The 72089-nt window shown below is 45.5% G+C and overlaps 1 long non-coding RNA gene across 2 annotated transcripts; it reads right to left on the reverse strand.

The window, feature by feature from the left end:
- Positions 1-5322: 5322 nt before the first annotated feature.
- Positions 5323-30619, reverse strand: LOC115344117. 2 transcript variants are annotated; one of them, XR_003924436.1, is made up of 5 exons: positions 30566-30619; positions 29201-29405; positions 26462-26542; positions 6703-6843; positions 5323-6574 (listed from the first exon to the last, which is right to left on the reverse strand). It is a non-coding gene; the product is annotated as an uncharacterized LOC115344117 (long non-coding RNA). The 2 variants fall into 2 exon arrangements; XR_003924435.1 differs by having other exon boundaries at positions 5323-6843.
- Positions 30620-72089: the final 41470 nt, after the last annotated feature.

The raw sequence follows: 72089 nt of genomic DNA on the forward strand, positions 1-72089 counted from the left end.
CAGCACCTGGTGGAAGGGAAAGAGCCACAGAGGTGGCCCAGGAGCAAAATGCACTCACCTCTCCTCTGCTTAGTGTCTTTTTTGGACCGAGTCCAAACCTGAGCACTTTGCAGCTCAGACCCACCTACACAGTCTTATCTAAGCTTGTGTAAAGTTAGAAACAAAGATCCACAGTGCTGAAAATCAGATGGCTTATGCAGGCGGCTAAATATAGCGGTGAGTGTCTAACTTCAGGGCACCTTGTTGAGGACCTCATGCCTCGCACGCCAGCGGCAGCATTCTCTCTGCTCATATTGTCCCTCAAAGGACAACCCGGCCTGGCTTGCATGGCATACCTCAGATGTTTTGGGAGCACGAGAGGCCACGGTAAGGAATATGGGAAGGTGCAAGAACAGCTGGACATGTATATTGCGTGAAAGAATTGTGCTGACGTCCCAGGCTGACGCCCTGCTCCCAGCTGACCCAGCCAGCTCTGGAAAGTGTGCGGTCACCCTTTCTGAGTGCCCTCAGGCAAGTTGGGCTCCTCCGCAGCTGAGCTCCTGAGAGCGGGGTGACAGGCACCCAGTCCTCCCTGGGGATGGACGGGTGGCTGGACTGGATGCCCAGGCAGCCCCGGCCCCTCGCTCCTGGCTCTGCTGCTCACCTGGGGGAGGCATTTCCCACCTCCGCTCCCTGCACTCAGGAGGGGGGAAATTTATAATCCTGACCTTCTTCCTGCTGTCGGATCAGCTGATGAAAAAGTACTACCTAGGAATTGATTAGGGACCGGTTCAAATCACAACTATAAATCTAAATGCCCCCAATCAGGAGTTGCAATATAAAGTTGGATTTTAACATCGATCCTACCTAAAACAGGCCAAATCTGGATTCTCAGTCTCCTCCAGAACAGTTTAGTTAAACTTTTCCAAGTCTAGCTCCTAAATACATTAGTAGCAGTGAGTGAATTAGTGATCTCCAGCACTTCCGGAGTTAATCAAGAATAAATTGGCATTTTCAAATAGATTCAGCAGGCCTGGCCATAAATCGTTTGTATGTCTGTATGATAAAAAGCAAATACAAATTTTCAAAAAAATTTAACCTTGCGTGGTGTATAAAGAGAATACATAATATTCTTGAGCATAAATACATCTCAAATCAAACCCATTGTGTATACACAGAATACGTAATGGGTTTGCTTGCGGTATTTACCTCAAGCTGAGGCCAAACTGGCAATCTTTTTATGACCCATATAGGTCTTTGCAACACCAGCTTTCCCCATGCTTGTGTGTATATAATTTTGCAGGCCCAATATAGACAGTCCTCAAGTACATGTAGGTGTGCAAAGGATATCTAACACCTCTCTAATACTATAAGCTCTGGAGTCAGCTGCGGAAGCTGGCTTGTGTAGCCCGAATGGACAGAGCCTGCAGGCAGAAAGCAGCGTATTAAATGAAGAGGCATATAAGCCAACTGGAAGAAGTGGAAAGAGAACACGGGGCTGGAGCTCAGATCCCCTTTATCTGATGGCTTAGGACAGGAACGAGAGACAGCAGCAAGAACCACACCGACCCGACGACTCTCAAGCGCTCCAGCTCATGCCACAAGAGGAGGAAAAAAAATGCTGTGGCCGCAGGAGGCGCAGATAAAGCCAAGTCACTGCCCTGCCTTTGCACGTGCTGCGACACCGTGCCCCTGGCACGGCACAGCACTGAACCATGCTCTTCAAGCCGGCACCTCCACCGGCTGGGCATATTGCACCGATACGCTGATCAGATGGGCTGATCCAGTCCAAGGCACAAAGACAAAGCAGCTGTCCTGGAACTGACAGCAGCAATCACCCGTGTCACGGCTTGCCTTCGCGGTGAGGTGGTTCATTCCGAGACGGAGACTGGGTCAGAGGCTGCAGGGAGCAGCAGGGAGCCGGCCCGAAGAGGCAGAGATCGTGGTCGCGTGCGTGCGCACGCACACGCACACGCGTGCTTTTCTCGTGCTGTTTCCTGGCCTGGTGTATGTCGCATCTGCAGGTCAAGAGTTCAAGTCAGATAATCGGACTGTTATTATTGTGTTTGAATTAGTGTAGGGTTCACTGGCTGTGTCCACGTGGCAGGGCTCTGGGACCAGGACAAACAAGTGCCTAACTGTACGTCTGGATGAGAAGGGGTGGCACACCATCCCCCTGTATATCTCGCTTGAAATAAAACACGGGCAGCTGAGAGGGAAGTGGCAGAAATCAGATCCGGCACCCACTCCTGCCGGAACCTCCACGTGGGGACAGGGTCGTGGAGGGTGTGTGAGTTTCATAAGGGCATCACTCACCAGGAACGTCCATAGCAAACCCTTCCTGAAACACGAGGGAAGTTGGTTCCTCAATGCTGGCCTCTCGCTTGAGGTCTGCTGCTTCTTTAATGTTAGCAAAATCCATCTCACCTCTATACTAACGCCTTGTAAACGTAACTGCAATTCACAGGAAACCAGCGTGTGCCAGAACAGCCGTGCTGCATGCAGGAGACCTGCTGCAAGAATGATATTTATTCCCCGGTTCCAGTCACAGGCCAGAAAGCAGGTTTATGAAAGGTTAATACCCCCTTATATGGCTGCTGTCAGTTCTCACTTCTTCCAGCGGCTACGTTTTAGTCTTTCTTCCTCCACCCCCTCCTTTCCTTCCATCTAAGAAATGCAGCTCCAGAAACATGAGAGGGAAGCAGTGAGGAAACGATACCAGTGTCCCCAGCTGATCCAGGCAGTGAAAGCACGGTAACACCAGCAGCACTAGAAGTGCCTGGGACTGCTCTCACCGAGCCACGGTTCCTGGCTCATGGTTTGGTCAGGTTTTCTTCTCCAGCTAGTCCCAGCAGTGGCAGCCCTCATCTGAAGTCCAAGCAGACACTCCAGCTCCAGTTTTCTCCTCTGATCCAGCAGCTTTGTGCTCCTTCAGTGACACAAATTGTTCTCCCCAAGCTTTGAGGGATGTCCACATGAAGCCCCTCCAGCCACCTTACCTGCTCAGGAGGTATGGAGCCACCCCAGAGATTTCACACCCTGTTCCTCAGGACCACACTTGTGTATGTGTGGGGGTAAATGGCGAGGGAATAAACATTTATACAAACTTCCTCCCTTAACCCTTACTTTCCTCACCTGTCTCTCTTGGGTGACATTAATAGAATTTGACATTGTGGCATAACCCGTTAGTCATCCTGCCAGACTAGTAATTTGGTCAAATGACAAACTTTCAATCATTTGAACAAATGGCTGTTTCACTAGGGCATTTGATCAAATGATTAAAACTAAAAGGCATTTGGCCACATGACTGAAGATGTGATCATGGCTCTGGACAGGTGCCGGAACAGATTTTTATAAAACAATCAGACTAGTGTATAATTCTTCATGTGCCGGAGCTTCAGTATGAACAGGTCCTGCCTGCTGCTGATGTTGTGAAGGAACGTGGGTTTCCCTGCCTTCTCCCTCCGAGTGGCCTCTCTCGTGTCCAGGGTGCCTGGGTCTGACCCCAAAAGCACGGGAGCGCTTCCCGACCCCTTTGGGCACCCCCTTTTGGGGTCCTGCCGCTCTGCATGGGGAGCAAGCATGGAAAGAGCTGAAACGTGGTTCTTCCTCCCATGTGCGATGGAAAGGCTCTGGGGAAACTGGTATTCAGAGGTATGTCTGCGGTTTGATCTCTCCCCCAGAGATCCCCCTGGGCACCTTACCCATTCCCAGTCTGTCCCGTTTATATACGGCAGCAGGATAAACACTTCCCAGGCAGAGGTGACCAGAGTCTCTCTTCCGCGGAGCTGACAAGCTATGACTGGAGAGAGAGACAATGTTTACAGTGAAGAGCTTCCTGCAGTTACAGAGAGGTCAACAGGATGCTTACCAAAAATAAGGTTCAGTTCATTGAATTAATGAAGTTCAAGCAGGGAGCATAGAATATACAAGTGAAGAGAGGAATAAAGCTTCTAAGCAACAACAACGGTGATGCATTTAGACAGTATTCCCAAATCACAATACTTGATGTTTTTGCCAAAAGGTAAAAAAAAAAAAAAAAAAAAAAAAAGAAAACAACAAAGCAGAAAAAAAAGACCATTTCCTGACCAGACTCGTTGCCCAACCACTGGCTCTTTTCAGGTCTCCTGCACACTCACAAGAAATGTGACCTTTGTATGCTGTTGCTGGGGGTAGGCCTGGCTCCTCAGAGGGATGGGAAAATACGTGATTGCTGTATGAAAGCAAAAAGGAAGCGGCTCAGCCAGCAGCAACCCTGGAGGTGTTTCCAGTGCCTACTGTACTTGGAAGACCCAGCAAAGCCATGTCTTCCCTCCCACGACTGCTGGAGGCTGTTTCCAGCCTTCCCTTTTAACATAAGAACACAAAAAAACACCCTACTGGGTCAGAAGAGCAGTCCGTCATGCCCAGTGCTCTGTCTTAAGAGGGGCAATTTGAGGAGAGCACGTGAGCCCAGCCACTCTCTGTCACCCCATTCCCTTCATCCATCCCCCAACACCCACACTGGTAGGTGTGTTAAGGATGCTGAAGGGCACATCCCTGTCTGTTCTTCTGCGTTAATATCTGTTTATGGACCTGTCACCCATGACTATGTCTAATCCTTCCTATAGCTGTTCATAAGAGAAGGAGAGGAGAGACCTCATCCACAAGACCCCTTATTTCATATTATGTCCAGGAAGCTGTATTTCAAAACTGCCATTCAAAACATGCAGGCAGTGGGGACAAGGTCAGTGAGTGCTGCAGGCTGAGGACTGCCTTCCCCTGGTGTCTGCACCGCAGAATCTAAAGGGCTCCCCGTCTTGATCAGGAGATCTCAGGAACGTGGAGACAGAAAGACAACTACATTTCTCTCCACCTCTGCATGTACTTGTGTCTGCCTCTTCTAGGAAAGCCTTTTCTTTTTTTTTTCCAAGTCCTTCCTCTGCAGAATTACATGACAAGAGGCTTTTAACTAAATGCTTGGAAGTTTCTGTTTGGCCAGGGGACTGTGAGATTTTCATTTGGGTAAACGAGTGAAACTTTCAGCCACTTGACTGACAGAGTGCTTGGGGAGCAGGAGAGCCTTATCTGCTGGAATGATTTGATGAATTTACCATTAGAACGACTAAGACGTAGATCCGCACAAATGGGAACTCCTTTCTGCCTAATAAATAATGCTCGCTCACTTGCCCCACCAGGGCATAGGGAAGACTCATTAATTACTGACTCTGCATAGCCTGGAAGTCAGAAGATGCTACGCAAATACTAACTGTTCTTATCTTGTAAAGCAAAAGGCTGCATTTGGGTTTGAAGTTTTTATTTTGGCAAAGGCACAACCAGTAGGTTGTTCTGCGGTAAGGCTATTCACACAGCTACTCGAGGCAAGTATAAATCATATGGACTGTGCGCGGTACAGGAGAAATCTACTCTATGCAAAATTAATGTTGGGCTGGCCCAGCAGAAGCAGCGCATGTAGCAAAGGTGAAGTGCACAGTCTTAGGGGGAAGCTGTGTGTCTGCCCACCTGGTAAATTTATGTCTTTCACCTCTAGAACTTCAATTCATGCACAGTGTGAGGTTGTAAGTGAAATGAATTTATTGGTGTCAGTTCATTCCCTAATGGGTAACAGTTCATGTCACAAAATCAGCACAGATAATTTGTCATGATTGGAAGTCTCTTCTAAAGAGAGGCTCCGGTGTGCAGGGGTATGGAGGAATTAGTTGCTGGCCCCTGGGAGAGACGGCAGAGCTCGGTAGAGAAGCCCATGCTCCAGCAGAGGAAACAGAGGTAATAACTAACCCTCCCTCCCACCTCCTCACCCCCTTGTGAACTGCGTCAGAGAAAGTTCCTGTGCTGCAAGTTCAACGCTAATGAAAAACAGGCCTCCCTCAGATTATACCTCATCTTTGGATGGGAACGAGATGCAACGCTTACGTTAGATCAACACTAAAGTCAGTGGGAAAACAACGCTAGCAGAGCAAAACAAAGGCAATGGACCATATTTGCAGCTGTGCCAAGAAAGAAACATCACCTAATGACCCCTAAGGGTTTACTGAAGGGGAGACCCTGCTGACATCTCCAGCGGGACTTGACACCGTTCCAGGATGCTCCATCTCCCAGCTTAGCCTCGGGAAGCTGGCCTTTCCTTCCCTTCTTCGGCCCTCCTTTCTGTCCCTCAGGGCAAAGCAGCCAGGAGATAACCAACACATACTTCAGACCCTTGAAAAATGTGCGCGTCTGACACGGGAATGCCTCAGAGCTACCTTCAAATATTTCCCCTAATCTAAAATCCTCAAAATCCACTAACTGATCTGGAACAAACAGCCTGGAAAGTACCTGCGAGCAGCATTTTGGAGCACTGCCTGCGAAAAAGCTCCTTGTTCTGGCCAGGACACGATGGTGACACGAGTGTGACCTTGCCCCAAGCAACGTCAGGCTGAGGGTGGGTCTGCCACGCTGAGCGGGGTAGGACAAGGACAGCCACATCACTTCAGCTCCTCGCAGAGGTGGAGCTGGGAAAGCCCGCATCTCGCCGCAGGCTCGCTCGTGCCGACTGTTCGATTGCCACCTGCCGTTAAGTGAGTGCCCTTCTGAGGGCAAGTCATTTTAGTGATAGCTGTAAGAAAAAAAAAAAAAAAAAAAAAAGAAAGGTTCGTTAGGTATCTTACCGGCTGATTTTCTGAAAGGTTGGAGGCTACTGGGAAAGAAAGAGCAAAATACATGTTCCACTCACTGCCACCTTACATCTTTGATTCCAGTCCACTCTTCTGCTTGACCTGAGGAGGAGAAGCGTCACAGAAGGCCAAATAAAACTCTAAGATGTTCAATCTCCTCTTATTGCTTAAGGGATGATGAGAAACTGCTCTTGGTGTACCCTGGGTAATTCTGAATTAAAACCCAAAGGAAACAAGGAAGGAAAAAACCCAGCCAAGGGAACAAGCCTCAATCAAATTTGATTCCAAAAGAGGAGGAAAATGTATAAAGAGAGGAATCTGTGTCTCTCCTGCAGGGCTGAAGTAGGAAGTCCCCGAGAGGTCACAGAGTAGGCTGGCCACCCACTTGCTCTCTCCAGTGCCCTCCCAGGGCTCGATGGCCGGCCAGAAAGCCCAGCAGCCAGGAAGCCCTGGGAAGTCCTGCTGCCATGGAGGCAGAAGATGGGGGCTTGGCAGCCTCCATCCCCTGTCTGCTGTCTCCCCACCAGCCTGCCAGGTGGGCTGCCAGGCACAGACGTAGGGAAGCTTTCAAAACTTGCTTGGCAGGGAGGATGTCATCCTGCATCTGCCTGGTTTCTGGGAGGATCTCATCAAAATTGACATGTTTCCAGTGTGTTTCAATGCCGGTGTATTAGATTTTGCTGTGCCAGACAAGCATGCCAGAAAATTTCTGACCAGCTGTACCGTGAACACTGAGCGCCAGCAACTATCAGCTTTAACCCAGTCCATCTTCCCAATGAGCAGACAGAGAAACCTGGGAGCAAACTCACCCACCTGGATAGCAACATTCCCACGGCATTCAGCACCGACTTCTTCGGACGTGGGCAGCACAACGCTGGTGCACATGGGAAGCCGGTCACGGTGCCAGAAGGCTGGACTCCAGACCAAGGTGTGCAGAGGAGGGATGTGGTCTGTCAGCCTTTACTTTATGCCTGCTCTTCTAGATAGGCCCTGGGCTTGACTGTTGACCTAGGCTGATTTCCAAGCCCTCCCCTATCAATCAGACATGCACACATACTGTTCCAGTCATGAATCAAGCTGGCTTGTTCTTGCCCTCAGTCAATCAAGCCTGTGTACCACACAAACTTTTATCAAGCTTGGAAATAACAGGTAAAAACAGCCCCAAGCACAGCTTATGAAGAGTAACTCCCCATTGCAGCAGTTCTTCAGAGGACAGAAATCTTTCGGTGTGCACAGGTGTGTCAGAGACACTGGTCAACAATTAAAGATGGCAAGGAAAAAGATCCAAACTCAAACATTTTCTATTAAAAATGTGTGAGGAGACACGTAATACTATTGGCATAGAAAATTCAGGAGGCATTAAAAGCTCAAACTCTGGGAAATTCCACCCAGTTACAGAAAAGCAGGATCTCTTGCGCTCTGCTTTTAAGCCTGCTTGAGAAAACCGAACTGTCAGAGTTAACTGGGGCATCTTCAGGCCAATAGCCGGGAATGGGCTGCCCAGCCAATCTGCGTAACTACAAGTTTCTGCTAAGGTCTCATAAAGATATTGGGAAAAGAGCCATGCAGCCAGAGCAGAGGCGTTCACTGGCCCTGGAACGTGTCAGGGTGATGAGCCATCATGTAACCTGACAAAGACTGATCTACAAGATACAGCAGAAAATCCTTATTAGGCACCAGCCTCCTTATCAAGCAACTCAACAAGCTCTTCTGAATCACTATATGAAAACTTACCAATAAATGTATCTTTCTGAACGTCGCTTTTCTCTCCCAGCTGTGCTGAGCTGACCATTCATGATTAAAAAAAAAAGCAGGCTGCACCGGATGCATGCTTCAGACCCAACCAAACCCATGTTTATCAGCTCCCTCCAGATGTTCCTGCAGCTGTATCACCTCACCATCACTGCGATTTGATGTGGCACCAAAGCAAATTAAGAGCTACGTTTTTGTAGGTCTTGCCGATGCTCTGTGCTGTGTACACTCCAGCTCGCTTCTCAGCCTATTTTTTACACGCTAGTGTCCTCAATTACTTTTCCAAATGAAAGGGAGTCATGCTACTTTAATTAAACATTTAATTGAAGGGAGAAAAAAAAAAAAGGAGGGAACTGATGTTTGCCAACAAGGAAAGGATAACGGTGAGAGATTGCTGCTTCTAAATGAAACCTCACAATGCTGCTTTCTGCAGCGAGAGGCACCCTGGGCTGGGGCTCATGTATCAAAGTACAGCTCAGCTCCTATTCAATTAATGTGTCTGTTTCGATGGGAAGGTTTTGTAAAGCATTGTTGGAAATGGTTTCTAATTTTCCCTTCAGTTTTTGGCTGGCTTAATTAAACTTACACCCACCGAACCCTTGTGTCTCTCCAAAGGCAGGCTGGTTATTGACCTAAGGGATTTTTTTTAATCATTTCTATGTTTCCCTGGCCACCTTCAGTGAATTAGTGAATCCAGCTTTTTTTTTTTTTTTAAAAACCTTTAAAGGTTGATCCAACACTGAGGTGTTTCTCCTCCCTCCCCCTCAAAGAGCTGGCAGAAACATGTATCATCTTTCCTTTCCGCGGGAGCCTGAGAACTTAATCAGCTGCAACTCTCCACGCTGGGGCTTCCCCAAATAAAGAAGTCATGCAAGCCAGCTCCTCCACAGCAGAACTGGGACGTCCGGGCCCTCCTCGCCCCTTGCCCAGGGGTAGGGTTACCTGTGAGAACAAAATCACTCACACGTATAAAGGTTCATGGGAGAAGGTCCTCATGAACTTAGGGCACAAGTTTGTTTTGTGAGTGAGTGGACTGACAAGGTCTGGTTCACTATCAGCTTGGGTCTCAAGAGCGAGCAAAGCCCTGTGGATTCGCTAGTGTCTGTGGCGGACGGAGTCACACAGTGGTCTCTTCCTCACCGGGGAATTAGCAAAGTCTCTCTTCAGTTGCCTGGTCTAAAAAGACTTGGGGGTCTTATTATATTTGGGACCTCTCTCTCTCTCTCTCTCAAATTCAGTGGAAATCTGCTGATGGGCTCGTAAGTTATGGGAAGGTTGAATGAAGAAACCTGTGATTGTAGAAACCTCCTCCCCCTTGGAAAGCAGGCGAAAAATGAGGTTGAAGCCTGGGTTATGTGTCCGGCTGAGTGAAAGTTCATGCCACCCCCATGTTATTTACCTGTGGGCCCGAGTGTATAAAACACAGCACCCCTACTTCACCTGATGTTGTCACTGCAGGCAGTACCTTGAAATTTAGGCTCTGCCTGCTTGTTAAAGGATGAGAACACTCACAAATGTCAAAATACAAAAGAAGGCTTACACAAAGAGAACATCCTGCGGCATACCGAGCATTGCCGTCGCACAGTCATTCTCGTTGTCACTAATAAAGCGAGGGGCGAGGGTGGGTAAACTGGGCCACTCTAACAGGAGTGACTCATGGTGGAAAGAATAACAAGCCTGAGATCAGAAAACTGAGAGTAAGTCTTACGAGCAGGTTCGCCTACCTCGTTCTCTTTTCCAAATGCTCTGAAAAAGCAGCAGGATATAAAGTGTTTCTTGGGGTACAGCTGACTAAAAATTCAAGAAGAAAACATTCTTGTCTGCCCACAAAAGACTATGTAGGCTTGCTCCTATCTAGGGCACAAAAACGGTCCCATTCAGACCTGAAACCTTGTTGTCACACGCTCTGTAGTGGAAAAGCGGTGGAAGTGCATCAACCGGCTGGATTTCCCACCCCCAGCAGGCAGGATAGCTACTCACAGCAGGGAGATAAACATGGTTTCTGCTCAGCATCGTGACTGTGCTATGGATTAGATGCAGATTAACCCAGCGACCTACCATTCACTCTCATCCATACCTAAGAATATAAGCAAAGGGAAGCTGATGATTAGGGAGAAGAACAGGTCAAGATCAGCTCAAAGTTCAATGTCATTGAAAAAAACTTGAATATCAAAACCAGAGCGGGTCTGTTTTTTCTGTCCATAAGCCCATGCTGAGCCCTCAAGGTCATTCTGCATGGGTCATTCTGCCAACGGTTCAGATGAGAGCGATAAAGGAGGGGTCCAGCCTAGACCAAGGTTCCCAGCATGGGGTCTCCTATGCTCTGCTCTTGGTTCTGTCACCAGCCGGCTCTGGGACAAGCCACACCGATTCTTTTTGCCATGCTCCATTTCAGACACTTCTGAAGTGAAGATACTAAAACATCCTCACCACACGAGGGTCTTCTTGGCATTGCAGGTGTTTGCTCCGAGTGCTTGGGGATTTACAAATGCGAGGTGCAGCAGAACTGCAAAGTGCATTAGGAACAAGCATCAAGCAAACTCTCCAGCACAACCACTCCCGAGCTTTATGTAGGAAGAGAAGGAGAGGGTTTGGAGACAGACTTGGTTTTACCCAGATAGGAACAAATTTCATTTCTAGGATTGTTTCTAATAATATAAAGACAATTCTCTCTGGCTTATAGCACCTTACTAATCACTATAACTGTGATACAGAATCATTCATGCTTTTATTTTGTACTCCTTTTTTAACTTAAGAAAAACAAGTCTATTCAAGCAGCTCTTAGAATGGAAACCCATGATATTTGTTGTGTTTTCAGGTAGCTAAAATCGTACTGGCTTAAGAGTTTACTTTTCTACCCATACCCGAGGAACACCTAAAACCAAAGCAGGTGGGGAAAACATGATGAAGCAAACTTTCTCTGCATGATGTAAGGCAAAGGGGCTGTCTAGCCCACTCCCTTCCATATGAATGTATTTTATCTGGGCACTGCTGGTATTATTTATTATTATTATTATTATTAATGTTCAGATAAGCCCCCATGCGGGCAGGAGTGTGGGAGCCTGGGTGCACCAGAGCTCTGTGTCACTGCGATGGTGTCTGTTTGGAAGGGCAGCAGCCAGGTTGTATACCCAAAGCAACCTATGTGCTCATTTTACCTTTCTTTCAGGATAGTTGCAGAATATGGCACATTAAAACACACATTGTGATGTGTTCTCTCACTTGCTTTAAGACACAGTTCAATTAACAAGCAGTTCTGTGGACGTTGGCACTGAAAAGAGCAAAACGCATGGATATGTGTTTCAGGCACGGCCGGCTTTGGGCCCTGAGAGATGAGGAGTGTTTCTCCCTTGGTTTAGAAAGGTGTGAGGACCTCTGGTGTGAGGTCTCCAATGTGTAACAGTGGCTGAGCTCATTCAGCAGCATGGCATCCTGTCCAGTGGCAGGTCTTTTCTCTTCACGGACCTTGTAGGAACTGAATTACCTAAGCAACCTCTACCGTGCTTTTGCATTTTGTTGCCTTTGGCCAGAGGGTTTCAAAAGTTATTACAGGGAGAATCACATACACACGGCATGCTCGCGTAAGCCTTTAAAAATCCTGCTCCTGCTATGCTGATTACCATGGATAGTCCCCTTAGCTGAAAAATGAGTCATAATTGTAGAAAACAGTGCAGAATTTGAACCTAAGCCATTAATGCTAATGTAATATATGGTGAGAAAATACTATTAACGTTTGGATGGATGAGTTACAATACTCTGATTACCACACATTTGCATTCCTTGGCTTCTATGTGATTACAACCTCAGCTTTGAAGTTGTGTTGCCGCAAAGACCTCTTTTGCCGTTTCGATTTGTTTTCTCGGTGTGTGCATATTTAGAGCCAGAGTCAGTTTGCTAGTATTAATAATATTGATTGCACAATGATTCCTGCAGTGCCCAACCAAGACCTCAGAGAGGGAGGACGGATGATCCTAAGAGGGTGAATTCCCATGCATTTTTCAGGCTGAGCTTCTGGAGATTTACAGAGGAGTCACCTCGCTGAGTTGTGGCTGTTTAATGGCTCTTTAAAGGCCCAAGTCCAAGCTAGCTGTCCAGGCTTCCAGTACGTTCAGCGGAGAGAGAGAAAAGCACCTCTAGAGGGCAATTCATTCCAAGTATTGCGGCTGCCTCTGGCGCAGGGAGCTCAGGCGCCTGCCTCCCTTCAGGTGCCTGGAGCTGGCTGGAGCCAAGTCTTCCCAGGGTGACTCTCCCGGCTGCGGGTGCTCAGACTGCGCAGAGGATGCTGCATTGCCACCCAGTCAGTCAGCAAAACGGTTTCTGCTGACTCACTTACCAGTGTTTTTTCCTCCCGATGAAGACGTTTCTTGTGCCTTTTCTGGTCAGGCTAAGGATCAGGAGGATTCCCTCCGTCTCCCTTGGTGCTGCCGTGCTGCATGCTTTCTCCAAGACATTGGAGGGCCGAGAAAGTCTTGTTCCCTGGCTGTCTAAATCTGAGCAACAGCAGTAGAAGATGGCAGCAAGACAGACGCACCTACCCGAATAACTGTGATGCTTCTGGTGTTCTTTGTGTGACAAAAATGTATGGAGAGATCAGATGGGCAGTGATGAGGCCAGAGATCATGCCCAAAGGTGAAAGATCTGGCAACCTCTGCACTATTGGTAGGACCATATTCTAGGACCTATCAGAAAACAGTAAGCTAAGTTATGAACCCTCTGAATAGCTTGAGGCCTCCCTAGCACACAACTTAGATGGAAAGCACCCATTTCCTACAGCCTGCACGTGTCTTACAGGTTTTCCCTATGTTCTTGCAACAACAGCCAGCCTGGAGGGTCAAGTTCTGCTCCCTCTTAAATTAAGAACAATTCCTCCAAGAAGTAGTTCACGTCACCCAGGTGCAAGTGGAAAGAGTGGCTGACCAAGAACCCCTCAGGCTGTATCCCTGCCCGGAGGACGTGGGCAGACTTAACTCTAATTGCCATACTGGGGCTGCAAGGTGGGGCCCTGCTCGCCCTTAGTTTCGGAGAGAAATATAAACATATGTATGGTGCTCACGAAGCCCATAAATACAGAGTAGGTGTTTTAAATCTGCTTTGTGCTGACGCTGCAAAAGTCTTTGTAGTCCCTGTGGTGGGAGAACAGCTGCTGGGATCACCCAGTGCATCCTTTTCTGGACCTGGAGAGGGGTACTGGAAGATGCGTTGACAAGACTCAAAGTCAGAGTATACCCTGGCTTTGCAGAGAAGGGAGCTTTCTATCAGTGCAGAGCGAAGTGTGTGGGTGCCAAACCTCACCCAGGGAAAGCTAAAGGCAGTATCACGGTGCTGGTCTGCCCCAGCCTTGGACCTGGCCAGGCGAAAATGCTGACTGCTGGTTAGTATATGGAATTGTGTATGTGAGGGAGGAGGGAGGTGCTGATTTTGTAACCAGCATCTATATTGCAGTTTTAAATTAATGGCAAGTTGTCTTAATCTTGGGACAGGTGTTCTTTTTTATTCTTGTCCCTGTAGCAGAATAAATGAATGAAATAAAAAATGAATAAGAACTTGAGCCTTCACATAATGAATATTGTGGATACAACCTCCTATAAATTACATTCCAGACTCCCAACGGGTAATGTCTCTTATATATTACTGGGATACTTCCAAGTTTTTTCAAAGGCTCTCTTACAGCAAAACCCTGAAAAGTTAGCACAGCTCCTGCAGGTTAGAGAGAGTCTTATGGAGGAGTAAGAACAGTAGGGTCATTAGGAAACATCATTAGAGGCTTAAGAGCTAATGATCCAAAGCACATTGACATTAATGTGACTCTTTTCTTTGGACTGCAGGCACCTGGGCACATGAGTCCTCGCTTACGATATTTAACATGTCTGTTTTTCACGCATAATTACCTGTTTTGGAATGGGAAAGTTTTTTTTCTCCTCTGTAGAGTAAAAAGCAAACAAATAAACCCCTTGTGCTGGACAAATCAAGCCCTAGCACTGGAGACAAGTCTTCCTAGAATTGGTGCCATCATTCAGTTGCTGCTTTAAATTTTTTCTATGTTTATAAAGGCAGTAACCAGTTCTATTGAAAGGGCTCAGGTTTTTAATAAAATTAAAAGTCAGAAATTAACAGTCACTAAAAACCTTCCTACTTGGCTGTTGCAGCTGTCGCAGAATACCGTTCCCATTCACTACAGTTAATCCACAGGGACAAAACTAAGCCATAGGTGTAGCAGATGCATCTGGTGAGCTATTCTAGCAGCCGGAGCACACCGAGCCACTGTCCCTGGGCTTGGGCAGAAGGGGCATGGTTTCAGGGATACAGCACTGGGGCAATTGCTCGGGCACCTGGCTGTCTCAGTAGGAGTACGCTCACGACGCTTAAGTGTCACGGTACCTGTGAAACTCCTCTGCTGTGTGGGTGGGAGGGCAGGAGTTGGAGATGTCTGTCGGGATGTTTTCTCCCCCCGTGAGTCCTTGCTCCTGCCCTGTAAGCATGCTGTTTCCTCCTTCCCCTGTTCCTCCCGGCAAGGACCAAGCACCCTCTCCCTTTCCAAAAATCTGTCCTATGCTAGCAGCTAGCGGCAGCGGCCGGCACTGACCATGGACACTGATGCTCCAGAAGTGTCTGTGCCAAAAACCACCGCAATTAAACCTTGCCTTCCTGGCCAGTGGAAGGAAAAGCCAAGGCCAAGGGCATTAAACCATGCTTTTTCTTCTGCTGCAATAAAGCCACAAAAAAACCCCGTTGTTGAGGCCCAGGTGGAAAATCAAAATGTTCTCCTCTGGGGACACTGTTTCACCCCTCAGCAGGAAGAGGGTTCAGGCAAGAGCCAGACTCTTGCTGAACGGGGCCGTGCAGGTGTTTTGGTGAGGGGCTCTGTCCTTTGCGTAGCTCTACATTAAGATTTACCCTCTGCTTGAAGCAAAAGTTCCTGTGCATGCATTTTGACCTGATAATGGCTGCGTAACAATCCCGGATCCCACTTATTTACTTTACTCCCTGACAGTTTAAAAATTCATTAATGGCTCAGCAATAAATTCTCAGCAGACTTCCCTGAAGAGATGAAAAACGGGGGACATCAGCTAATGAATTATCACAGAAATACTCTGAAAGGAGGGCCTGCTCTCCACTTCCACCCCATTCCTACAGCTAAACGGAAAGGGGCTTGGTTTTTATGTTTTGTTTTTTATTTCTGTTTTTCTGCAGAATGTGGGAGTGACGGAGACGACCTCCCCATCTGCCACACGGAGTCCATATGGCAGCCATACGATCTCCTCCCCTCCGTTTCGGCAACCTCTGAACTGGAAGGGCAGCCCTGTCTGAAGCCCAGCATGAACACCGAGTCACTTCCAATTCCCATCCTGTTCTCCCTCCCTCCTGAGCAACTTATTTAACAGCGACAATTTACATACGGTGGTTTTACAGTGTGGACTAGGATGCCCCAGGGACTGATTTGAGACTCACAAATCCATTTCAGAGTCTTTGCGCTGAGGACACAGTGGGGCAGATTCAATATTCAGCTACGCTCATCTAAATCCAGAGGTGCTTCAGGGAAACAAAACCCTCCAGATCTACCGTGGTGCAGGAGAGCAAAATAAAGGCACCTGCCTGGGCTCATAGCCACTGTACATCGGTGAAAAATACCCCGCATGCAAAATTCACAGTACTTTTTAGCTAAAGATATATGACAAGCATGCCACTATATATGCAAATATTGCAGAAAGCAGAAGAGCAAACAATAAACAGATCTTTTACTGCTAAGTTACCTTTCCCTTCCTTCTCAAAAATGTGAAAGACTTAGAAAGAACCGAAAGCTGAACTAAATTTTGTCCTTGCCATTTCTATGATGAAGTTAAGCCAAAAGTCTTTTCCCAAACGATTTTTTGCGATGGATGACATGGATGAAAGACCCACATGTAAGCCATATTAAGTTTTAAACTTACTAGGGGTAAAGGGAAAACCCAGCTCAGAAACCACTGACAACGCAAAACTAAGAATCTGACTGAAGGAAAAGAGTTTTATTGAAGTTATGGAACACTCTTTAGTCTTAGTTCCATGGAGATAGTGAAAATGTGTACTGGGGAAGGGAAGACCTTTCCCAGTAGACCTTTCCCAGAAGTACTTTGCCAGGGAAGACCTTAAGCATCACGCCATTTGAGGCTGAAACAGCTGAGAGGGGAAGAATGAGGAACAGAAGTCCTCAGCCTCTATCACTTTATAACAGGCAATTAATTTTATTTAAACCCTGACAATTAATTTTATTTAAACTCTGATTTCTTTTTACCCTATAGGAATATGAAACAGTGTCCTGAAATTAATAATAAATGAAAAAAAAAAAAGTTGAAATAATCGTGATGAACACATTAGTTTTCATGCATACAATTGGTTCAATTCCAGTCTCAAAATGAAAATCAAAATGAAAATGAGAGGAAATCCAGATGTAGATTGCTTTGTGTAAAAACCAGCTATTTCCCTTAGGACAGCCGTCCAGCTGCATGGTGCCATAGGCTAAAACAGCACGAGGAACCATCCATTTTCATGTCAGAGGCTTGTTTTCCATCAAGAGGGTGGGAGCCCACAGAGAAAGCCAAGAGAGACTATTCCTTCTCCACCTGCACATTCCGATTAGTCCTGGTGTAAGCAAATGCCGGGCACGGTGCCACCCCGTGTGACGCACTGCCAGCCGTGCCACTCAACTGACTGCCAGCAAGCCTGCGGGCTGCTGGTGTCGCAGCCATTGTCTTCCACGCCATCAGGTACCTCCACGGTGCATCACGGTGACCAGCAGTGTCTCAAAGGGGACATGGTGGTGTCCTGCCTGCCTCCCTCCCATGGACACAGGTCCACACTCCATACGAATTCAGCTCAAGTTATCCCTCTCTAGCCATATTCTCCCATATACCTCAGTGCTGCTGTGGATCTTTCATGGACCATCCATGCAAGGGAGCGTGTCCACATTTTGAAGGGGAAGCAGCTTGGGAAATTTTCTAAGGTACTAATCGTGCAAAAAAACCACTAGCATTGGAACTGAGGGGCTTCCAACTTACAATATGTATAGCAAAACCACTTCAGGGTGCTAAATGGCCCAATAATCGGGAGCTGCCACTACTGATGGTAGTAGCTACACCACCTCTCCTGCTGCTGGCAGTCCTGGGGGCGAAAAAATGTCACTGACACCCTCTAGGCTGAGTTCAATAGTTTTGCCAGGAATCGACATGCAGGTGAACAAAACCTGTGCTTCTGACTCCTCTCTCTCGCTCGTTTGAACTCTGGCCTTGCCAGTGTTCAAGAAGCAAATCTGGGCAAGGAGGAGACCCCAGCTGTGATGGAGCAGGCGGTGGGTGGGCTGTAGGGAAAGCACGCTCCGCAGGTCTGAGACTGATGGATCTCTTCCCTTGTTACCAAGCAATTACGGCCAGGTGTAGGACAGTGTGTTTTCCAAGCAGGCTATTTAGTCTTTTATCAGTTAACAAGACACATGAATGTCTTCTTTTGCATGCGTGGCAAGAACATTATACACGTACTCATTTGTGTGCGTGTCTCTGTGTGTGTATGTTAAAAAAAAAAAAAAAGTACTCAGAAGCTCACAATAAAATGATAAATGAATGGCACTGTTATCCATGAGACTCTGCCCTGGAGCAGGAAGGCCTGAGGCAGTTTCACATGCAGAAGATCACACTGACTTTTCTCCAGCATGCCCTGTACTCAGACACCCACAATTCTGCCAGTGGACTTCCAGATTCAAAGCTGCTCCATGCTCAGATTTGGTCCTTTCTGCCAAGTTGCAACCTGGAATCACCCTGAAATTACAAACTTTCCAGCAAACCCTTCTACAGCCCTAAGCTCAACATCCAGACTTCAGTGGGATCAATTGGATTCTCTGAGCTCTCTGGGTTTCTCGGCAAAGTTTCATTCAGCTCATGTGACTCACCGTTCCTCCTGTTGGGATGATGGAAAAGATAAACCTACTCTTGGATATCCACATCCAAGAGATCACAAACACCAAAACCACAGACAACAGAAATTATTAAATAGGAAAATATTTTTAAAATATCTCTAGATCAGATATGAAAAAATCTTGAACAGCAAATGCTTTCAGCAGATGTTTTCTATCAAAATTGCATCTGGAGAGTTCTGCCCTGTTCATTTTGCAGACCCATCAGGTGCTGTACATATGTTGAACTATTCACGTGATTTCAGCCCTCCATCTGAGATTAGCGTAGCCTAGCACTCACAAAAACATGATCCTAATCCCCCTAGAACGGGGCAGCATGGTGTAGTCAGTGGGTCCAGGCTGCAGCAGAGAATGAGGAAGGCCAGCTGCTCAAGCAGTCCAAACTCAATTAGTTTACATTAGTTCTTCCATAGTGCTACTTGATGGTCCAATTTAACAAACACAAAATCTCTGAGTCAGTGGAAAGCCAAAATGAAAAGCCATTTTCCATAGCTCTGTCATGTACTTAACAAGGTTATATAACCAGCCATTAGTTTGCTCTTAAACTAGCCATTAATTTTTTTTGCCTAAAAAGGGGTAGAGAGGAAGAGAGATGAATCATCCACATATACCAAACAGACTTCCTCCAAATCTTTGTGCCAGTCAAAATTACATGGAAGCCAAGCTGCCATCAGAAAATTATTTCTACCGACGACTGGCCACAGCCAGTTGTGATTTCCTCCCCGTCTTGCAGAAGTTTTCAAATCACTCAGTTCAGGACTGCTCCTGGTGAGCAGGAGGTTTATGGCTTTGGAAACAAAACTGTTTTTTTCCCCTCTGAATGTACTTTTACTCTGTCTCCTGTGAGAGGACACACACTAGTTGTTACTCTTCAGGAGCCTGGGAATGTTCAAAAAAACCTTAAAACCAAAACCCACCCCCAGCCTTATATGAAGCCCATTTATCCTGCAAGCTTTTCAGGACAACACTTGAGGGTCCTTGTACTGTGCCTAGCAAAAGACATCCCGCCTGCCTTCTTTCAACTCTTTAAGAAATAAAACGTGTTTAGTAACAGTCTCACCGAAGACATCCAAGTAAGAAACCCACCTTATCCACGAATAAAGCACCAAGGAGCCAAGACACTTTCTCTCTGTCCTGCTCTGCTGTCGATCCAGAAGGGACACAGCCCCACTGGTGGGAACCCAACACAGGGGCATGGTGCATGGCTTCTCAGCCACAGCACGACAGTAATGTGGCTCTCGGGCATTCACCACCAGAGCAACCTCTGGAAGCCGGAGGGCTTCTCCTCTCTCACCCCTGTCAGCAAGTGGTCATCTGAGAAAGGCAGGAGCAGAAAAAACGCCAAATGCTGTCCATCACCTTATTACAGTAAAATATTGCTGCCTAGCTTTCATAGCTGGAGGCTTGTCCTTCTGCACAGACTTTAGCATGAATGACTTATGTCAATCACAACCCATGCATGTCGTTCACACAAGCTACCAGGAAGCTCAGGTCTTTGTGAGAAGGTTGGGCCTGACTTACACTCTGCTCTTGGGAAGGTCTGTCTAAATGTCTTGTAGAAATAGTAAGGAAGGATAAGCACATACAGGCTCTGTTTGGAAAAAAACCCAACCACCAACAAAAAACTCTTGGAAGAAATTGGTTGTGTTTTGCCTTGTCTTCTTTATGGAAATTTGGAAGGCATTTAAACCTCTCTCCTGTTGCCTGATCTTTGGTGTTTCCATATAGCGGGATCTGGATCCAAATGATTGTTGTGCCAGTCCAAACCCTGACATACTGATGCTTGGAAGACTGAAGTTACTCTGATTTTAGCTTGCTCAGCCTGGGTGTGACTGGGAGGCTCTGCTCAAAGCCAGAGCACTGCTGCTCTGACGTGCAGTCAGTAATAACACCAACAATAAAAGACACGGAGAAGTGTACCCGGTTCGCTGCGCCGTTCCTCCCATGCAGTGCAGGAGGTCTGCAGAGGTTACTCCCCCAGGCTATATCACAGGCAGGGAGCTGAGGCTGACGAGACTCCTGCTAAATTGCAGAGAATTCCTGGTGGTGCCCGAATAATTTTCTGGTCAGAGAGGTTGTGAGGAAGGGAAGGAGGGAGGTATTTCTTTGCAGACTAGAAAGCAGACCTGTCCAACATTAGTAAAGTTCCCTATTGGGCTAGGGAGTCCAACACCAACTCGGTGAAGTTGCTGGGGGCTTTCTGCGTAGAACCAATCTCCTGGGCTTCCCCCTCAACCCCCTTTCTCTGGGAGCAGGAAGATTAATTCTCTGGTCAGCCCTGAATTTAAGAGGGTCATCACTGGGAATCTGTCTTACTGTGAAACGTGAGTTTTCTGTCCTGAGTGATTTCCCCCCAGTTTTCCTGGGAATGGGACTGTCCTGTGTAGTTCTTGGGGATTTGACAGAACCCTTCACCAACCCTTCACAGCCTTTGCTGGGCAGTGCAGTCTTGAGAGGACAAGGAGGTTGAAGGCTGAGGTCTCTTAAGCTCCATTTCCTTTCCTACAAGAGATTTCAAACTATCTTTGGGTGCTTTCTACTAGCTACATCCCTTCTGTGGCAAAACTGGGAGGGGATGATCTGGCTTCGTGCACTTTTTAAAAAGCTTGAGAACTAAGAGCATTAGCTTCTCCACGCTGGCTAAAAAAAGGCTTGCTAAACCCGTTGAAACCAATTGAGGAGCAGAGCAGAGTTAATCCTGGAAAATGCGCACGGTAGCTCAGTGACGCATGGTCATGCAAAGGCAGAACAGTGTTGTTGCTAGTGATCTGCTCAAAAGGGACTAGGAGAAGTTGCAGTTAAATTTTGGGGTGGGGGTCAGCCCTCAGGGTTGCCTGAGTGGAAGTGGGGGCTGCTGCTATGAAGCTTCTCACGCTGCATCTTTAACATTTTGCTCTTCTTCACGTAAGATTTTCTCTGTTGGGAATTTTTGACATTTTTCCGTCTGCCTTCTGAATTTAGGCTCATGGAGGACAGGCATGAAGTGCAGACGCAAATGCTTTCTCCTTCACAAGGGCTGTGAGTTCCAGTCTCTATTTAGAAAAACATTTTATACTGTGTTATCACTACCCATTACTGTGCAGTGGTACAAATAGCACCCACATACCTGAAATGGGACTAAGGCCCCTCTGTCCCAGACACTGTACTTCCAAGGAATAAAAGGTAATCTCCATTTTCAACCTTATAGTTTAAGCATCAGAAAACATATTTAAACTTGCAATGGCATTCTGACTGGATTAAACATATTTGAGTGAAACATCTACCCTTCATTTAAGGTGTGAGAAGCCATAAGCTCTTCTATTAAATTAGCTTGCTGAAGCAATAGCACCCTCCAGCCAAAACATGGGTTCACGTCAAGGCCCAGATGAAAATGTGTGAAGCTTCTAAGGAATCTGAATTCCATAGAAGGATGAGGTTTTCTAGGTATAGTTTTAAGAGAGGGCTCTGTGTCTGTATGTACACAAATGCACAAGAGAAAGGAAAAAATGCAAATGCAGGGAAAAAAAGAAGGAAGCAGAAAGAAAACCTCAGAGATGGATACAGAATTGCTCATGGCAGGACCCTGAGAAATATCTGAAAGAATGGATGTTTAAGTCTGAAAAGGGCTTGGAAGTTTGGCAAAGAGGACTACTGACTGTTGTGTGACTCCCTTGGGAGCAAGGTCTTTGGGCAGTCCCTCTAAATTAAAGGAACTGCATCCGGGAAGAAACTGTCATTAATTCTTTTAACTGGATCACCCCAAAGCTTTGCTAGTGGCTTGACTTAAAAAGAAATTACAAATCTTAGAATAGAACTCTACCATTTTTTCTCATTTTTAACCTACTTCAGTTCCAACAATGAGTTCTCAACAGGCAAATGAAAGTGTCTGCAATGGAAATTTTCTTCTAAAAATTGCACTGCTCCAATAACAAACAGAAATCTTCCATGTGACATGATGTATCCTATCAAAACTGTGCCATACAGCTTGCATTTCAAATTCCAAATAACTTATCACACCTCTGTTTGGTTTTAGTTTCTTTCAATTTTCTGTTTCTGTTGCTTTGCTGTAGAAGGATGACAGCCAGTTAAAGCCCACAAGAATCAAGCAAACATTATCCTCCTTATACAAACATCACTGAAATCCTCTGATGCTGTTTGTTCGTTGACATGGTTTCCATAGGGGCCACTCCCTCTAGTCCTTGTTTAATTTTCAAATTTGCCCTGGAACCAAATTATTCAATTATGCCCTGGCCACATGAGATTCTGCAAAGGCAGCTTAAGCACAGAATTTCCAAACGCCAACATGGTAGGACACAAGGTGTCCTCTTCAGTGCGTCAGCTACCCATCCCAGCTCTCCATAGGTAATCAGAAGGAGGATGATGACTCTGCAGCTTAGCTAACGGAGCTCTTAAGGATCTCAGTTATCTTACTGACAAACTAAGAGGTGTCAAGTATTACTTCGTATGTCACTTTGCCATAAATATGATACCCTAAGTAATCACAAGCTGGCATTAACCCCCCCACCAAGCTGACAGATACGAAAAGCTGGAGCTCTGGCCAGTGTCTTGGAAGACACCTCTCTTTTGCTGCTGTTTTTCCTCCATAGTTTGGACACAAGATAGGATAGTCAAGGCAGGATAGTCCTGACTCTCTCCACCTGCAGCATCATGAATAGCACAGACTCTGTGTAACATGGGCCCAGGGAAAGTCATCTAGCTATGCATGACACTATCTTCTCAGCTGGCCAGGCAGTTTCTTTTGGCTCATTTCCAGGGAAAATCACACGTAGAAAAGGAAAAGGCAAAATCTAGTGCCAGAATTAGTATCTGATCAATGGCCATACTTGCTAGTCAGTTGAGGTTTAAACACAATGGCCTCCACCCTTCTCTTCCTCTCTCTGCTGTAAATCAAACCCAACTTTCCTGAAACCATGGAGTGTATGCTGCAAAAACCCATTCTATCGGAGTGGGAAATCACGTCTACTCCTTCCCCAAATTAATGGCCATGTGCCTCCCTTCCCTTTCCATGGCAATAAACTGGTTTGATAGACATCTTCTAACCTGTGTCACTCTCCCTTTGTGTTCTTCACATAGTGAGATTTCTTCTATTCTCCTCCATGCTGTGCTGCTCTCTAATATGATGACAAGGCAAAGTGCGGAACTGGGTGAGAAAAAATCCTGAGGCTGTTTTCATTAACATGGAGAAAAGATTCAGAATAGCCTTGTTTCTTGGAAGGTTTGAGAGAAAAAAAACTATAGCAGAGAAACATCAATAGTACTTATTCTCTTCTTTTAAATCAGATCTGATCCATCCATCAAGACCTGCTAAGCTGAGAACTTCAAGTGGCCATAGGGCTATAGTCCACAGACTCTTTTTGCTGCCATCCTTGTCACTGAGTTAAAGGGCTCATTTTCCTGAGGGAGACATGGAGGAAGTTCCCCTAGGAGGCACAGAAGTTTTCCTCTTCTTCCCAAAGGAGGAAATATTCATGAGCAGCATTTGCAAGGCTGACACTGCGACACTAGCATACAACAGTTTTATTTTTCCCACCTGTGTTGCACAATGCCTCTCATGACCTGAGAGCTCGGATGCAGCCCTGCCCATTCCTAAGGAGCTCACCTGCCATGGCTGGCTTGTACTTTAAGGTGTGGGCAAAGTTAGGCTGCAACTGTCCCCTCCTGCCCAGCAAGACATACCCCAGACCCCGGCCCTAGCCATGCTCTGTCACGAGTGATTTTTCATCAACGACGAGAGGCTTAGAACGGCACAGATCCTACCAGCGTAGGCAGTCAGAGGCTTTTGTTAATTACTCTTGCATATTCCCTTGGGAAATCTGCAGCATGCTGGCAAGGTACCTATTGGATTCCCAGGCTAGCCAGAGGCTAGCCAGAACACACAAGCCCCAGGAACCTGACCAGCACATTTAAAATGAGTAAAATCACTCCAGACTCTGCACACTAATTAGAAGCTACTTGCTAGTAAACTAATAACTTCACTAGAAATAGGACTGGTAGCAGCCCTCTCATTGGATCAATCAGCTGTCATCCAGGCACCAAAATAAGCAAACAGATCTTCATAAGCACTCTTTGCAAACTGGCAATGAGTTCTTCTGCAAATATGACCCTGATTTAATCACGTAAACAGGAGGAAACTCCTTTGGGAAGTCCGGTTTATCAAAGAAGCCAGTAATCACTGGTCACCACCAACTTGGACTGGTTTGTGCAATTTACCAAAAATTAAGATATATGCACACCTGATCCATTCCATGTCTGTCTCTCCTTATCACTATCATTTCATAAATAGCACAGAATATGCACCAGGACAAGATCTTAACGCACTTGTTAGAACATAACACTTCATCATTGTCGGGCAGATAACTGAAAGCCCAATGCTGAGGATACAGTGCACTTTTAAAAGGGCATAAACAATTTAGCACAAATGAAAAATAAATCTGGCCTGTCTTAATAAAGACCTCATGAATACACTGATGAATTACAATGAGATATATGGAGGTGGGGGAAAGATATCATTCTAATACAGATTTTTTCATCAGTGTTGTTTTCCGACTTCAAACAAATAAGGGGAGGAGGGAAATATGCCAGGTTACAAATGAGAGCGAGAATCAAAACTCTTAGCAGTAAGTCCTCTCATTCAAAATCAAGAAATCTCCTCTTTGATGCTAAAGAACATTGTTGAGCATCCTTGGAGATGCACATAAAAACATATCAAGGACCAGAGGCTACTCACTGTCCCTCCAAATTTGTGCATTTTGAATACAGACATACATACTTGTACATAGATAACCCTCTGCGGATGTGTGTGCATGTACTCCTGGGGGTCTGAGAGTTAGAGCTTCCCACAGGGAAGAGCAGTACCGTCTATCAGCCTATCAATAGTTTCTTGCCCTTATATGAGTTGTTGCAAGGTAGGGAATCACTGCCCTGCACAAGCAAGATGCCAAGACACTAACTGCTGGAGCCATTCCTTTTTCCTCTCATGCTGGAAGGACGATGGGGGAAGGGGAAGATCGTCCACTTTGGTAATAGTCATCAACACCACCAAGCAACAGAATCATTGCAGGGGGGTGTATCTAGACTTTTTGGAAAGTTAAAATGGGTCTTTATGAAAGAAACCAAGAGAGACCTGTCCTAGGGAATGCCAGCTCCATTTCTCAAGTGGTGCTCAGCCCAGTCGCACATCACCAGTGCCTCATCTCCATGCAGCGTTTTGTCTCTCCATCCAGCAAAGCCATATAGTTTACAAGAAACAGTTTTGTTAGACTCTGCCCTCCAAATCCCAGTTCTTCTGCTGTACAAACCAGATGGCAATGATATTACATTTTGATCTGCATTTGCTCACACCACCAAGCCTTTTCTGCCAGAATCTCTGCAGTCAACCCTCCACTGCAGCAGAAGCAAAAACTCCCTTAACAGACGTGAAGCCCTCAGGTTTTAATGATCACATCATCTACTCCTGTTTCAAACAGCTCTAGGTGGTGTTTTCAAATGGGAAAAACATTTTCGTATGGCAAAGCTTTGCAGAGAGCTATTGTATGCAGAGGTAGGAACCTCCCAGTGCCAGAGCAAGAAATGAGGTAGTTTACATGCAAGGTCTCCCTGGAGCAATGAAAGTGCAGATAAAAAGTGAGAAAGGATAACATTAAAGTTTAAGTTTATTGCATAACACTAAGCTGGCTTTTCCAGACTTTGGCCAAGTTTGGTGTTAGGAGGAACAGTTCTTTTTTTACAAAATTTACCAAATACTCACTTTTCTTTCAACTTAACTTGCCAGCTGATCCAAAGCTTCATTCAAATGCAATATTGCTATGCTTGCTAAAGAAGCTTATGTTAAGGGGGTTTTGTTCATATACTCCTCATGACCTATGCCTTGTCTTCCCGCATACGTCTGTTGCTGCATCTTGACCTATGTGCAGCTGCAAACATTATGTGCCAAAGATATCATGTGTCCTTTTACAGTGGAGCTAAGTAAGGAAGAGCTCAAACCAGGACATAAAGTTGTTCTTTCATTGCAGCTCTCTCCAATTTGACATGACAGATTTTTGCCTCTGTAGTTTGCATTTGTTCCTCTTACCTGGTCATAGAAAACAAAAATACAGTATCATCACATTTGATAAGAACATGTGAAAGGAGACTTTACCAGAATTAGCACGTTGTCCATAGAAACACACAATCCTCGTGTATCACTTCTTAATGGAGCAGACCCTGTGGTGTAGTTGTTCTGGGGAAATAAGCAATTTTTTAGCTATTGATGAGAAAGAGAGAGAGAAAGTGAAAGTAAGAGAGTTGTTTTCCAGTGGGAAATATGAAACTAATTATTTTTTCCCTTAAGACCATGCACAGACAATAACAATGTTTCATGAGGAGTATTTTCAAATAAATATATGTTGTGAGTCAAAACCCCCACACCTCAAACCGACTCTCTGAATCTCACAAACAAATTTTGCCTTAGAGATTTCAGGTCCAGAAACAAATCCAGGATTTAAAACGGTCAGAAAATAGTGCTAATACTGTCACTTCTGAACAAAATTTCTTTTGCTTGTACCAACATCATTGGGTTTGCTTCTTTAGGATGCCTCCTAGATAGCAAATGATGTGCTTTAAGACACTTCAATTTCACCAGATCTACAAGTTAGCCCACTTTAAGCCCTCAAATTAGCTACAGTCAGCAGGAGCCACCTGCATATCAAAGGAAATAATATAGTCCTCAGCAACTGAGAAAAGGAAAGAGGAACCTTTCTAATGAAAGGGAGAGAAGACACCAACATCCCTCTCATTCCTCATTAATGAGCAAAATGAACAAGCTTCTTTTAGAAAGGATAGATTTTCATCAAATGAGTGAACGAAAAAAAATTAAAAAAATAAGGAAGACTAGGAAGCTACATAGGCCATAGATTCATAGAATCATAGAATCATTTAGGTTGGAAAAGACCTTTAATATTATTGAGTCCAACCATATTTCAAGCTGAGAAATATAAAGACAAACTACCACCATTGCCTAATTCAGTTCTCCCTCAGTTTTGAGAATATGGTGTAATATACTTGTTTTTCAGAAATGACAGAAATCAGCAAATTTGTGTGTGATGGCATTGGTGACAGGCATCTGAAGCATTATTGGAGGAAGCACCAGGCAGGACCTAAAATGTCCTATAACGAATAATATTAGAATCTAATTTTATCTTCACAAACTTACAGGTGAAGTAGACAGGATAACCTTCTTTAGAGAAGCCCAGCAAGCAGATAGCCTGGACTTACCCACATACCACACATCTCAGGGTGGCTAGTTCAAATTAAATCATTAGCTGAGAAGGAATAATCCTGGTAGGTTCAGAAAACCAGTTTTAAATTTGGCCTGCTAGCAAAATTCTGAATGTATTTACTCTGGATTCCATTTCTCAACCCATATTAAAGCTCCATAGCGTAATCAATTATGGGCTTATTGCAAAGTACAGTAGGATTCAATCTCCAGGAATGCCTCAGGGTATGTCTTAGAAGGACGATAAAACTAACAGTAATGGGTCTACAGCTTCTAAGGCTAATTTCCACAGTTACAAATTTTATAAATAAATAGAAGGAATGTCAACTCTCAGTCACTCAGCTTGAGGTCTCTCATGCTGATAACTCCTCTCTTCTCAGATACTCTTCCGTTTCTCAGATATATTCCTTCTTTTGTTCCGAAGCCCCTGGGACTTGTTCAAAGCACTTCCATTCCTACCTTTCACATCGCTAAATGGAGCAAAGAACTAATGCAACCAGGAATACGGAGCAAGTACAGGAGGGGATAGTGCCCTCCCTAATGTTGAAGTTGCATCTCAAGGAACAATCATACCGCCTGCAACTGTGATTTCATGAGATCTCAAACTAAGCAGCATGAGGCAGGCGCCAGATGGAGGAGAGGCTGCCTTGGAAAATTCAATGGCTATGGGTAGTAACATTGGTTGTTTTGCCGTAGTTTCTCTTCAGCAGGCTAGACGACACAAGAAAAAAGACTCGCAAACTCAGTGGCTGTCTGCTGGAGTTAATGAGATTATTTTATATCACGTGAAGGAAAGAAATGAGAAGCATTCTGCCACTGTAGTTGCCATTTCGCACTGGACGCCACCGAGGTCCACTACCAAGTCTCACTAGCCTCAGTTAAACTGTGCTGTGTCCCACCAGCAGCTGAATTTCAGCAGAGGTGTTTGCCCATCGCTCTGTGCAGCACTCTGTGCAGAAGGAGGCCAGAAACTCTGCTGGGGACAGTGTTCCTCGCTCAGCAGCAGTGGTGCCATGCCACGGGGCACTGTCCCCAGCACCCACTGGAGCAGCAAGCCCTGGCGCATCAGAGGTGCCAACCGAGACCACGATCCTGAGGGGGATGCGGCTCTGCAGGCCTGGGGCTGCAGGGGTGCCTGGGGTCTCCTGCTGAGGCTGGGGCAGGGGTGACGGTCTCCTTGCCTGCAGAAGGTGTGCACCAGTGGAGGATCTGTGTTGCCAAGTGAAGAAGCTGCAGGAGGAGGTCCTGTGCAGCTCTGGAGATGACGAAAAGGAGAGTGACCGGATTTTCTCTGAGACCCCGCAGATAAAATAGCCCAAACCTGCAATTGTACCAATGGAGACACAGGCTGAGTCTGTTCTTAGGGGGTTGGGAAATAAGAGACCCCTGTGACAGCAAAGGCTGGAAGCTGGTGACTTGTATTACCAAGAGGAAGACCCCTGCTCCACCCACAGACCTGCACCTTCAGAACAGGGTGAGTGCACTGGTAGCAGACGAGAAGCTAGAAGTTGTGTCCAATGAAGCATCTGGGCTGGCTGAGCCCAAACTACCCAGGAGCACCAGAAAGAAGCTGTAAGTGATAGTAGTGGGTGACTCCCTGCTGCGGGGAAGAAAGGTCCTCACCTGCCAACCCGATCCATCATCTAGGAGGTTTGCCGTTTGCTCAGGCCTTGGATACGGGATGTTGTGGAGACACTGTCAAGGCTTTTCAGACCCTGCGATTATTACACCTGCTACTCTTCAGTGGGGGCACCAGTGTACGGCCAGGGGAAACCTGGAGCTTATTAAGTTTTTTTTTCTCTTCAATCCTGCCAGCGACGGGGAAAGGCTAGAGGAGGAATGGATAGATTCTTTGTGCCAACATCTGGCTATGCAGGTAACATCAACAACAGAGATTTAGCTTTTATGATCATGGGGGTCCCTCTTTGAGGATCGGGGACCGGTAGGAAGAGATGGGAACCACTTCATCAAGTGGGATAAAGCATCTTTGTCGACAGGCTGGCCAACCTGGTGAAGGACTGGCATGGGAGAGAGACGATTACCTGTAGTCACCTGAGGAAGTGGTGGAACAGGATGGCAAGCAAGGGTTGCAGGGTAATGTGGACAAGAGAGAAATTCCTTTTAAAGGTAAGAAAAAAGCATTTTTACTGTAAGGATGGTTGAACACTGCAGCAGGTTGTCCAGAGAGTTGTGGAGACTCCATCCCTGGAGATATTCCAAACCTGACTGGACATGCTCTGAGCAACCTGCTGTAGGTGACCCTGCTTTGACCAAGGGGGCTGGCACTAGACAATCTCTAGAGGTGCTTTCCTGCTTCAACCATTCTGTGATTCTGCCCTTCCTCTCTTCCCACTCCCTCCTGTATCCCTTTCAAAGATATTGTCTCACAGTTTCCCACACCACTGCAGCTCTTCTCAGAGATGCCAACACAGAAAAAGGTGTATGGCACTGCTACTTGATGGTGTGGTTAAAATCCCAACAGCGCTTTGCCTGTTAACATTTCCAGTGTCCTTATTCTGGATGAGATTGCACTGGAAGCAATGAGACTAGAGACAGCAGAGGAAAATATAGCTCATTACTTCATAATCCTCCATTAAAATGTTACCTGTTGTATGTTGTTATAATCTTTGACGAAAAGTGTTGGTGTGGTGGGTTGACCCTGGCTGTACACCAGGTGCCCACCAAAGCTGCTTTATCACTCCCTGCCTCAGCTGGACAGGGGAGAGAAAATATAATGAAAGGCTCGTGGGTTGAGATAAGGACAGGGAGAGATCACTCACCAATTACCATCACGGGCAAACCAGACTTGACTTGGGGAAATTAGTTTCATTTATTACCAATCAAATCAGAGTAAGGTAATGAGAAATAAAAACTAAATCTTAAAACACCTTCCCCCCACCCCTCCCTCCTTCCCAGGTTTAACTTTATTCCTGATTTTCTCTACCTCCTCCCCGCCAGCAGAGCAGGGGGATGGGGAATGGGACTTACGGTCAGTATCATGTGTATCACACATTGTCCCTGCCGCTCCTTCCTCCTCAGCGGCAGGACTCATCACGCTCTTCCCCTGCTCCACTGTGGGGTCCCTCCCATGGGAGACAGTCCTCCATGAACTTCTCCAACGTGGGTCCTTCCCACGGGCTGCACTTCTTCACAAACTGCTCCAGCGTGGGTCCCTTCCACGGGCTGCAGTCCTTCAGGCACAGACTGCTCCAGCATGGGTCCCCCGCGGGGTCACAAGTCCTGCCAGAAAACCTGCTCCAGCGTGGGCTCCTCTCTCCACAGGGTCATGGGTCCTGCCAGGAGCCTGCTCCAGTGCGGCCTCCCCATGGGGTCACAGCCTCCTTCGGGCATCCCCCTCCTCCGGCGTGGGGTCCTTGCCGGGCTGCAGGTGGAGATCTGCTCCCTCATGGACCTCCCTGGGCTGCAGGGGGACAGCCTGCCTCACCAGGGTCTTCCCCACGGGCTGCAGGGGAATCTCTGCTCCGGCGCCTGGAGCACCTCCTCCCCCTCCTTCTTCACTGACCTGGGGGTCTGCAGGGCTGTTTCTCTTACGTATTCTCACTCCTCTCTTCTGGCTGCAATTGCGCAGTTTGTTTGGGTTTTTTCCCCCTCTTCTTAAATATGTTACCACAGTGGTGCTACCACCATCACTGATGGGCTGAGCCTTGGCCAGCGGCGGGTCCGTCTTGGAGCCGGCTGCCATTGGCTCTGTCGGACACGGGGAAAGCTTCTAGCAGCTTCTCACAGCAGCCAGCCCTGTAGCCCCCCGCTACCAAAACCTTGCCACGCAAACCCAATACAGTTGGCCTTAAAGGATAAGATTAAAAACCATGGGGAAATAACATGCAGTTGAAATGGCCAATAAAAGCATACCAATATCCACGTAGTCTTCAAGATCTAATATGATCTAATAAACAGAAGATCAGCCTGGAATCCGTGACTGTCTAAATCTTTGCCTCTGCTGCTCCCTTGGCTGTCTAACCTCACACAAGTCACTTGGCCTTTCTTTCCGTAATATCACTTACACACAGAGTCCTACTTGCTCCTACACCTAGCTGTGAAATGGGGTTTAAAACAATTAACTACCCACACTTCTTATTTGATGCCAGAATTAATTAGTTCCTTTGCATATGAAGAATTCTAATGCTGCTATTGCCATCAGAGTATTCCTTCTAGACAGTAACTGCATTTTATAAGAATATTAATACTGCTTCTATGCAGTTACACAACGGATGTATCATGACCTACAAACATCATCATGCTTCATGTTGGATGTTTGCAGAGCAGAAAAGGGATCCTTTGGGGAGCAATTCCGAAACTCTCCCTCACCAAGAAACCCTTGGTGAAATCCATATTTGCTGCCAAATTCTTACGGGAATTCCATCCAGGTTTATAGTCACTCACATATTTCTCTCCCTGACCAAGTTCAGCAAAACCTATGCCTCTGCACTTTGAGACATCCATACTTTAAAACACCATGTACACCTTCCACCTGTTGGTACACAATAGCTATGCATGGCAAAATAGAAAACTGCCTGTTCATTACTTACAGCCTGTTTAAGCCAGGTTTTCAAAAAGAAAGAAAGATCATTTTTTGTTTCCCTTTTTCAGAGATAAAAATTGTCAGAGAGCATTCTAGCTGTTTCATAGCTTACAAATGTGGTATCACGTTACAAAGGATTGTGGGGTTGTAAGTCACAGTTAGCACCAAGGCTGACGCATGAGTATTTTACGTGGGTTTTCAGTCTATTAGCCCACTGGATAGCCTTTTTGGCTTTATTTTTATTAGAATCCCACAGACTGGGAATTGCTCAGATAGATAAAGAGTGATACCTGCTCCCCATTCAAGCAAACCCAGCTCCCTGTTAGCTCTGGTAGGCCAACAACTGCAGGAAAAGCACCCATTTGCTTTTTCCTTGGTGTAATCCCACCTGAAACACCAATGGGAAAATTTTGCAGGGAAGGATGCAGAATGAAGCAAGTTTACTTCATATCATTAATGCTGTTCCCAGTTCTAGACTCTGTAGTTCCACCTATGCTGCAGAAAGACTGTGTCATTTTTCCAGGAGCACAGTATTACCCTGAGTAATTAACTTTCAAAGGGTGCAACTGCCCTGCCAGGCTGGCAGGACTGTGAGGCACAAAGTTTGATTCACCAAATTGCCCAGGAATGCAGGCAGGATCAGTCATATATAGATGTACGGGGCGCCTACGAGAGTGAGACGCAACACAGGACAACATGGTGGTCTCTTGGGTCTTTAATATGTCTATCATGTGGAATGTTGTAGAACTGAACAACATAGACCTTTTAATTAGAGGTGGAGACAGATACCTCATGCATCCATGCCAGAATTATCCAACCTGCCTGCTTTAAATAGCTTTTCATCCATGGCCGAGCTCTTTAAACTTTCTCCTTTTATTAAAACAGCTCAACTGAGACCATTTTAATGTGCCCCCATCTAGTTATTTTATTGGAAAATATTAAAAGTGTGGACCAGGTGAAATTAAATGCTTTGAAAGTGGAAATCAAGCAGTACTTTCCGTTTTTAAAAGCAGCTTCCCCTTCTTGTGCTGATGCACTTAATATTATCCTCTTATTTAAGAGGTATTGTTTGGGCTAAAATTGTGAATAACACCATAATGGGCATGAACAAAGGAAATGATAAGTAAGAAAAATATAGCTCATTAGAGAGAGTGTGATTAAAAGGATAAATGGACTTCCAAAGGCTTGGGACATTTTTCTCTGGTTATTAAACAATCCTCTTAGCATTCCTTCCACAACTTGCCAAGGGTAGATGGGAATAAAAGCAGGAGAAGCCGAAGATAGCATGTCCTCCCCCAGCTGCTGAGACCAGCAGGTCACCTCTAGGGAAAGGCTGAAAGGGAGGCACAGAACAGACCCCTTCTATCTCGAGCACAGAAGTCATATCTCTTTTGTGGAAAAGACCAAGATGTTACAGATGCCACTTTCCAGACTGGCATGTCCTAGCTGAAGGCTTAGCCTGTATGGTTAAGCCTTGTGCGCGGGTCAGGAGTTAAAGGCCATAACCAGGAGGACTGAAGTGCCCACATGCCTCTTGCTAAGCCAGCTAGGCAGCCAGCCTTCAAAGTTCTTCTGATTTCAGGTGAGAATGGCTAAGAGAAGAGGGGGGTTTAAGACAGTAGTTGGCAAGAAACTAACTCCTCAAATGCATACACTGAAAAGTCTTTGCATCCATGATTAAAATATCTCCTCCTGGTTCCCACTGAAGCACTGCTTGTATTTTAGGTCCCAGCTGACGCTAAGGTCATTTACAGAGGACAGGAACAAGGCCTTGGATACTGTCATCATAGACACAGCATTGTCACCATGGTGGTATCAACAGCGCTGGTCCCAGCCCTGTGCCAGCCTGTGCACAAGCCCAGGATGGGAATCCAGCCACACTCCTTCTCCCCAGTGAAGGATGTCCCCAACTGCGCTGCCCCTTCTGTCATGAGCAAGCCATGGAAGAGTTGTCCGGACACTCAAACAGTTCTCCTACCCCAAAGAGGCATTCTCCTTGGCACGACTTTGATGTAACTTGCATATCAATGAATGTTTGCCACACCTGATGCAGAACATCCCTTTCTTTATAACTAGAGGTGCGATGCGGTGGTTGCAGTGGGATCCCAGCGCATTTTTGTGGTTCACATTATCTGAAGGCTGAGAAACATTCCTCTAGGCAAAGGCACAGTTCAAGAGCTGGCAAAGAGCAATCCCTGGAGCTGCAGGGGGAGAGAGGGGGACTACAGGGTACAGAGTGAGGCAAAAGGGCATATTCTGGTGTAATCAAGCTGTAAAGGTTGACTGTTAAAACATGCCTATCCCATCTACCCTGGCACAGCACCAGTGTAAGCTGCACCAGTTCAGCTGGGAGGGAGGTGAGGACTTCCTCAGAGGCAGCATGACATAGACATGACACCAAAGCTGGCCTTTCGTGAACCTGATGCAAGATGCAGCAAATCCATTTTATACAGGTCCTGCTAAAAGGCCAGCTGTGCATGTTCATATCACAGCACTCTCACAGAGAAAGGAAAGGAGAGCTATGGGAACAGTACTTCCCCCCAATTTTGGGTTCTTACAGTTTTTATTTTAATGAACAAAGTGATAAAGACATAGTAATACAAATAAAAAATGTAAAATATGACTTTGATTTGACCTAAAGAGGATATGGGATATGGACAATAAATAAAATATTTCTGAAACTAAGGAATAAATCTAGCTCTGGGAATTCTCAGGGAGGGGAAAAAAGCATTCATAAAAATTCACTCCTCTCTGAGCTGCAGCCCTGAACCTCCCATGCACTAGATGGGAGACACTGATAAATCTAGGAGGCCATACGTGCCAACCAGCTCATATGTTTTCAGTGAGCAATGACAGGGAGCCAAATTGCTTTATTCCGATTAGTGAAGGTCCTCTGACTGCAAAATACACTGTGCGAAAAAAATATTGAGTTTTAGTTCGCTGACACATCAATTTAAGAGAATTATTGCTCTCACATAGAGGCCAAAGCATGTATCTCCCTTCATGTATGTGCAGTAAAAACTAATTGTCAACTTTTATGTAGGGGCGAAAGGGGAGGGAGGGATGGGAACAGTACCTCTCCGACCTGCGGCAGCATGCTCCGACTGTCGTGTGTTATCTCAGCGGTAAACTACTGGCATTTTGTTTTATTCCTAAGGACAAAACAAGCTCTCTCTAAACAGCATAAGCATGACTCGCATTTTTTAGCTGTCTTTTCTCTGAAGAACTTTCCAGAAAGCTGTTTCCTCCAGCTTCTTAGCCATAAAGTCTCGCAGATGGCAAAAGAGACCACTAATGAAATCCACGACTAGACCGTCTCCAGCGGCGGCTTAAATCTTAACTTGCCTTACTCACAGAAGTAATTTGGCGGGGGGAAGGCGCGATGCCAAGGTGCTTGGTGTACGTGGTCATTTCAGCGCCTCGTCCAGGCGGGTTTTAAGCCCTGTCATGTGCTGGAGCCGATTCAATTATGCTATTTCCTGATTTGCCATGATGCTCCCCTCACTCAGAGGAAGGGGGGCGGCGAGTCCTACGCACGCTAATACCACTCAGACAATAGGCATGCGAAATTGATGTTCATGCAATATCTTGAAGTCTCCAGAGATTTGTATTTTAGCTATTGTACGAAAAGCTTCGCTTTCATTGCCTCTCTCCTTCACCTTTGTTTCCCAGCTCACCGTCTCATCTTCCGCCTTGGCTGGGGCTCCTGACTGCTGCGGGTTTCTTCATTGCATATTCAGGAGATCTACTGGTGCAAAGCAACTCATTTTCACCACCTGAAATTCGCACCGTGAAGGCAGAAATAATCAAATATTTTGAAAAAAACTGGTGAAGCGAAACACTGCACATTAATTATTGTGATAGTAATAGGATAATAACTAATTATTAATTATGCTTTCCAGCAATTCCTGCCTAGTATTTTGTTGAAATCTTCAGCTCGGCATTGAAATTTGTATTAATTCTTCTAATGCAGCATTTTACAATCAAAATATATAGCGTGCTCCCATTTTTGCTGGAATGTTTTTCTCTGCGCTAAAATAGGAGGTGGCCTTTCCTAGGATGAGAAAAGAAGAATTTGCACGGCTTACTACTCTGGCACTACCTGTGCCAAAACCAGAAAAAGAAAGGGAGAGAGAACAAAACTGGGGTTTTCTAATCCCGGCTTCCTCCTCTCCCCAGTCATTTTGCCACTTCTCCATTTTCTCACCACAGACTGCCTCTGATTTGCTTTCAAAATGAAGGCCTAGCTGACCGACAACTGTCAGAACAAAGGGGCGCAAGCAGGAGAGGGGGCTTTGGGGAGGTGCTGGGCAGGGGGGAGAAAGGGGGTGGCTAGGAGTCCGCGGGGGAGACGGGAGGGTCGAGGAGGCTGAGGCAAGGGCAGCGTTGTGCACGGGCAATAGGCAAATGAGAGCTAAGGGCAGAGAAGAGGGATGGAAATAAAGGGGAAAAGGAAAAGCGAGGAAAGGAGGGGGCAGCCCGCGGAGACACGGGGTGTCCCATTGCCCAGCCAAAGGGAGGAAACGGAGAGGGGCAGCATGACCTGCCCGCATGAAGGAACAGCCGGACCAAGCGGAGCTCCTCCTGTGCCTGCCAAGGCTGAGCCCTGATCCACAGGGCTTGGTTCGGTGTCCCTGCTGGAGGGGAATGAGATCCAGAAGGAAAGTACGAAAATGACTTTAGAAAACGTCTTGCGCCTTTCTGCTGTATTTGAAAAGTGACCAGCGATGTGGGACCCGTAGCCTCGCAGCACGCTGCTCACGGCTGGGAGAGCAGGGGAAGCGTGAGGGTTCCTCCGGTCCACCCAGCGATTCTGCCCTTGTGCCCAGGGCTGCCGGGCCAGCGCTTCCTTCTCTGGGGTCCCGCTAAAGGCACGGGTCTCAAACTGGGGGCAGGTCACCCAGGAGAGCAGGCACAGAGCTGAGGATGAGGAGAGAAGGGGCGAAGCGCTGCGAAAACACTACCCGAGCCCTCACCTCTCCTCTTTCCCCGGCTCTCCCAACTCCGGCGGCTGTTGGCTTTATGTTGCTGGAAGGCAGAGGAGAGGGGGACCGCAGGCTGCAACCCTTGTGAGGGTTGGCTCATCGTCCTCGCCTGCTGAGCCGAGCGGGGACGGGAACAAAGCTATCATCGCAGCTGTGTCTGCATTTCGTTTCTCTGGGGAAATCCCAGCGCTGCTGGCTAGGATGGGGCTGAGGGGGAGCCGGCGCCCAGGCCACCCAGCGCCCAGGAACCATGGAAGCACATCAGTACGACGGGGAGCCGGGGAGGCAAACGCGAGGGGACGAGGAGGCAGAGACAGGGTGCGAAAACCCGCCACTGGGGAGATTTGTGGGACAGCTCTGGCCAGGATCAGGGCTGACTTTGCTGGACTTCGGGATGCAGCAATACTTTTGCTGGGCACTAGACAATATGGGTTGTTCCATCTAGGGGAAACGGGAAGAAGCTGGAAGCAGGCAGGCAAGTGTTTGGGATAGATCAAAGCATATCAGAAATGCGTGTATGGGAGGAAGCCAAAGTACTTCAGGATTAAGAAAAAAAAAAAAGAAAAAAAATTAAATAGTTTTAGAGCCACTACTTGACATAGCTAACCAGCGTTCAAGCATTCAGACCTTAACAGCACTAACAGAAAGGGAAATTTCTTAATGACACCATTTCCTACACAGTCCTTTATCCGTATCAGAGATGCATAACAGGATCTGGGCAATCTAATGGAGATTAACTGCTAAAAAGAAATAAAAAACACAACACTTCTACACGGTACTGGCTGCTGCCTCAGCTCCCCATCCTCTGGCAGCTTCCCAAACACACAAGTTCATACCGTGAATGCTGAATTGGAAAAGCTGGAGGGCAGAGCTCCCGTGGAAACCACAGGAGAGAGCATACATGAAGAAAAAGCTTTCTGCATGACAGGATTTAAACTGGAAGGTACTTCTACTGGGGAAATAGCCCCACATACCAAGACTGAGACGGGAAAAAAGGCCTCGCTAGAGTGTTGTTGATTAATCCTACCGTGATCCAAAGAAGCAATTTGCTATTTAATTGTAGCCAGCCACAAAAAGGAAAGAAAAAGAAAAAAGGAAACAGTAAGAGAGCATTTCCTTACTACATCTAGTTCAGCTTTTTAAAATTTTTGTTCATGGTGACTTATTCCTCATACAGAGTGTAGGTATTTATTTAAATAATAGATAGATACCTACCTCCAGGTACAGAATCGGGCATGCCATGAAGTATGTAAACAAATTAAAGCTGGGCTCAGTGCCCAGATAAGAAAGCTCACCAAACCCAAACAAGCCAACCCCAAAAGAAAAGAGTCCCAAAATAATGTCTGAGGTATGAAAGTAAAAAGCTGTAATGCACCTGACTGGAAATGTCTGATTAGTAGTATTACATCAGGCTATGTGTCAAGGCTTCCTTATGATAAGTCCTGTACAACTATATAATGAGAGATGGTCCTTGCTGCCTACAAAGATGAGGCAGTCAAGTCATGAGAGAGGAATCTGAGATTTAAAGAAGATATGGGATTTGGCCCAAGTTGCATGCAGAGCTAGGATCAGCTACAGACTGCTTTCCTCCCAGTCCTAAATTCAGAGATCACATCACTGCTGAGATTCATGGCTCGTCTCCTGAAATCCAGCATGGTATATTAAACGTAAGCCTGACCTTCCTTCTCTGACCTCATACTGTGCCTTCAAAGTCAGGGAAAGGAAATTCAGGGTTGAAGTCTGAAGCTGTTAAGGACAGGGTTGGGAGGGGATGAGAAAAAACCTGTAGAAGAGACATCTAGTTTGAGAAAAATCATCCAGGACAGAAAGCAAGGACAATTCTGTATGTGTCTCATTTGCCTTGGAAGGACATGACAAAGCAGCAGTCACTCAACAGCCTCAGGCCCGGATAATTAAAACCTTTATATAATATCAGGTAAAAGAGTAAACAGTCTTTCCACGGCATACTGAATTCAAACCCCCCCTTCCCACTTGCAGCTCAGGGTTGTGGTTTTTTTTTATTTTCCAGAGCATCTTGAACAGATAATCAGAGCGTGCTGACATTCAGCAGTAATCAATTAGCACCTACTTTAGATTAAATTGAGAATATGTAAATTGGGCTCCTCATCAGGCACCACAGTCAACATTTCAGAGACACTCACCATGCTCTGAACATATCAAACAGATGAAATGCAGAAGTTGTTCCAAATCCTACTCCAAAATGGGAGGCCAGGTGGGCTATACCAACTGTTTAAGATTACTTTTATCCATTTCTTTTTTTTTTTTTAAACTTATTAGCTTCTGTTAAATTAGCCTCTACAATTCTTTTGCCAACATGAGACAAACCTGACCCTTTTTAGGGAGTTACTTATATATATAATATGATAAAACTCACCACATACAAATTAACACAAGGATTCTGACCCCTAAAAGGGGCATTACAGCATTCCCCCTGATTGTCCTTTGGTCCTTCTTGCAGTGAAAACACAGCCATGACCAGGTGTCAAGAGCTCATGCTGGTTCTGGCAGTGTTCGGGATAATTCCACTTTGTGTCATAAAAGGAGGATAATCCTTGGTGTCATCCCACTCCCAGCACCACAGCATCCACACCTACTGGTTAGCTAAGTTTCTGCTGGACCCAGCCCAGAAGTCCTACGTTGGTACATGTTCAATAGAAAAGGCTTGCAGGAACCACTTCTTTCTTCAAACACTGAGCAAGGAGCTTGGCTAGAGCAGTATAATTATTCTTATCATCGGGATTTTTTTCCTGTCTTCATAGCAAACTTTCCGTCAGACCCTATCTTGGGTCAGTCTGCCTGACCTCTCACTGTAAATTAAAAATGTTGATTCTTCACCACCTCAGTTTCACAGCATCTACCCCCAGCTGATCACATTTAGAGAAAAAGACAATAACTGGACCCCGCCTCAAGTGGATATTCTAGTTGGTGCTCATTAAAAAGAGCATCGAACCTGTGTGAGGATGAAGGAAAGCATGGATGTGTTAAAAATACATATATCTGAGTGGCATTTGTATATCCTTTTTGTCTCTAGAGATCATCCTCTTATACAGAAGGGCTTTTCTTCTGGCCTCTGAATGCATGTGATTGCATGACTATAGGGGTTTTGCATTTCATTCTGACTCAACAAAAGCCGTATGCTTCAGCCTCCTCTTCTTCCCCCGCCCCATATTATAGGTGAGATTGTTTCTCTAGAGACCAGTTTGTCATATTAGCCTGAACGTATGCCATTTACATAACTCATAAGGCATTAGCAAAAACGTACCCCTCAAACCAAGCCACACACACACATATATATATCTCCGTATAAAGCTGTCATATTGTGCCTACAATAGCATAACAATGTACAGCAGATAGATTATACTTGTCCCACAGTTTGTTTTTGTGATTAGCAGTCACGATGCAGACCCAATAGATATTAGCATGTCCGGGAAGCACTCACAATAAATTGCGGAGCTACTAATAATTTAGATATTTTTATGACTGTTCAGTGGTGGCTAATTTCGTCTAATAAAATCCCATTAAGTTGCTGCCTGGTCCTTTTCCTTCCTCCAAGTCCCCGAACGGGACTTATATGCTAATTGCAACCAGTATATGCTAATTACTCCTCATTTCCATTTCTTAAAGAGATAAGCACTGCCTTGTGCCAACCAATCATTAAAACGTCCCACCTTTGCCGCAACCTTTCCGTCTGGCTCACGCAGAGGCGCGATAAAGCATCGCTTTCTGCTCCCCGCAGCCCCGGAGTGCCAAGGGGGGGTCCCTGAGAGGGAGGGGGCAGGGAAACGCCGCCCCATCCTGCCCTTGTCGCTTTTTGGGTCGTCGCCGGGGCATTTACAAGGGTCTTGGTATGCGAGTGGGAAAGAAAGCGAGGCCGGGTTGACAGCGGGTTTCGATCGTGCGGCTCCTCTGCCTGAGGAGGAGGAGGAAGAGGAGGAGGAGGAGGAGCAGCCCTCTCTTCACCGCCCGGCAGCTCTCCATCACACCCAGCCCACGCGGGCTCATTAGAGCTTCGGGGAAGCAATCAAGAGTTTATCATGCTTGAAGGGGCGGTGAGTCTCCTTGCACTGCCTCATGCGATTTCGCGGCACTGCAATGTAGTCAGAATTAGATCCATATTAAAGACCGGTTAGCGGGGAGAGAGCGCAAGAGCAAAAGAGGTGAGCACCACTCAGGTTTTTTGAAAAGCACAAGGTGCCTTTTCAACTGCTGGCTGCAGGATCATACACTTTGCTCTAGGGAGGGTGACCTTCAAATCCCCAGGCCGAGAGTCGTCAAGAATTTTGAGGCCAAATACGTAAGAGTTCAAGCAAATTCTGCGCTGTGTGTTAAGCTGGCAGCCTTGCTTTGAGGTCTCAGGACCAGAGTCTGAGCTCGTCGGCACTGGGGTAAAAGCCCACCGGGGAAGAAATCACGCCACGGAAGTTTGGAGGGCGGCTCCCCAGTTACGCGGGTGTAAATTCGGAGCGGTGCCACCAGCATGGTGCAACTCAACAAGGAGTTTAGGCGAGTAGTTTATCAGCGCATACTTCTCCCTATAAAAGGCACTTCTTGAAATTACATTAAAATGACATTTCCGTTCTGCCCTCCCCAGAAAGCTAATAGTAACATTTTACTGTTTGAAAAGGACAATTGCAAAGTCAAAGGAGCTGGGAACATTAGCGATGCCATTGTTTGAAAAAGAAGCAGCCTTGAAACATCATTTGCAAATCTATTCATTATTCTGAAATGCTAAATGCAGTAAGAGCAGGTTTAGCATCTGTCTGCTAACTAACTCCCTTCTTATTACCCAGTGGAAGAAGAAGAACACAGACAAGCAGAGCATTACTTCAGGACACCCAAACGCTGCAGATGTGAAGGGTTCCCAAAACATGCAGAACCCTCCGCCCCCACCCCAGACAGGGCTCTTCACATCTTTGCTTTGTGCTGCGCTTGACAAATGAGGGTAGACTGGCTCCTTATTTTCGTGGGCAAAATGAATCCCCGATGTCGTCTCCGGGAGCTCAGCGATGTTACGCCAGGGATGAATTTGCCCACGTACGCCTCACACTAATGCAATTCTCCCCATAACCAAAATCATTATCCGCCTGATTTCCCCTCCACCTTTCTTATCTCTCCCCTCTGTACACACACACACACACACACATTCACACACTCACACGCACACGCTTTTTCACCGGCATGTCAGTCACAGCTATCTATGCAAGAGGACTGAACTTCATTCCTCAGCGTCTCTAGAGAGGTCACAAACGGCAGATGCAAATATACAGCAGGTTGCTGGAATTCTCTGTCTGGGGCAATAGGACGAAAGGGCAGCATCCCCTTTGGTGGAGGTACCAGGGCAGCCATCCGCCGAAGGTAACATTTAATCAGAAGGTGGGGGGAAGAGGCAGAGCGGAGAACTGGCAGCTATCCAGCGTAAGATAGCCTGTAGCGGTATCAGCTGCACACTGATGCCGCGAGGGAGTGTCAACAGCGGCAGCAGAAGCGGCACGGAGATGCTCGTATAAGATGGAAGGAGAGGGAAAGGGCATGCGAGGCGAAAATCCATCAATATGTAAAAATCATCGCAAAGGCTACTTTCTTTCAGTAAAATTAAATGGACTGGGAGGGGGTAGGGGGGGTGTCCTGAAGAGCTGATCTTTTTATTGCTTGCACATCTCTATACCTCTCCCTTCTGCTGTTACTGATTATTTAACTCTGTAGCTGCACTTCAACTTTAGAAAGAGCTCCAGGATACAGTCAGTTTGAAGGGGGCCACACAAAATAAAATTTTATATTTTATTGCATTGTATTGTTCAGCATTTTAAAGAGGTAAATTAATCACTAAACTGCTGTTCTGTGCTTTAAACTACCAGCTGTTCAGTGCTCTGAATTACAAGATTTATTGTTCAGGATTTTTTTAAATCATTTTTTTCCACCTTTTGTATAAAAAATTTATAGGGAAATAAGAACATGCTGGGGAGCGGAGGAGGGGATTAAGAGACAAAGAATCACACCGTGCTTTGGTCTTCATCCCACATCAGATGACTTGGTGACAGCCCTTCCCCTGTGGGCTTTACAGCTTAATTACCTGGATTGTGGGCTTTCCCATTTCCACTCCTTCCAATCACCCTTAGACTTTATTAGTATTTAGACCATCTTGCTTAGTCTGTTGAGTGTTCTCTTCACCTTGGCAGCTGTAGTGTTAAACACACACAAAAGGCCTTTGGTAAGCCCTCATCACTGTGATCTGTGCTTAAATCAAACAACACAAAGTCTGACCACAGTGGGGACCTTTTTTCATTACAGGTAGAAGTGAGGCAATAAAAAGAAATGCGGGGGTGGGGGGGTGTTTGCAAATGCCCTCTAAGGTGTCCACAAGCCCCCTCCCTTTAAGAGAGTGTGCAGGGCTGATGAACGCGGGGAAGGAAGGATGGTGGAGCAGTGATTCCGTGCATTCAAATTCTCATCTTTTCCTTTAGCTCTTCCGAGTCACTTCTCTGCACTTTTCATTGAAACACGGTTTTGAGCCCTGGGGTAAGCGGCACGAGCCATCCGATGCCTCCCCTTTCTGTACACCTGGCTGGGGGCAGCTCACCTGCAGCGTGTGCTCAAAGCATCCGCACCGTGCTCGGAAGAGCCGAGCTCAGGGTTTCTGCTGGGAAATGATGCCAGCACGCTGAGCTCAATTCCCAACCCATCCAAATGGGGTCAAGGCCTGAGCTACAGCACAGAGTGTGGCTGGGCTCTCCACATAGCGGACAGGATAGACAAACCCAGAATCCTCTTTGCAACTCCGACATAGCTTCTTCAGCCATTCTGCCTCCACCAGTTTCTCCCTCATTTGCTGCTGTGTTATACTGGAGAAGAAGACTTCTGCAGAGAGTGGGAGACGAGAGGGAGGAGACCAGGTCTCCACCTCTGCACTGCTGCTAACCCTTAGCAAATCACACTGCTGTGCTCCAGTTTGGCCTCTCCTTTGTAAAACTGAGTTAGTATTGCCAGCCTATTCTTGTGAAGTTCAAGGTCTAGATGGAAAGTCCTCGTAAAAGTTCTAGGACTGAGCTGAATCTTCTGCTACATAACAGAGATAGATAGTCCCCCACACAAACACAACCTGTGTCCTATATGACGGGTGAGAATGGAAGTTGAATGCTTACAACATGTCTGGTAGCCAGAGCAAATACAGGAGATGGAAGTCTCTTGGTAGGGGTAAGAGACGTTACACAGGCTTTCTGAGCATGAGGTTGGCAGTAGGTCTAGGTTTATCACTAAGAGATTGCCTGCAGACGCCAATGAAAAGCCCCAACTCTCAGCCACTGCCTATTGAATCTCCTCTTACTAAGAGCTACAGTCCTCCTCCTCCTCCAGCCGGAGAGAGGTGGTAACTGCTTGAGTCCAGAGCCCAAGTGACCATTGCTGTGAAGACTCAGAGCCTCCTGAGGGCAACACCACCTCCTCCCACCATTCCTCAAAGCATCTTGTGGCCAACAGCTAGGGACGTTCTCTGCTTTTGTGGTATCTGCCCAAACATCCTTCCCCATACACATCCCCAGACAACTTCACATGCTAGTTTCTACATGCCTGCATAGAGCATCCTTCTAGTCATCTTCTCAACCTTTTCTGTAGTTAGACCCAAACTTGCCATTTTCCCCTTTCTGTTGCTCTGAAAGGGATCACAGGCTTCACTTTTGAATGGCACTTGACTGTGCAGCTATGTCAGTGCTATTAATTTCACTAAACATTCTAATTGAGAACGGGATGCACAGCCCGTCACGAGCAGCATGCTGGGTCAGCAGACAGGCACAGACACTGGACCCAACAAAATGACTACAGACAAGCCAGAGGAATTCTGAAGGGAATACACCTTTCGCTGAGATAACTGTTCTCCCTGTTCTCACCGTTACGCACCCAGCCATTTTCAGGGGAAAAAAATGAGCATTTGAGTGCAATGCAGATCATTATTTCACATCTACCTAAAACCAAGGCAGAGATGAAAGAAAAGACATTATCAGTTCTTCCGTGTGCTAGACGATTATACTAAACACAATCTACTATGTTTAATTAACATAATTAAACATAATCTATTCAGGAGGATCTTTATTTCCTTTAGACTGGGTGACCACACAGCCCAGTTTGGCCTGGGAGAACCTGGACCCCAAAGAAAATCTTTGGCATGTTCATTTGTCTTGGATATTCATCAAGGCAAAAAAAGCTACCCCTTTTTCAAGAGCACTGCAGATAGGGGCTGTGGACCCTTACCCCCAAGCTAGCTCATTTATTAAAAACTGAGTTAAAGTGGGTGTTGAGAAGAAGGAGAAAGTATTGCAATAGCCCCTGCTTCTCCAGTCCTGTTAGCGGGAATTTAGTGCAGCACCTGTGTCTACTACATTCCCTAAAATATCCCCAAACACCTAGCTACATCCCTTAAAATACCCCCAAACACTCAGCCACTCACCATCACAAATACCCCTAAGACCACAGACCTGCCCTGGTAGACTCCAGAAAAACACACAGTAAGAACCTGTCTTCTTCCCTCGAAATCTTACAGTTCAAAGAGAAGTACACAAAACACTAACAAACAATGACAGGTAAAGGGGGAAAGAGGTGTTGGCATAGCAAATGATGAGCCCAGCATACTCTACTCTTATCCCACTGTCCAAAGGCTCTTAGGATTCCTACTGTCTCAAAGCATGTGTGTGCTCTTAGACAAGAGAAACCACCACTCCCCAAATGCTGGAAAAGCGTTCGTTAGATGGTGCCTTGCGTGAATCAGGGTGATAAAAGCAGCTCTTGGTGAGAGGTATGGAAAGGGGTGTGAGGGTAGGCAGGAGGAGAGCCTTGGGCATGACTGGAAAGAGCAATTTCAGTGATTCATGAGGACACTGTGTCATGAACTGTGTACTATAATGCAAGTCAGTAGGTTACTTGGTCACTTCAAAACCATTGCAGAAAAGGTAGCCTTCATCATGGCATGCTCTGAATTTTAAGTAATCCCCCTGAAAATTATTTGAAGCCTCTCTGAAATGTTCAGATGCAGAAAGCTTGGTGAACTGAAGTGTAGAGATAATGCAGAAAGTTTTAAGATAACTTATTAATCTTGAAAATGTCTATGCGATTAGCTTGTTATCACTATGCTTTTTAAACCTTTGATAAGGTAAATCAAAATATATTGGTTCAAAGACAGTTTGCCACACCGATAAAAAAAATCTCATGACATTTCAGTTTCCAAATCTTTTCCATTCTCTGTGTTACTAGCAAGTTTGGATCAGTTTCACAGCCCTTTGGAAACATTATCTACAATTATTAACTTCAATCAAAGGAAGGAAGACAATCAAACTTTAAAGAAAATTTGTATCAACTTCACTGGCATTTGGAAAAACCACCCAAAGATATGCATCCCAACATCCTATGGTTCCTACTGTAATTTTACCTCGGAGAAAGCAGATTTAAAAGAGCAGTAAACAGTTTCATGCACTACAACCACACGTGCAGTATAAAGTTGATTGTGGTACTAAGTCTGGACTCAACAAGGCATTACATGAAATATCAAGGGCCCAATTCTCCATTGTTTGCTTCTTGTACAGTCAGTTACAATGCTGCAAGTCTCACTACATCATTCTCTGCATTCTTTATAGCTACTCTGCATAAGAATAAATCAGACTTTCTTAAATGTCTGTGTGTGTGAGTGTTGTACATTGTGCAGCAGCAGAGCCTATCATGTCCTGTGAAGGCTAACGTAGCAGGCTGGTGGGCTAAAAAAGTGCTATGCTGCACTGCAATCAGGACAGTTAACACTTTTCTGGAGCCCTTCAAAGCACCAGGCCTAGTGTAATCCCCAGATCACATAGTTTGGCTTCCCTAAGCATCACGGGCAGAATTTGGAGGCCACCAATAACCAAATTTCCCAAGGAACAAAGCAGTGGAGATTTTCCACATGACAGCCCAGCAATGAAACAATGAAGCCACCAGCGGACACCATGACATATTGGAAAACTCAGTCTTGACCATCTTCTGGCTGTTGCGTAGTTCCCATGAAGAAATGATGCATAGCCAAAGCCTGGCACCAGCTTCCCAATTGGATACCTATATTCAGAAAAAAAGTGAAGAAGCAAAAAAAAACCCAAAACGTTCTCCAAAAGAACCTTACCTATGGTGATATCAATACAGAGATGTGAGGAGTTATGCAGAGAAGCAAGCAAATCACTAGAATGACTCAAGGCAAACCTGGAGAAGAAATCCTCAAGCGAGCTGCGCTAGTAAACAAGAAAAGACTGGAGCTCACCAGCAGTGAGAACAGTATTCAGAGACACTCAAAACTTACTACTTTTTCTCTGCTTAACCCTAAGAAAGATCTGGAAGTAAAGCACTGGATGTCCATGATATGGTCAAGTGCCCTGTTGCCTGGGGGTGGGCTGGGGGTGGAAGATTTCTGACTTAGGCGGTGGACCCGACTACCTCAACTTAGGATATGGAGAACATACTGCACACACACATCTAAGAGATTTACCATATCCATTCACAGACTGTTCTTCCCTACACAGATGGTGTTTATCACCTGAATTTGCTTCAGAATTTTTTCCTGGGGAATTATTGAATAATCAACTTATCTCTCACATAATCCCTTCCTTATTATCCAAGGCAAAACCCGCTGGATCTAATAGAAGACCTGCACACAAAGGGCAAATAATGTTCATCACAATTGAACACAAGTAATTCTTTCTTTAAATCTCAGGTGCTACACTCCACAATGGCATATTTTTAATCTAATGCCACACCAAAATCTGATCAGATAAAGAGAAGTGGAATTGGCCTGATATTGAATTTTAGAGAATTAAGAAACCACAACTCCCCTGATCAACCAGATTTCGCAAGAAAGAAGCCCCACCAGCTTTGCCCATCCCAGATCCCAAAACAAAAACCTGAACATAATGCATATTCATGATAGAGGAAGGAATAATACCATCTTATTGAACACACTCTGGGAACAGGTATAGAGGAAGAAAATAATAAAACAATATGAAATCTGGATTATATTTAGTTGAAGATTTACATGCAATTTAAAATCAGATTGGATAGCTCTGTGGATGAGATGTGCTAACACATGATAACATCATAATATGCTGCATGGGATATTTTTCTGAAGAGTTTTCTCAGGACGTGAGTGGTGAGGGAGTGAAGGGAAACTCAGCACAGCTTATCCAGCTCAACATCTCTCTTCAAGACTGACAATGAGATTTTTAACAAAACCATTAGTCATTTGATTGAAGGCAATTTGACCAAAATTGATTCCCCCTGATCCAAAGGAATTAATTTCAAACACTGCAGGGTGTTTTCATGTAACATGAAAGGGCTCCTTTTGTGCTGCATGAGATTCAGACCCCACAGATCTGCTCTTCTGCAGCTCCCATCTGTGCATGGAAAATCCTTGACAGTTAGTTGTCCTGATATTTAATGTTTCAGAGAAATAATTTATTACGGGGCTCTGGCACCTTTTCTATAACCATGTAGCAACAAACACATGCCACCCACATTATTAATTACTCTGCTTTCCGGAAAACATAAGAAAAGGGCTGCAGAAGGAAAGAAAAACATATAGGGTCATATATATATTTATATGGTTTTAATTCTGATGGTACACTGCTTTCTTATTTGGTTGGTAAACTGGAGCATCCTTAAGACATTTGGTGGACTAGAATTCCCTCTGATTTGTACTGCTTTGACTGCACCACCCTGAGCCGATGTTGATCTGAAGAAAGAATCAAGCTCTAGGTCAGGGATCCCAGGCTGTGGAAAGCACATCAGTACAGCTGTCCACGCCACCTTGGACCGCTGCGCGACTTGGCACGGAGCAGGGACACGGTGGGTGACCAAGGACAACGACGGCACCAGTTGCCACAGAAACTGCCATAAGGGGAACCCAGTGCGTGTCTGTGTGGACCCTGAGACTCCCTGACCCAACCGGTATAATTTAGGACAAGGCACAACTAAGCTTGCTCTCAGAAGCTGGCAGCTATGTTAAGATGCCCTTTTCTGCCCAGACTGGCTTTTAACTTGGTGGTTTGCATACCGTTGGGGAAGGTGTGGATTTGAGTCACTTTGGCGGAGCCTTGTGAGCAAGGTTTCCACTCCATTCTGCTTGGATCCTACACGCTAGATGTGCCGTGACAATACTTAGCAGCGTAGATCCCTCTGGGGAAATGAGCACTGAGTGCAGAGCTGCTGGGTTAAAGATGAGATTGGCGTCACCCTGCTGAGCGTTCTCAGGACTGAGGTGTTTCTGGGCATGAGCAGATGCATAGCTTCAGCCGGTTGAGGAATATTAAGGTAAAAGGTTTCTGACATACAAGATGAGGTGGACACCTTCAGGTATGCAGCTTTGCACTTCGGCACCTGTATTTCAGTTATATGCCACATTAGGTGCATAGGTCCTTTTTGGGATCAGCCCTCCATACCTTCTTGGTTTCTTTTACATTCTGTTTTCACAGAGGATACAGGGCTTCAAGAATGTTTCTGATACAACCTGCATAAAGAATTAATTGCCTTTTGAGAATACTTTCACTCTTTCCTTCTGTCCTCATTACAAAATTTTAAATCATAAAGACAAATCTCTCTTTTCCCCATCAACATGTTATCAATATGGAGAGTTCATAGTCACAGGCTATTCTTGGGGTTAAAGAAATTGCAGGAATGAAAAAAAAAAAAGCTTTAACACTTCAGTTAAAAATAGTTACTAGCATACAAAATGTATTCTTTAACCTTTCATTTTAGGATATAAGCCAACAATTAACTGCTTATCACTACGAAGAAATCTCTACTAACAGGTTATTTCCCATTTATTTTTTCTTTGCTTGGTAGTGTCTCTCCTGGTCACTGATGTACATGTGACCCTAGAGAAGAAGACCATAGGCGAGGGCACTGATGCAATTTGGTCATTGCCAGATGAGTACCAGGAAGTGCCATAATTTTGCAGAGACAATAAACAAAGAACAAATCTGCTGTTATCTGTTAGAAGATGATGCCTGGTCACAAAATAATCATTTCTGAGAGTCAAACACTCATTTCTGCTCAACTCTGAACCACTGCTAGCTGATCCTTCTGGCAGTCTTTTCAGTCACCAGCTCTTCAGGAAGAAGGTGTGGTTCTGCACAGAAAATTTAATAGTCATATATGCTGAGCAGGAAGACACCACAAATGGCAGGGATAGACACGGGAACAGATAAAACATTTTGCTGGGGTGAATCCAGAGTTTAACCTGAACAGAAGGGCTGAGTATACACACACCAGATTGCTGTTATGAACAGTCTGCTGTACGTCTCATGCAAGCAGTAAGGCCTGAAAGTGCCCTGACGGAGCAAGAATGTACAATGTAGTGGAACAGCCCAGATGCCACCTCTGTCCCATCTCAGGAGCAGAGACGACTTCAGAAGGGAAGACACTTCTTGTCCCTTCTTTGTAGGAATATGTCTTTACTAGATCTATAGCTAAGCTGGGTAAGTAGAAAGGAAAGGTGAGAAAAAGTACGACTGCACCACTGCTGCAACAATAGTAGTGGTTTCTAAGTAAAGTTGCACATTTGGGGATTTCAGCAGTTTTCCAGTCAGATATTGAAGTTTTGAGATGTTACATTATAAACAGCAGTGTTCAAGGCTCCCTAAGTGAAGACTCAATATTTTACAAGAAGACTTGAAGCTCGGCTACAGCAGAGCAAAAGTAGGAATTTCAGCTGCAAACATCTCCCCAGATTTTGCATCCTCTCTGTTTATTATTTAAATAATCTGCAAAGCAAAAGCAATAACCTTTGGTCACTGATGTTGTTGCTGGGCCTCTAAGACCCCACCCTCAGTGCCAAGGGAAATTCTCTTTTTAATCAATGGGAAAAAGGGACAAGGCACTTTGGGATTTCTAGAGGAGAATTCATTCAGGTTGTGCAAACCCAGTTGAAGGGAACCCTTTGCAAGCTTTGAGGCCCATTGTCGTGGTTTAAGCCCAGCTGGCAACTGAGCACCATGTGGCTGCTCGCTCAGCACCCGCCCCCTCCTCCATGGGATGGGGAGGAGAATCGGAAGAAAAAAGTAAAATCTCATGGGCTGAGACAAGAACAGTTCAATAGGACAACACAAAGAGAGAAGAAATAATAATAACAATAATACTAATAAAAGAATATGTAAAGCGAGTGATGCACAATGCAATTGCTCACCACTCGGAAACCGATGCTCAGCCTGTTCCTGAGCCTCCTCCTCTGGCCAGCTCCCCCAGTTATATACTGACCATGACGTCAGTATGGTATAAAATATCCCCTTGGATAGTTCGGGTCAGCTATCCTGGCTGTGTCCCCTCCCAGCTTCTCGTGAAAATTAACGCTATCCCAGCTGAACCCAGGACACCCATGTAGCCTTCATTAGCAATTCAGAAACACATGAAAGTGATGCAGAGAGACAGACTAGGTAGGTAGTGTGAGCTTGTACACCCCTGGAAAAAAATATCAGACTTTGATAAAGAGAAACGTGAAGTATTTTACAGAATATGAAATCTCTTTTGAAGTTTGCTAGAACCACTGGGCCCTCACTGAATGCAAAAGGGAAATTTGATGTGCAGTATCAACTCATATCCAAAAAGATTAATTTAGTATTGCAGCCATTTCAGAAAAGTGGCACAGAAGATGAGAAGAAGCTCAAACATTAACCTGAGAAAAGATCCTTCTTTTGTTATAAATTATGATTGGGAAGGATTTGGGAACTAAGCATTTCGGTTTGCCTGCAGTAACTTGTCAGTTTAGGACCCAAGATCTTACTCTTGAGGGTATTGCGCCCACCTCAGGATGATTCACCTCTTTTTCTTCCCCACAGAAAGTGGTCCAATGCGACTCTGCAATCTAAATTATATAAAACTGGTACCAGCTCAGATGGATTTTTCTGCTACTTATCAGAATACTTCAGTGGAGTGTATATTTAAGTTCAAAGGAGAAGGAAAGGGAAGAAGAAGGATGTGGTGAGCAAGGTCTATAGAGACGCTCTGATCCTTTATGGAAAAGCCCTATAGACTATCACAGAAAATAAAAGCCAACAAACAGAATTCTAGCACCATTCCACAGAGTTTAAGAAAACCATATTCCTGCCCTTTAGAATCCAACTGAACAGGACAACGTGGAGAAAATCACATTAGCCTTGACAGAGCAACAATTCTTCATCTGAGGTACTTCTACTAGTGTAATATTTCAGTGTCTCACACTTGTAATTATCTAAACTTCATGTCTGTGAGGCACAGAAATCCTCTTACACCCTTTTACAGATGAAAGAATTGAGAGCTACTGCAGGGTTCTGGCTTAGGAGCAGGATGGGTCTACCTGGGTCAGCAGTAGCACAGTAACTGTACTTGCTACAGCCGCTCTCAGGGTTGCAACTTCTCCACTGCAGGAAAGGTTTGTCTGTTCATGTAGCAGCCACCAAATCTCTGCTGCTCACTACCTTGGACAACACAGGCCACGTAGCTCCGCAGCTGCTACACAAACAGCTGAGTTTTCTCTGAACCCCTGTTCAGAGGGGAGCAGAATCAACAAGGTGGGGAAGAATGGCTATGGGTGCTGTCAGTGACTCACTGCAGGTCATGAAGAAGCCAGGGCAGGGAAGGAAACCGTGTCTGGATTTTACTGGGCTACTTTCCTCACTGCCATGCCAACCTGTCTTTCTCAAGATCACATTTCTATTTCCATTGAACAGTGTTCATCTTTTCTACCTGTACCAGCATCCTTCATACGATGGCTTCAACTGGGGTCTTGATCATCTTAGAATATAGTACTTACCTTGCTAAAAGACAGTGCAAAACTGCTTATATTGCTGAGGAAACCAAGAAAATGACAAACAATAGAAGAATTAAATGATGATATCTGTCCATATACTCCTGACATGAAAATGGTGGTCTTTCTAGTTTTGAGTTTCCTGTTCCTTTGATGAAAGTTTGCTGGACTTCTGTAAGAGATTAGACTAATACCTTACTTGATACTCTTCATATCAAGGTCCTATTGACAACTAGCCCTCACCCAAGAAGGACAAGCTCCAGTAGGAAAAGACCCAGTGTACATTTAATCTCACAGCTCCAGATATGGACCACAGGTGAAAAAAGAAAAACAAACCCAAACCTTTGGTCTACAGTCTTATCCTCCCTTACGATGTCCATTAGCTACAAGCTGGAGCATAGCAAAAGAGGGTTGCTATACAAAATTCTGTTACACAGTACAGTGTAGAGAAAGTCAAGTTATACATAGTGGAGTAACACCTGGTACAAAACAATGCAGTACTACTGGTTAGGCTTATGATCTAAGAGGAGCAATGTCCCTCTTCCCCCATTACTACCCCAATCACTGCTAAAAAAATAAGGACATCTCCTTTTGGTTCTGGTGCAGCCCCAGCTCTAATTCTGATGCTCAGATACACACTCAATCACGTGTCTTTCATCTAGCCGAAAATCTCACTTCTAGCTAGGAAAAATCCACACCCTATTGCACATACCTATGATGTAACTAAAAGATTCTTAGTCAGGATGCCAGAGGCATATAAACATTGGCAGCACCGCAGCTTTTGCAATCCACAGTGGCAAAAGGATTGCTGTTAGTTTACAAAACACAGCAGCTGACACGCTCCTCTTGGTTGTCTGCCAGCATGCTGTCCTGAGATCCCCTCTCACAGTCTTTTTTGACTTTGACACAATCGAACTGCAGTACAGACCTGTCCCCTGACTATCCTCAGGTCCCCTGCTCCGGGTAATCAGACTGTCAGTGGTGGCAAGTGCGAGGCTGAGGGTGGGATGTGAAGGAAGTCACATGAACCCTGAATCATGAAGGATGATAACAAAGAGGTAGGAGACAGGTCAAGTCGAAAAGATGCTTGTTGGGTACCATAGAAAAAAGTTTGTATTTTACCCTGTATTTACATGTGAACTTAATTAAAGCATAGAAGCCAAATCCTTCCCTTGGACATGTATCCGTGAGTAATTCCTAGCAGCTCAGAAAGGCAAGAGTTATCTTGACTCCAAGGTAATTAAAAAAACAACTTTAAAAGCATCTGACTAATAGGATTGCAGCCTTCCAGCAAGCCTGAAGGAAATGTGGGCTTATCAGGAATGCCAGCTCTTATGTCATCATTAACTAATGATCAACTATTCATACCCACCTAGAGATGAAAGTAAAAATTTGCACATGTAATATCTGCTTCTTCTTATGTTTCCCTAACAGACTCAGAAAACAGAAACTTGCAGCAGGGCCCAACCCTGCATTCATAGTAAATTCCTATGAGTGCCAGTGTGATATGAGGGCATATAAAGAATACAAGTCTTAGAAACTGGTATGTGAGAATTTCACACTTCAAGTTCTAAAATAAAAAAGGTGCATTGAAGTATTAGTGTGTTATAAGTGCAGATGGTCCTGAAGGCTTTTAGAAATAGCAAAACACTCAGTCTTCAATCCCATGGTAATCACATTGATAGCTGATTGTATCTGTGGATGTGTTAACCTCTTAATACAGAGCTTTCTGTGTAATTTTTACACTCTTCCTTTACCATGATTAAGCATATATGAAAACCTCAGAACAGATAACCAAATGTAATTCATTTTTTGAGAAAATGTATGTTGTAAATATTGTGTAAATAGCCATGCAGACAAGTTGGCAACAGCGTGCAGCTGAAGACGTACATCACCTTCAGGACCCTGTGAAGGGCAGGTGTAAATCCCTACTGTTTGACTTCTGTGCAGGAAGCAGGCAAGGTTTATATAAGCATTTATAAATCTGGACACAAGCTTGAAAACTTTACAGAGCAATAATCAATAACTAAGAGAATCACAACCTAGAATTACACGAGTGTGTGAATTCTGCTGTGGTATAGGTAACTCGTTTGCCTGTGCAGGTGTATATAGCTATGCAGCCAAAATAAGGGTGCTGCTACTTTCCTTATCCTTGCAGGTAAGATTTTCTTTATAGTTAAGGCATGGCTAGAAATATAGGCTTCATGTAGCCAGAAAAGCAAGGTAAGGTTTGGTCAATTGTCTCTGACCTTTGAAGAAGTGTACTTAAGCTGTTCAGTGGCCCTTTGCTGTCAGATACTCTGGTTAAATTAGAAAATGTGGTTTAACTATGTGAGTTTTGTTGCACTGGTAATGAATTAGACAGTCAGTTTGCAGTACATGTGCATTAAATGGGATTATTTGGAAAAGAACTGCTGATTTATTTAAGAGGGAATTTTAAGGTAATTTTCTCCTGTGGGGAGATTTTGCCCTGAACAGTTTGTCTTCCTCTCCTTTGCCAAACACTGCTCTCTAGCTACTTCCCCATTTGAACTCTCCTGAATTCAGTGGATGGCATTTTTTTCCCCAAGATCAGCTGGGGGAAAAACCTCTCTCAGGCTTACTCACTTCTGAATCTGTCCTGCTCTTCATAACTGGTAAAAGTGCTAAACATAAAACCATGCTCACCTATTTATTCCCTGGCAAAACCAGTCTGCAGTATGTCTCTCTCTTGAGTTGTCAGCCCATCAGGGTGAGGATGGTTTTTATTTGTATTATCTAGCACTGAACTCCTTGGCAGGACACCGAGCAAAAGAATTAAGCAACATTTTCACCTCCAAAGGGGCAATCATTTGTTACATCTAAAGAGAGCACATTTATTTTCTATGCTGCTTTTGAGTATTGCTTCCATTTAAAGAACGTGGGGCCAGGCTCTTGGCTGGAATTCAGTCCAATAACAGCCTGGTGATCTGCACCAGCTGAGAATCTGTCTGCTGGTAGGGATTTGGGGGATCACTAGTCTCCCCTTTTCCCTTTAAATTTCAAGAAAGAAAATGAAGAAGAATCTCCTAGAGTGATACTCTGCACAGCATGCAGCCCGGGTACACGAGATCTGTCCCATCCCTGCTGGCTTCTTCTGCTGATCAGCCCCGGTGTCTGCAGCACTCTCCAGGAATCGGGAGCACCAGTGAATCCAGGCCGGAGATGCCCAAGGCAGGACTGGATGGAGTCAGCCATGCCGGGGGAAGGTGGTGGCAGCCCCGGGCCAGGGAGGAGCGGTAAGGAGAACTGGCCCAACCCGCTTGGAGTTAGTGGTTCCAGCTTCACCACTGGTTCCCAACCAGTGAGAGTAAGAAAAGCAGAGGCTTTCTTTACAGGATTTTTTGAAACCTTTGGTGGAGAAATACTGGCATGGTCTTCAATCCTTTAATGTCAGGTAAGGTTTGGGATGGGCCACAACACTCATGTGAGAGTTTTGCCAGTCGCACAGATTGTCCAGTGGGATTTCAGAAGGTATGCAATACTCACGTGAGAGTTTTGCCAGTCGCACAGATTGTCCAGTGGGATTTCAGAAGGTATGCCGAGAAAGAAAACCATTCTCATTCATCACATTCCCTTGTGCAATTCCACAGATTCAGAGACAGGAGCAGACTGTTCTCCCACTGTGAAACCTGACCAAACCTTGTTGAGGTTGTGGGCAAGGTCTGAATGCTGCTGAATACTCTCCAGTTCTGGTGAAATCAGCGTGAGGGCTAGGGCTTCTTTATTGCTTTGATGTAGAAAGAGAAGGAAACAGGCTGAGAGAAAAGAAAAAAAAAGGGTTGTTTTCAGGGGTACAGCTCAAAGCAAAAAAATTGAGCCTCGTGTGGGGCAGTCAGTTCCCCCCTCATAGCTGGCTATCTGCAGCACCCGCAGGCCCTAAAAAAAGTATGTGTGAGGGCTGGGGGTGGGAGAGGAGGAATCTGGGGTCTGACCAGGGTGCAGTACTGTTAGAATTGGTATTCTGCAGCTATGACCGTAACAAATAACTTAGCAACGTTTATTATATGCTGCGCAAGGGGTGGGAGCAGTCATATAAGGTGAATGCACGAAAAAACAGACTCAGTTCAACTTTGGTCTGATTCTTCTCACTGTTTGCTCGGTTTACACTAGGGTAATAACAATAACGCTAAAGAAGTCTATTGATAAACACTCGCATCAGTGAAAGGGGAGTCAGTCTCCTTGTCCTTCACACACTCTTCTTGCCCGCAATCACACTGTCTGTGACTGACAGCCGCTCTGCAAGCATTTGGGTGCAGTTAAATGCCTTCACTTACCTTCTGCCTAAGCCAGGAGGTAACACACAGGGATCCCCATGTCACAGATTCATTTTCTTCAGAAAAACACAGGGGAATGAGCTGCCGTAGCTAAATTCTGCTCCCATTCCCTCCAGAGTAAATTCAAGGCTCTGCAGTGAACTCAGAGGAGGTAATTCAAAGGGAAATGGGGCAACTGACAGTGGTTTGGCTGGATAAACTTAAACAAAAGAATATCTGGCTTCTTTTAGATTTAACTGAAGTAATTTTATTTCTCAAAGTTTAGTTCCTAGGCTCAGCTCCTGTTCCCTGTCACCCTATGAAGAGGCACCCCTGCCAGATGAGCTTCCAGCAGCTGCAATTCAAGGCATGTTTATTTGGTGGCAGTGCTGGCTTAGCAGGCTTAGTCTTTTCTCTCTTCACCACTGGTTCCCTCCTCACACCACCCATCTGCTGTGCTGGGACAAATGTTTGCTCCGCTGTATAGGAAGTGGCTGAAAAATAATGCAGCTTCCCCCTATACTCCCAAGGTCACTCTTCAGGAGGATCAGTTCCCCAAGCTGCTGGGAGGGTGCAAAGGACAAGACAGGGACCCCAAGGGTCTTCAGGTATACCTAAACACAGCTTAACAAAGGTTGAAGAGTGAGGTGCCTACATGAAACCTGATGTAGACACCCCCATTCCCAGCTTTGCACTGTCAAAATAGATGTACCAACTTCCACCAGCCACTGGTGGGGCTGCAGGGGTCCCTCTGGAACCTCTTTTAAATCCAAGCTGCCACTCTAAAGGAACTTTTAGGCTGGGGTAATATCCCTGCCTTGCACGTTCACCTCCTCTTTGCAGGATGGAAATTACCTCTGCTGCCTGGCCTCAAAGCTACAGCAGCAGTGCATTGGGTTTGTCACCAGAAAGGGTCAATCAAACAACAGAGATTAAAGCAGAACAAACGAGTTCCTTTCAGGTGAAGGTTTCTCCACACAAGGTCTTTTCCCTTTCCTTTAAATTATACATGCAGATCAGCACGCCATCAGCTCCACAGGCTCCTAACAGCTTCTCTCCATGCTGAAAATGCAACATTTGGGAAGCTGAAGAAGGTCCGTCCGTAACCAAAAAGAAAAAAAATATCTTTTTTTTCCTGAGCCACAGACAAGGGACAACCCATGCTTGTTGCTTATGCAAGTGCCCCTTGGGCTATGCAACCCCAGCGCTGCCGTAGCCAGAGGACTGGAAACGCTCGCTTTGCCTTCTCAGGGCCGCCCGGCACGTGTTGGCTGTGAATGCAACGCGAGCGGTGGTGTCTCGGTGAATCCGCACAAGCCACGCAGGCGTGCAGCCCTACACAAATACTTGCCTCATCGCTGCTGTCTGCTCCCATGGGTCCAGGTAGCAATACCTGTCCGCAGGCCAAGGAAGCATCACTGCCGGGTTCAAGACAGCCCTCCAGCTTTCTCCCTGAATGAGCACACCTGTACGGGAGCACGGGTGGAAAATGGGAGAGGAAAGGAGGCAGCAGCGGGCCGAGGGTAGTGCCTTGCTGTGCGGGCTTTCCACAGAAGAGAATGGCGGTACGTTTCTGCAGGGATTTAGTTCGGCCCGTGTGACATCCTGCCCAGGCGGCTTTTTCTTACCATTAGTGGGAAATCGGGGTTATAACTGATCCCCACTGCGGGCTGGGCTGAGGTGGATAAGAGAGCCCTGAGGCTATGAGGGGAGAAGGCAGCTCTCCATCTCCTTCGTATCACCCTCATCCCTAGTAAAGGGCATGGACAAATTAGTCAACCTTAAGGGTTATTCTAATTTATAGCAGCAAAGAATGGGCCTCTGAGAGCCATTATACTAGGCAAGGGTAATTGGAGAGCTAACACCCTTTAGCTAGATGTCCTTCTCTGAACACTTTGTACGTGGGAACTGCCAAGAAGCCAAATGGCACCAGTTTGGATAAATTCCCTGTTGGGCAGATCCTCTGCCCCTCATCCATGGTAGCATTACATCTCTCTAGCTAAAAGGTGCTGTCATCACCCCATGTGTGCATAGTATGGGTCTGTTCTAAGACTGATGATAACTTACCCTCTCCTCTGTTACACAAAGTACCTTCTTGTGAAGAACCAGGGCTTCAGTTCAATTTATACACAACCATCCCGGTTCCTGTGTTTCCCACAGCCACTCCTGCCCCCAGTGCTTGCAACTGCTGACTTAGGCTCTCATGTTTGATCTCAAGCACCTCTTCTATTGTTTTGCAATGGTCTCAGCCCCACGGAAGATAAATTGACCAGGGCACATCACCCCATCTACCCACGCTGTTCCCAGGATAGATTTCCAGGAAAAGTGTGCAGAAGGGATTATATAACACACGAAGAGCTTTTCCAAGACATTAAGGTGGAAGCTGATCACTACTTGAATGATAGATGCTTGCTAACTTAGCCACACCTTTGCTTCAGGTACTATTGCAACAATTAGCAGTTTTGCCTCTCCCTGTAAACCTCATGGCTGACTCATTACGTGCCAGTAACTATTTTTTTAACTATAGCTAGCTCAACAGCGAGCCAATTGAATGTCTGATGCTCAAAGGCATGTAGTAGAATACAATACAGCATACAGAAGTAAATGCTATGATATGAAATCAGCTGGCCTGGATCGTTTTTTACAACTGTAGGCATTTCCTTGCATCTGTTTTAAGAACCACAAAGACCACATTATGCTATGAATACGGTAGCTTAAATCTAAAGTAAATTTCACTGCAATTGATTTCCACTGAGACCAGACCAAAGGAGGTAAGAATTAGGCTCTTATTCCAGATTTACACCAGAAGAACTAACAGCAGACTGTACAATTTTCTCCCAGTAATATCTAATGATTAAATAAAGCAAAAATGAAATTTGACAAGCAGCTGGCTTGATAAAATTTATAGGCACAGAATCTGATTCTCTGCCTCTTACAATTTACATAGTCATTCAGACCAACACTAAGTGACTTTAAATCTCTACTATTCCAAGCCAAGGGTGTCTCACGCCCAACATGGTAAAAGTAGAAATGATTGTACAATGCATGGGGCAGTATACAATTAGCTTCAGTAAAATCACTTGTCTCCTTCCTTGTGAAAATTTACATCCATGGAAGTTCTGATGTTGCAATCATGACACTGGATCTTTCTGTGTAAAAAAAGAAAGCTCTTGCAGTTACTCTCAACAAATGGAGAGCTATTAAAAGGGGGTATTTTGGAAAATCATTTTACCAATTATTTTTTGTGTATAAGGCCATATCTTCAGCCTCTGTAAACTGATCCTAACCCAAAGAGCACTTGAGAATGCTAAAGAAAGTGTGGCAGGAAACAGGACTGATAACTCACTCCTTTGTCTACCTTACTGTGTTTTTTATGCTACTAAAATAAAGAATATTTTGGCTTCTAATATTTGTGATAAGAAACGTGAAGGGAGATTCCAAGAAAGCATGAGTTTATGTCACTGCAAAATTCTGGTACAGGAAAAGGAGGTGAGCATAATTCCTGGGATCCGCAGAGCTCTGTGTTCTCATTCTAGAAAGTGTGCCAGAAAAAGCAAAAGAAATAGTGCAGTTGCCACTTTAGACCAAGCGGTGCTTAAAAGCATGAAGGATCAAGAAGCTGGCTCAGACACCGTAGCCAGGCGTACATCTGGCAGTGAGACTTCAGTAGGCCCGTGCACTAGAGAATTTTGCAATCAGTGTTTACTCTGTAGACAGGACAGCTAACTTGTCAGAGAGGGGAAAGGGGAAGCACTGAGAAGGTTTGCAACAGGCAACAGGTGAACTTCAAATAAAGTAGTACAATGCTGCTTTCTCCACTATACCACCTGTTTTTTGACACTGTAACTATCCTAATTTATCCACCAGTCTGATTACGAGCAAAAATATTAACTGAAGGAATACACAAGTTGCTGCAAGACAAGACAGAGCAGGACCTACAGGACATTAGCTAGCTTGTGGCTGATCTTGCACATCTTCACTAACTCCGAAGCAGCTTACTCCACTTTTATTGTGGATACACTTTGCAATTACTGTAGAGTTGAAGTCCAAATGCAGGACTAAACACAATCTAGATGAAACACTGCAGATTTACGTATAGCATTCCCATGGAGATAAGCCTTCAAGAGTCCACGAAATACAACTTCAGCTTTTTTGCCTTATTACTTCTAGGAACTTTTTTGCTTGTAATTAATGAAGATAACACTCTGATCTTCATAATGTGACAAAAATATTGCAGTAAATTGTATTAGACACTTATATCACATACACCTAAAGTAAAAAAGGAGCTAAATCAGCAGGTAAAAAACAAACAAGGAAAGTAATTAATTAAAACTAGGAAAGTACAATAATCTTCTGATCTTTAATCTATGGCAAGTACTTCATCCTGAAGTCCCCAACCCCCTGGCATGCCTCTCCTACATTTCTCTTAATATTTAAATTACCTGCTTGTTGACCAACAGCATTCATGCTTTAGGTTACTGCAAGAGGAAATGGCAAGAACGACATCGTGTCCACACTGAAGGGAATGGTTGAAGCCTGGCATCCACACAGCTGTGCAATGAGAGGATGTTGAATTATTCTGCCATGAAAGTTCAATTTTCTTTGACTTGTACCAAGCACCACCCAGAGGCATGGAGCACAATGTCTTCTTGAGGGCCACTCTCTGGTATTAAGGAAAAGAAAGGGAATGCAGGGAAACTAGTGCTGACTGTGGTGCTGAAAGAGATGACAGAGAGAGAGAGCACATCCTTCTTTATGTTGTGCTTTTCTTGATTCAGAATACAATAACTTGTCCTTCCCCAGCATCACCTTTGTGATGATGTGAAGTGTGAACGGGTGCTGAAGTGTTCTTCACCCAGTCATGGAATATGCACATGATGGTGAGCCTTTTGGTGGGCACGTAGAGGCAGCATGAGGATCCTCTTTCCACTTGGAATGGGCTGGGATATGGCAGCTCCTCTTCCTACTACAGGCACCACTTCAAGGCTGTTCAGAGAAAAAGAAAAAATCCAGTTGAGAAACCCAGTTCCCCCAGGAAACAGCTTGAGATCATTTTATCACAGATCTTCTGGAAAGCTGTTACTCCAGACTATGAGGAACTGCAATCTGAGCAAGAAAAACACTTAAATGGTAGGTCACCTGTCCATGACACAACCATTTTATGTACCTTTGCATTTAAAAGCACAATTTGAACTGGTCATTGCTGAATTAGAGTTTACAATACAAACAAACAGTCTTCACCTCAGAGTTAAGCAGGGGTAACTTCCACAGCAGTGCTCGATTACAACCGATTTCTATCACTGCTACAGGAAGAAAACCGTGAGCTGACAGAAACATGCATTCCCCAGCCACGTGGCAAACACAGCATTCAGCTGCTGTCCTATGTTCAGAGGCATTATGAAGACAAAGTCTGTTATGAATAAAAATAAATACTCTCCTGACAGTTAGATGAAATACCAAACAGAACAGAAAACAAAACAAAGCCAACACTCTGCCAGCTGTTTCTGAAGTTTTCTCTTGCTTCTGCAACAGAGGGCTACCACACTGAAGGCAGGCGCTAACGTGTGCGCCCGCCTACTGCTGAACCTGGATTTAAGCCATAAATTGTAGCTTAAATGCTCTGAGTAGTCCCGTGACTGGTGGAGTCTGAGTCTTTCCGTAACAGAACAGAGGTCTTCCAAGTACCTGATCTTGCTGTGCAGTACAGCCTGAAAACAGGACCTGGGAAGCCAGGTGAAGGCAATCATGCTGCTTAGGTGGGGGCTAAATTGAGGGAAAAGGCACGGAGCAGGGCGAGTGCTTCTTCTGCAGTAGACCAGAAATTAACGCTGGAGTTAGCACAGTGTGCCAGCTCTGGAAGCTGAGGCTAAACCTATCACAAAGTCTTCTGGATTGTTTTAAATGAGCTATTAATAAGCTTGCCTTGGGGAAGGAGACACGGCCACAACTGGTAAGATGCCCATCAGCTCACACAACCCACGCGCAGTGTCACAGAGCATGTGAGCCCATGGTCATCTGTCAGGAGCCTTGTGACACCCCTCGAGATGGCTCAGCCAGCACCAAGGCAGGCTGATACCTTGGGCCACGTCCCTCAGTCCTGCCCTGCATATTCTGACAAGGCTCTGGATATCCTAGTCAGACATCCCCTTGTCTAAATTTTGGCAGCAGCGGAAAGAACAGCAACAGAAAAATAAAACGTCAGACAGAGGCTGGGGGAGGTTTTGTTGGAGTTTATTTAATAAAAGCAGAAGTTGGTTATCACAAGGAATAAAATATCATGTGAATAAAAAGAACTCATTTCAGCTGTCTGTTTAAACTTTTCTGTGCACCTTTTCCTCTGTAAAAACCTTGAAATACGCCTGCCTCCATTTACAATGCGCCGATGTTGCAGTTTATATCCAGTCCTGTGAGGCACTTGGTTGTTACTGAGCATTGCCAGGCAACTAGAGCTTTCAGTGACATAAAAGAAATTGGGGATCTTCTGCAGAAGATAATTAGTATCTAGATGGATGCTCTGAGAACCTGATTCAAAGAGAGATGTGTGACTCTTCTCTACTTACACACCTGTATCCCTTGGATGAGTGACGCGTAAGTGCTTGCTAACTTTCCTGGTAAAAGCATTAACGTTTTTTGTGATCAGGCCCTTTCTGACACAAGCTGCAAGTCAAACTGAGAATTTCAAGAGTGAAAGGAAAGCATCCATACAAAGCTCTGTCTTTAGCCTGAAACAGCAATGAGCTCATGTCCTGATAAAAGGCTAAACACTGAGCAGAGCTAGCAAGATCAGAGGATTTCCTCACAACACAGTCTCAGCCAGCTTCGATATTTTGCTTCCTTGCACACTGTAATAAAAGCATCCACTAAGCAGGAATGGAACAACCTGCTTCGGTGGCAGGCACCAGCTCACCCCCCCGCCAGCCGGCCGGGAAACTCGTAAGGCAGCCGGGAACCTGCCCCGGTTGCAGGTTAGATGGATCCCCAGCTCCCTGGGAGGGTAGAAGGTGAAGTCGAACAGCACGGCCACTCATCAGATAGCCAGCTGCAGATGCCAGGCGCTCCGATGCCAGGCACTCCTTTCACTAACACGCGCAGAGATGATTTGAATCACCACCCTCTCAGGCAAGTCAGCCAAAAAAAAGCCACCAAAACCGGATTTTCTGACAAGGCAGGGGTGTTCCACACAAACAGTTTCATCGTCAGAGCAGCATTTGCCAGAGGAAAAGGGTTTCCCTGGCAATGAGGTGGAGAGGAAGCACAGCAGCACGAGGTAAAAGGAGGACAGAAAATTGCATCGCCTGAGAACGCATCCTCTTCCTATTTGTAGGTAGGTCAAGATATCCTTCCCGTAAAGGGTTTTTGTGCACCAAGTATGAGCTCTTTTCCTCACACAAGCAAGCCAGGACAGGTCTAGCATGAGTGGGATGGAGGTTTTCGGGGCCACACCTAGCTCACAGAAACTTGCGTTGGAGCCAGCTGTGGCAAGTGCCAATAAAACCTGCAATCAGTGGCAGTTTTCATACTAAATGTGTCCAGGCTGACTTTCCTTTCAACATAATAAAGGATGAGACTGCAAAGTATGTAAGCAGGTTGATTTTTTACAGGACGTTTTAGAGCATAGGCCTGTCTTTTGTTGCGGTGGCTGAGGTGCTAGGCAGTCCAGCACAGCGAGGAACTCCCTGATAGACACGGTGCAGCCCAGGGGACCAAGGAGGTGGGGTGACCAAACATCCCCTTCCCACCAAAAAGTAGTGTTTGGAAGAAGGGGTGAGGGGGAGGGTGCACACCCTGCGTTTAGTGCCTCCGTCTCTTTTACTTGCTAATGACTGAAACTAGTGGCAGACTCATACCCCTGATGATACAATCTCAGGACTCTGCTTTAGACTGGAAGTGGCTGTTGCAACAGAGCTGGGTGAAACACTATGGTTCTATTGTTTATTCACTAGAAGCTGCAAGTTTCAGGTTGGCCACCAAAATGAGATCTAATATTTACACAGATCTTTAGAGAAATTAAACATCCATCATAGCACCATAACCAGACAATTTAAAACAAAACCCAAACCTGAAAGTCCTCCAAAGCCTGGATTATGAAAGTATGCAAAAGCAACATCAGTATCCCCAGAAAGATACAACCGGGTAGTCAAAACAAGAATTTGGCCACATTCTGTGCTTTCACAGTCCCGCCAATATTTATTTGTTGTGACTTGCACTCTCATGACTCTAAGCACAGTAGAAACTGTTCATTGAACACGTCAAAAATCAGTTGACCTTGACTCCCGTTCTGGGTGAGAATTAGGGAAACTACGTATTTTTAACTTGCAAATTTAATCATAATTTAATCGTATGCAAAAGATTCCAAATGTAATTTGATAATATAAAAATTTGTTTTCTACATTTTCTTAGAAACTTGATCGTATGTTTCTCTCTAAAACAACAACCTTTTTCTCCTGAGCAAAGGCCAAGCATTGAAAATTTAATCCAGAGGAATAATTTTTCAGGAAATTGTAAGCACCAGAAAACAAGCCATTGTAAGACAAGTGCAAAAGTAGCCTTAACTAGAGCTTTCACTATCAACAAAGGCTTTAGTAAATGCTATGTGACACAAACGACTTTGATTCTTATTCCAGAGACTTTAAGGTGAATTGCTATTCCACCTGAAAACAAACCCATGTAAACCCAATTAATAGTAAACAATCTTGAGCCTTCTTATGGGTTGCACGCAAAAGAAAATGCCTTGTTTGGGATTCTTCGCCATATTTCCCCTTTGCTATCTGTTCACCCTCTTCTAATTTTGCAGCAGCCTCTGCTTACGCCGCAGCCAGAAAGCAAGAACCCTTCACTGCACACAGTAAAGTCTCAATGGCTGTTAATCTGATTTGATGCTTACTGTGCATGCATCCTTTGCTGTGCTGAGGAACTGGCACCGAGGGCTTCAGAGAGGTCTATGGGCAAAAGTGCAGGATGCATTCTGCAAAAGCATTGCCTGAACCCCATCTGACAGGATAAGTCAGCTTGTGAACACCCCCACAGGCTTCTCTTGGTCAAAGCACCGTCACTCCTACATTTCTACACTGTACCACTTTGCTGGGCAATAGTATTTTTCAAACACAGCCTAACAGGGAGGCAAAGGCAAAGGCAGAGCCTTAGTGCTCTGGGGGGGAGCTGAGAGCCCCGCTGCTCCCTGGGCCCCCGGAGGACCGGAGGAGCTGACGGCAGGCGCAGCATGCTGCCGCTGACCCAGCCTGCCTGGATGCTGAACTGCCGCGCCACGGAGAGAATTCTAATTTGTTCTAACAGGATGGGCGTACGCCGGGCCGCGTCCCCAGCCAGTGTAAATCACAGCAGCCCTCCTGAAATCAATGCAATTACGCCAATTTTCATAGATTCATAGATTTTCAAGTCAGAAGGGAGCATTGTGATTTACATGTTGGTTATAGCTGTGATCTATGTTGTAAATGAGGATTTATACCAGCCGTGAGGATCTAGCCCTTCGATGCATTTCAGGGAGTCTAATCTTTTAGTCAGATAAATTCTACAGAGCAGCTGCTTTGCTGCAGACAATTTTTAGCCCTGCAGGAGAATAGCAGAGCCCTGCAGATCCACATGGAGTGGGAAGGGTTATTTACACCTTGATGAGAGGCTGAGAGGGGCAAAAAAGAAACAACACAAAGTACTGCCTGGAGCGGAGGACTGGGTCAGGGAACAACAGAGGTGGTTGAGCAAGGAGGGGATGACAGCTAGATGGAAAGCACCAGCTCAGCGTGCCCTCTTCAACATTCTCAAGCAGCCCTGAGACCTCCCCCTTTCTCTCTTATTGAACAGCACAGTGTTCCTGCCGTGGACCACCTCTGCACTCTCCTCAGCCTCTTCTGCCTTCATAGCTTGATATTGCCAGCCTATGGCCACGTTGCAAATGTATGCCTCGCAGCCTCGGTAGCGATGCATCTCCGATCATCCAAAACACCTGCTGGCAGCGTCCTCTCTATCTTCTCACTGCTCCTCAGCCCACTTCACTGTGACCATGCGCTGTCCCGTACTCATTGGAAGCTCTGGCCTTGCCAGTATGAGTCCCCCCAGGGTGAGGGCACTGGGGAAGAGGTCCCTACCCTGTTCTGCTTTTCTCGCTGTCCTGTTCCAGACACCCCTGGCAGCTAGAAGAGGGCAGGCACAGAGAGCAAGGCAGCAGCTTTTGAGGGACAATACCATGGTTTCTTTCCTCTTGCAGGACCAGCTCAGCAGGGAACCTGTAGGCTGAGTGGGATTTTGAGACCTCTCCCTCCTCCTTGCAATTCCTGGCTGTTTCCCGAGGTGCCTTGCCGCTTCTGCCTGGCCTCCCTCAGCCCCTCAGCCAACTGCGGGCAGCCCTGCCTGCAGGAGAGTGCTGTTCCTGTCCCTACCCCTGCAAGGGACTACCAGTTAGTGGACCCTTCAGTACACTGTTTGATTGTCTCACACAAAGATTTGCACTGATCATTTAGCGGGTTTACAGATATTAATTAGTAGGTTCATTCAATTTCCCCCATTTTCCGCTATTTACCCCTTCCTACCAGTAGGAAAATGGAGGCACTTGAAGGTTAAGTTAACAGTCACTGGGGGAGCACTGCACCGATATTTAAACTAGTTTTTTCCCGTGCCTTCTCCTTTCACCATGACAGCTAGGAAAACCTTCCTTTTGTATTGCCAAAGCATCCCTAAATGTTGCTTTTTGAGACAACACAAATGTGGGGACAAGGACCTGGCATGCCAATGAACTCTGCACAGCAGCCTGACAGCATCCAAGGACTGACAGTGAAATCCCAATGGACAGGATTAGTATGGGAGGGAAAATGAGGAGGCCTTAAGGCACCTTTTAGAAGCTCCCTCCTTCCTCAAAGAAAGAAAAGAATTAAAAGCGATGAGTCCAGTCCAATGCTCCAGGTAACTAGCACAGGCTGGGTTTGGGTTCACTGAGAAAACACTTCAAAGCAATGAATCTAGAGCTAGTCAAATAAGCTGTGGTCACTTTGTTTCATCTCACAAAACAAAATAGGGCTGGCTTGAATGGAGCAGTCCATCTGCACTGCCAGGAAGCTGTATATGTTGTAAAGTCTTTGTAGGGAGAAAGGGGGTTGGTTCAGTCTACTTGCAGCCAGCTGAAAGGCATCAGAGGGCTGGCCAACTCTTACTGTGCCAATCCCTCTGCTTAACCTTAACTCATCCAATTCAAACCAATGTAAATGAGACAGAAAGCTGCTGTAGGCTTAGGTAGGGCTGGGGAATTTGTGAAGTCTTAGTGAGAGAAAGAACATGTATTTATTTCACGGACCAGACCCTGGGCTGATGTAAATAAGCCTGGCTTCAGGGGCACTGATTGATGCTTGATGAGAACTGGCAATTTGTGGTGCCTTCTCAGAAGCATTAAGGCTGCATTTTTGGGGTGTTGCAACTGGATCTGGGATTTCATGTGCTTTATTTCAATAGCTGTGGTTACCCAAGTAGGCACAGACATTTAACTTAAGCATTCCTAGAAGCTGAGATAAAACAGCTCCTTTGCTTTCTACACAGTAAATATGGAATGCAGTCTAAAATTTCTCAAGTCATGCAAAAAACGTTGAACTGCCTTTAAATCTTGCCCGCAAATATAGCAGTTGGAGAACAAGGCCTGGTCTCTTCCATATCACCTAACCCAGCCCTTACTCTAGTCCAGAACATACAAAACAACTCTGGAACTGCATCAAGAATATGAACACACAGTGCTCTCTTTCCATGATTAATTCAATTCACAATGCTTAAGGAAGAGTCTATAAACACATACACGCACACACGCAGCGGCAGTCTACCAAATTATGCAAAGTGTTTACTTCATTTTTAGTTTTGCAATCAACCCTCAATTTGATTAGTGGCACACTGACACTCACCTGGGAAATTTTTCAAAATTGACTTTTGCTGCTATGAATGCACGTTTCAGTCATCCTCCACCAATGCAGCAGCAACCTCCCAAGGCCCCAGTGGGGAAGGGAAAACGTAAGGCGGTAGCTGGGAAAGGCACTGCTCCTCTTGCCTTTCTGGTTTACATCTGCACTAAATCCCACTTGATTTCTTTGCCAGGTTGGCTTGGACACAAGGAGCAGAGGAGGGACAATTAGCACTCGCCCCCTCTGCTCACACATACCGTCTTGGGAAAAACATCTCCGTCTCTGGAATCTCTTTTGATCTTTCCCTAATTGTGGACTGATGCTGAAGGATTTTGAAGCAAAGCACAAGAACTGCTATTTACAACCAGTTATTTCCTAAAACCTGTTGATTTCTGATCGCTGTTTAATTCCTCCCAATGTTGCTGTTAAGAATTACATTTTAAATGCCAACCCAAAATGCAAGTCAGTGGTGCAGAGAATCCAAAGAAAAGCATTGCAGGCTTAGAAAGTAGGCATGTGCACAGCACACTGGCCTATCTCAGAAGAAAGAAAAAGTGCTGAAATGGTAAGAAAGGTAGTTGGAGACTTTCTGGACAGCTGCTCTTTCTGTGGTGTGCACTTCCACAGGGATTGTGACTTGACTGCATGGTAGAACTGAGAGTGGCACCACCAGGGCATGAGAGAAAGGATTCCTAAAGAAAGTATGGAAAGTAGCTGAAAGCAATCCAAATTGCTCTAGAAAGCACTAGGAAGACATACATTATTCAGGGATTGGTTACTATTACTCAATCACTGTAAGTCCTCAGAACCAAAACCTGAGCTCAGAACAGGGACTGATCCAGAACACAACCACCCCCTTGGCCTCAGAAGGTTTTGCTCTGCACGCAAAATTGAGGGCAAAATGAATTCTTCTCGTTTAGAAGCAGAGGTGCCACAAAAATCTGCATGTCTGTTCTAGGCGGGGGGAGATAACCATTTTAAAAACAAACTAACGTTTCAAATCAGAACAAAAAAATAAGATAGAAATGTTTCTGCAGAATCAGAAATTCTGTACTTCTGCAACTCTGAGCCAATATAAATATGGAATATATAGATAGAAATATGTAAATACAATAGCAAATGCTGCAATAGAAAAGTCCAGATCTAAATGAGGAAATCAGAATGAAACATTTTCACTTGCACAAATGTAACAATTTGACATTATCACAGTGAAATGAGAAAGTCAAAAGATAATTGTTTCTCATTTTCCCATTTTAGATTTTGACACATTTCCACAAAATAATTGCATTTTGACAAAAACACTTCCAAGAGAAGACCACTCCACTGATTCTTTTTTTTCAATCTGCTCTACTAAAAAGCTTCCTACAACAATGCCACATGAGGCAAATCTTTGCTGTCTTCTCCTGCACCTGTGCACTTCCCCAGGAAATGCTCCTGCCCTTGAATTTCTAGCCTGCTTCTGCACCAACTCTTCCCTGCTCATCTGTTTCAAGTCAGAGAAGAATCTCATACAATTGAAGTCATCAGCCTACCCATGGATTATGATAGATCTCATATTTTCTAATCTAAAAATTCAACTGTGGCAGTTAAAACTAAAGCAGGTCATTATTTTTTATTCCTGGATTCATGTCAGTGAAAGGCTGGTTCCACACTCAGTTCCCCTGAATGCCTCCATGTTTCGTCTCTTCTGTCATTAAAAGAGATGCACTGTTCTCTGCTTCTCTCCTCCACTGAATAGCTATAAGGACTCCTATGACATGATTTCCACTACTTGACTATCCACATCAATAAAGATGAAAAATCAAAGGAGATCATCTGGAAATAAACAACGGAAGATGCATGATGCGTCAGGCCACAAGCAGACCTAGTACAGCTCAGTGTAAGCCCCCCTCGCCCCGCCAAGGACCACCTGAGAAGTTTTGGGCTGTGTAAAGGCTAGCTTGGGGACCAATACTAAATCGTCAGGGACTGTGAGAAGTATTTGGCGGACAGCGTTCTCCCTTCAGGCTATTGGAAAGGAGTGCTATTCTCCTTATTGTCTGAAGGAGACGCATCACTAGGGCTCTAGCTGCTTCTGCTGATGGAAGATACTACAGCATTTTTCACAAAGGGGGCATGTGCCCCAGCCAAGTCCCCACTGCGTAAATGCTTTCAATCTATCTAATTCCTTCTTACAGCTTCCACAGAACATGGCATTTTTCACTGCCTCTCCCCAACTGTTGTGTAGCATCGTTCTGTGCTTCCAAACACCTGACACGTCATCTCTGTGATGGATGAAAGGGTTCACACAGATTATGTGGCCTCTCGGAGGCTCCAGAGCTAAAGCCTGTCTAACTCTGAAATTTTAAAGCACAGTCTAATTTCCTGGAAATTCATGTAGAAATGAATGCATTCTGAAGCTGAACCACATTAAAAAGCAAGTGGATCTTGCCTTTTCTGGATGACTCAAACCCACATTTCTGCTTCTTCCACCGAACATTATAAAGTTCCTCTGGTTTGAAATGTTCAGGCTCTGCTGGCCCACTGAGGCCTTTTACTCCCCTGGCACCTGTCAGTCCACAATACAAAGTGCCATGGGGACTTTGTTTTACATAACCTGGAAGGAAAATTCCAGTTTCAGTGGCAAGAGATAGAACTCCAAACCAGTCATCAGGGGAAGCCCAACGGAAAGTGTTCAGGGACAACCCAGCACCATAAGAACTGCCTGTGAAGAAGAAACGTTTCCCGATCTTCTCCATCCGACTGCCCGGTTGTGATAAGAAGCACAAGACAGTAGGAGCACTAAGTAGGCACTACAGTTGTGCAGCTTCACTGATTGCTGGCACTGATGTGGCTTCTGACCTTGAAAGCCAGCCACTCCTTTTTGCAATGTTCCTTTTAGGACCAGGCTGGCCCTTACAAAGCCTCAAAGTTCCCTGAGATGGGGAAGGGCTAAAGGAAAAAGAAAGAAGAGACAAAAACCTGATTATGGGGGACAACAGTGAAATAAAAGGAAGGGATGTGCGGATCACAGGATCGGACAT

Source organism: Aquila chrysaetos, chromosome 7 (assembly GCF_900496995.4).
Source record: "Aquila chrysaetos chrysaetos chromosome 7, bAquChr1.4, whole genome shotgun sequence".
Classification (NCBI taxonomy): Eukaryota; Metazoa; Chordata; class Aves; order Accipitriformes; family Accipitridae; genus Aquila; species Aquila chrysaetos.